At 38.5% G+C, this 72089-nt stretch overlaps 2 long non-coding RNA genes and 1 pseudogene across 2 annotated transcripts; 2 read left to right on the top strand and 1 right to left on the bottom strand.

Annotated features, from left to right (window-relative positions):
* Positions 1-29412: 29412 nt before the first annotated feature.
* On the top strand, positions 29413-30309 carry LOC144658032 (uncharacterized; annotated as a pseudogene).
* A 9235-nt stretch (positions 30310-39544) lies between these two features.
* On the top strand, positions 39545-40475 carry LOC144656987 (uncharacterized). Its single transcript, XR_013571429.1, has 2 exons — positions 39545-39894; positions 40270-40475. It is a non-coding gene; the product is annotated as an uncharacterized LOC144656987 (long non-coding RNA).
* A 768-nt stretch (positions 40476-41243) lies between these two features.
* LOC144656988 (uncharacterized) lies at positions 41244-42663 on the bottom strand. The gene is made up of 2 exons (XR_013571430.1): positions 42312-42663; positions 41244-41924 (listed from the first exon to the last, which is right to left on the bottom strand). It is a non-coding gene; the product is annotated as an uncharacterized LOC144656988 (long non-coding RNA).
* Positions 42664-72089: the final 29426 nt, after the last annotated feature.

The raw sequence follows: 72089 nt of genomic DNA on the forward strand, positions 1-72089 counted from the left end.
CACAAACAACATACAGCCGTTTACCAGCACTCTTTAAAACTCCTGAAACCCTTCAAAATCAGGCAAAATAAATCTTTGAAATAACCTTTATCAATGTTTCTTATTTTTTATTCAGTTCTATAAAATGCCTTTCATACACTACTGTCAAACAAAAATTTCAATTTCCTCAAAGTTTCAAGACAAAAGAATAACAAATATTTCGTGCACAATGTAATTTGATTAAGCCAATATTATCACGTCTAAAAATACTTCAAGCAATTCAGTGAAAACCCGTTTTTTTTTCGTATCAACGAAAACCACTTTCGAATAATCAATACATGAAAATAACAATAAGATCAAAAGGAAGAAAGGAACCTTTCTAATTATTTGAAGACTTTCAAAGCCGTGATATTATGCATCCAATCCGCGATAAAATTTAATTACAACAAAATCCAAGTTCTCATTTTGAAGTCCATTTTTTTCAGTTGATACCTTTATCCAACTTGTGAAAAATTCCATTCAAGTTCCTATTAATACTGTACATTCCCAATGTTTTGCTCAGGTCTTCAGAAGCGTCTTACTAACCAAATCTAAAATAATTCCAAAACATGCTGTACAAACATTCTACTCTTTGTGACAAACGACTTGACGACCAATTGTTCAGAAATGAAAATCGACACAGTTCTTGCTAAGTAAAAAAAAAGTTTTACGGCGGAGTCAGGCTCAAAAAATATACCGCAAGATCACACCCCCATTCATAGTCAGAAACCAGCAAACCATCTAGTTTGCTAAAAAAAACACTGCGTGACATCAATGACGTTACCTTTTTCATTTACAAAAATAACTTTAACTTGTCAAAGAAAGTGCAATTTCACAATGGTGAATATCAGTACAGTATGGGGCCCAGTTCTCGGCCGGGTCCAGTTCTCGGCCACTTTGTGTTTAACGCGTTTTTTCACACTCCAGTTGAATTAAAAGAAAAAGGTATTTCCTTCAAACGATAGACTGATTCATGTGCTTTAAGTATCTTGAGTTTGATCGTTCAATTCGATATAGAAAGCTCACACGTCGAGTTTACGCGGAGGTAGGTGAATTTGCATTTCCAAAAAATTTGTTTGTTTACGGCTCCTTAAAATTCATGGATGTAGTTAAATTCGTATTTTATCCAAAAGCCCCCACCATACGAAGGGGGACACGGGGGGACCCTGAACACCGCAACACCGCAAAAATAATACATAAACACCGCATCACCGCAAGAAAATTTGATGAAACGCCGTCACCGCAATATAATCAAGTTACTTATCAATAAAAACGTATTAGGGTTGGGTTAAAGATTAAATAGACGATATTTAACGAAGATAACAGAGATAAATGTAGTTTAGCCTGCGACCAGGCTCCCGAGTGGGGTTCCGCGTGCCAAGCGAGTGGGGTAACGAGAGCGAAGCGAGCGGAAAAGGCTAAATGTAGTTATGCAAGTGTTAGACAAGAAACCGTTATACCGCTAATAATTTCGTTTCACCGAACACCGTAGATTAAAAAACACAAACATCGCACACCGTAGGGTTTGAGATCACCGCAACACCGCAAGATTTAATTTTATTCACCGCAACACGCATAAAAAAATGAGCAACACCGCAACACCACAAACCCCCATGTCCCCCTCCATACGAGCTAATTTTTGGCATGTGAAACGTAGAATAATTCAGCTTTCTGCTTTAGTTAACTTTTCGTTGAACCGTTGTATTTTTTGGTCTTAATTTACTTCGAAATTTTTTCTTGCGACGTTTGCGTATTTGCCAGTTCTCGGCCACCCTGCTCGCTATCACAGCTTAGCGCTTGGTTTTTAATATAATTTCATCTGCTGCTGCCAGAATGAAAGAAATAAATGTTTTAAAAATAAAGTTCAATCTTATCTCTAAGTTTTGAGCTGACTCTTGTCTTGTCTATTATTTCTACAACACCTAAATCTTTCAAGACCTTTTCACTGCAAAATAAACCATCTAAATGCACGGGTCACACAATGCGGTTTTGCCAGAACCTGCACATAGGCAACTAGGCGCGTTAAAATCCTTCTTTTCTAAAGTAAAACAAAGCCTCATAAAAATAATTTGGGATCGATATAACATAAATAGGTTTACAGAGTGATTTTATGACTGTGAAAATTAATTGAGCATTTTTTTTACAGATAATTACGCACAAGCTTTTTAGTGGCCGAGAACTGGGCCAAGGTGGCCGAGAACTGGGCCCACAAATGGAGCTTTTATTTTTATTATTGCTCGGGCAAATTAATTTTTGACCGGTCGATAGCTTTACACCAAAAAGCTGAATAATGTAGCTAGCTCTGGGAGAAATTTCAAGTTCCTGCGGTTCTTCTGAGGTAAGAAATACAAGTTTACGTCAAAAGTGGCCGAGAACTGGGCCCCATACTGTACTTTGCCCCGTAAGCTTTTTTCTCTGTCCTTCCGCCGAAGCAAAAAAACACAACCTGATTACACATTAACCCAAAAGTCGACCAAGTGTGCCTGCAACGATTTCCTGTCAAAACTAAAATGAAAACCATTGCGGTATGCGTCACCCGTAGCGGTTTTGTAGCAACCCCGAGCTATCCCCGTCTTTTTGGCCGACAGGAGACTATGCTCTAGGACGACCAAAGGGTAAACTATAAATCGGCCACGCCCGATTAATAAATTCAGCGTTGGGTTTCTTGTGCACAAAGGTTAATAAAAGCTCATGGGGGCACTCTGTATATCTTTGGTTGGGGGTGTGTCGCTGGGATTCTGAAACTCTCACCCTTTTTTGCGGCCCTATACTAGATTAGACACCAAAAATCCCTACTCTCAGTGACATGCTTGTAATTGGACAGTGTAATAGGACAGTTAAAGCGTCATGCCTCAATGGACAGTACGCGTTACCCGCGCTGTTGTTGTTCCTTTTTTTTGAGTAATTTGTTATGTTTTTTAGTATTCACAAAGACTTTAAGACGGAATCCACTAGGAAGTCGAGTAATATTTATAAAAGTTGGACAAAAATCAAGTACCAGAATAATTTAAATCCTATTGCGTTATTTCCTACCCTTAATAAAAGGTAAAGATGTAAGTAATTATTCGTGATAACACCAACAACAATTTCTTATCAGAGTCTGAGAAAATGAATTTCAAAGTTCACAAGGTATAGGCAAAATCTCACGTGTAGCCATTTTGTAAATTCGTCTTAAGCGATTCAGTGGAATTCAGCGGAACTTCGAAATTTGTTTTCGATGTTTGGTGTTGTTAGAAAAGATTTCTTTTGATAACATATTTGAAGCAGTAACAAAAAATTTTGCAATAAGGTGGAAATAATTCTGGTACAACAATTTCTTATCAGATTCTGAGAAAATGATATTCAAAGTTCACAAGCTATGGGCAAAAGCTCACATCTTTTAAGCGATTCATGGGAATTCAGTGGAACTTCGAAATTTGTTTTCGATGTTTGGTGTTGTTAGAAAAGATTTCTTTCGATAAGATATTTGAAGCAGTAACAAAAAAGCTTGCAATCAGGTGTAAATAGTTTTGGTACATAATTTTGTGCAATAACTACTCGAAGTCCTGGCGGATTTCCTCTTAAACCATTTCACCGGTAATGTTTGTTTCTCGAATTTTGTCTTAGTTTTGAATGATTGGTAAGAAGACTTCGTGTCGTCAAATTCTGTCTGTAATCATACGTGATTAAACAGATTATGATTACAGACCGAATTAGACTCCACTCAGTCCTATAACCATTATTAATATTTAATAGTTATTGGCGTTTGTAATGTTCAGATGAGGGACATGACGGTTTAATTAAGGCTGTAGGAAACAGTAATTAGAGAAAGAAATATGATCTCTCAATATTGTACAAAAGGGTTTACACGTAAAATTGGGCTCTCTTATATCCTCAAAAATGTAGTAAGCCACCTTAATGATGCAAAGCTGCTCCCAACCCTGATATAAAACGGCAAGTAACGTAAACAGAAAAAAAAGTGAGTTTAATTCCTTATACCGTTTAATTTACAATATACAAAGAACTTGATGCCACGCAGTACGAGTGAATTATAGTTCGCACACTTGAGTGTGAGTACGCTTTTCAGGTTAGAGGGTGGATGATAAACTAATTAATGTATTTAGCTTCTTTTTTATTACAGTCATATAATTTATAGAGATCGTGTATCATTCAATTCAATTCAAAACCTAAGACGTGCAAATATTTATCATGTTGAAAACTAGTACTATTTATTACTAAATATGTAAGTTTAGAGTCTCGATATAAAGATATAAATACAATTTTAAATAGTGTCGGCGAGACTTTTAAAAGCGCGTACGACGTAAACGATTGTAAAATGAAGTTATCTATAAGTCGATTAAAAAAATAAATAACTTTCGTGTAAAAACGTTTTGAAAGTTACATTAGATGATTTTTTGTAATATGATCCATATTAGTAACCATTGCATGGCTGACATAAATTATCAAAGTTACCAATTTATCAAAAGTTGTATTTAGCCAAGTTTTTGAAAAACCTTTAGCGAAACAAGCACTGAAATGTGAACCTCAATCTAAACCTCATCTTTTGAGCACAGACAAACTGAGCCCGCAGTTTTTGTCAAAAGGTTGCTAAGTAACATGGCGGTCAAGTGGTGTTTCCTTGAAGCATGAGACAGTTGCGAAAACATTCCAGTGCTCGAGTTATTTTGTCAATAATCACACTAAAGAAATTGAATTGGAAACTTATCTGGATGCATCTTGGGCCTCCAAAACGGTGCTTGTGACCTAGACATTATTTATTTTGTAAATTACTTACATATATATCTACAATGGATTGTATCCTTGCCACATAGGTAGCGGAAAATGTTTTTACTTTAAGTACGCAAACTATGCGCTTTTTAAACGCGTTGGCTCATAAGGAATTCTTTCCCTAATAGTGTGTTCTCTCATCACCTACTTCGAGGTCACTTGACATCTAACAACATAACTGTTTCCCACCAAAAGTCTCTGAACAGGCAACATTGCACAATCTAAGACGTCAGTTGGTAACCCTCGAATGTGACTGGCGACCGCCACTGCACATAAATCTTAATGTCTTTGTTGTGCTTTATAACAAATCTTTTAATGACTGGTCCCTCGAGAAAGGAAGTTAAATTTGTTGGGATTCCCCGGAAACAAAATTAACTGTTTCCGTCGGGACCAGCCTGTTGTTCTGTTCACGTAAAAAGATACCTAAACTCACATAAACCTTCGAGCTACACTGAATATATTTTAGTTGCGTTGACTGAAAAATAGTATAAAAAACGAAAGGAATATACACTATTGCTAACTGAGAGATTTGACAAACGAAAACAAACTGAAACGTACACTAATAATTACTGCTGCAATAATTTTAGCTACAACAGGTCCATGAAAAGGTCCCGGAGTGAACAGGACAAATACTGCATCACCACATCAATGTCGAGACGCTAATCCAGAATAGAGCTTGTCAAAGCGTCCACAAATTCCTCCTCGCTCGAGTCTGCAAAACAAAAGGAAAAGTTAGACACAGCACTTCCAAATTTTAATGAAGGACTTAACTTAAAATTTGAATTTACAATATCTCGTGCCCTTACTAGCCAAAAACCAGGTCGATTGAACGCTCTGACGGCAAAAATCTATCTGCATTTTGGAAATACTAATAGAACTAGTGGTAACCACAGGTTAGAAAGTGCGGGCCTTGACGCACTTAGAAAAGGTACTGGTACGAGAGTGCGTAGTTTTTGATGGCAGTGTCGATAAATAAATGATAAAATGGACAAAAGACAATTATTCCGAGTAACGCATCAAGCGAGGAATGCATGTTTTTATCGTTTTGGGAAGTGTAATCGAGCACGCGGTGTGAATTGAGATGTGATTTTTCTCAGTAGGTAAACTCGCTATGTTGTGCTCGCCTTTTATTAACGTGGCGCGATTAATTATTAAATTAATAAATTAATAATTAATTAACTTAGAACTATTGTACATATTTTTATTTATTTTTTTTTTTTAAATTTCTAATTATGAATTTTTATTGTAAATAGTTTGTAATTAACTTTCGTTTACTTGTATTTTTTTTTTTTTTTTTTTACATTGCTGCTGAAAAGCCCTTTTTAGGGAGCGCAATTAAATTGTATGTATGTATGTATGTATGTAATTATAAATCACTGGACAAAAGACAATTATTCCGAGTAACGCATCACGCTAAATTGCCTCGAACCGGCCGCGAACCAGTCAGAGTTGTTTTTTGATTGTCGACAGTTTTTTTTTAAGTGTAGACGAGCACGCGGTGTGAATTGAGATGTGATTTTCCTCGGTCGATAAACTCGCTATGTTGTCAGAGAATAACCGTTGTCACGGTTGGAATCATTCGCTTTGCCGTGGTTTATGTGTGATACAATCAGAGCAAATTTTCCAAAAGCAACACCCGTAAAAAAGTCTGCAAATTGTAATGTTTGCAATCTTCCATGTGACAGAAGCTTTGATCTTATGTGACAATCGTTCTTAGAGAACAGATTTTCTCTTCCGGTGTTACGACAAACTGTCGTGATTGACACATTTTTCGCATTCCGATCGTTCTTAGTGGAAGAACAAAATTTTCAACTTCCGTTTTCTTTTCGCCATTTATTAACGTGGCGCGCACGCGTAAAACACAATCCGCTGGTCACTGTCAAGATTAGGGTTGCGGGCCTCTCTTGGGCCCGCAAACAGGTATCGACAAAAGCGGCAGGGGATAAGGCTGTACAGTGTGAGAAATCATTTCTTACTCACCACTGAAACTCCAGAATCTAAAGCGGTACGTCGTGCATGCATTTCAAGCCTGTGTTTGAAGTTCTTTTAAAAAAAGCAGGGGACTTTGTGCGTACCCGTGTCTAGTGCTGTAAGCGAAGTCTAAAATTACAATACGGCAGACAAAGATTCGTCGTATGCATACCTTTATGTCAAGGCAAATGATTGTAATTTACGCAAATGCAAATGATTGTAATCTATGCTACGCACACAATGGCTTAGGTGTCAGCTTTACGTTTCCGTGCTGATACAGGCGATCCCGATTTCTCGAGCCTCGATGCCAAACGAAAATTGGTTTGAGAAATCGGGAGTTCGAGAAGTGTGGGGAAAAATTACAGTGTTTGACTGAGTGAAGCAAACCCAAGGGAAACGCCTTTTGGTTCGAGTTATCGGGTAGCCTGTGTCAGAGTTAGTAACTCTGCCTGTGTACAGCCGCCTCGGCTAGTCATCGCGAGGCTCGAGAAATCTGGATTTCACTGTATTATGACACCTTAACAGCAATTATTTTATTATACAGTGTAGTCCCTATCTGTCTTCTCATTGGCTAAGAACCTACAGTTAATTCTGGGAATCAACGTAACTTACAGGTTATTCACTAATCTGCTAGCAGATCAGTTAATAATCTGTAGGTTACGCGCGCAATGCATGATTTTCAAGAGCAATGTCAAGTTCACGTGTGGTGAGTGGTATCCACACAGCGAAGTAAAAACATGGCTCGTCGATTCGCTTCTTCAACTGAGTAAGAAATTGAAAAACTGCTGGACGATAAAGACTTGGAAAACACAAAACGATCGACAAAAGTTGCGAATGAACTGTTTCACGAATACCTTAAAGAGAAAAACATTTAGAAGCCGGGCGACAAAATAAAAATTACCACAAGTATTGAAATAGTTTGTTGTTATTTTATTAACAATTATAAGATTGGCTTTCAGTTATGTTTGTCCGGTGATTGTCCTTTGATCTCTTTTGCTAAGCGTGGGATGGCGTTTTTGTTATGTCCTGTTATGTAAGACGGTGCTCGGTCTCCTTAGTTGGTGTACTGCAGAGGTGGCGTTTTTGTCGTGTAAAACCTGTAGTGTTGTGTGTAGGGGTTGGGGTGTTAAATTTGTGTAGGAGGCGGGGTTCGTTTCCCCGGCGAAGTTGGCGACATGGCTGTCCCTCAGTTTAGGTGGACCCTCCTTTTCGGGGGAGGATGAGGAATTTTGGTCGGCAGGCATTGCACCGCCCGCAAGGGAGCATGAGCCGTCCACCTTAAACATAAAAAACTTTCAGTTTACCTTCCTGTCTGCTATTGGCTGATGATTCAGGTGGCTCCTCTTCCTCTACTTTATTTGAACCCTACGTGAAATGAGAAAAATTAAATACAAAATGTTCTTTTTGTTAATATTACGTCAGTAATTCTCTGGAAAACCGTTAACGTACAGGAAACGACCAAAATTGCACAAATATGTTCAACATTTTTAAGTATCCTGAACACATTAGGGGAGGGGACTTGTAAACTACTGTTGTGTTAGGGCCTGTTTACATGGAAGGCGGGTGCCCCGCTTAACCGAGTTACCCGGCTAACTGAGCTACCCTGGGCGAGCCAACTTTTCATACTTTTCTTAAGAAAACGTATTGAAGTGTTTACATGCTAGACGGGAAACGCGCCTTGCCGGGGCACTCAGTCTTCTTGCCCGGGCTCCCCTCTAGACGGGATAGCTTTTTGCCATGTAGTCATGCCCGGGCTATCCCGGCTTGCCAGGATAAGTCTTCGCGCGCGTTCTTAAATTAAATTTGAAGTTAATGGCATAAAATGTATAAATTGTGGACCCAAACAGTGCTATTTGACCAAAATTAGATCTAATTAGTTATATCTGTAAGCTGGAAAATATTTCTTTGAGCAACTGTACATGTGCCAACACCTTATAAATTCAAAATTTTTGTAGGAATGATTTTCCTTAATTACGAAACAACAAATTCAATTTCAATTTGGCGGCCAAAGACTGTTGAATTCCCAAAAATGGACGCAGTAAATTTCTAAGAGCTTGCCCATCAAAGTAAAAATAGGTTTGAAGACGGCTAGCCTTGATAATTCAGTAAAAAGTTATATTTTCTTCAATCGCTTGGAGCTACATGGTTTTCCCGCGCCGTGACACGCTTTAATGACGCTCTCTCAATTTGGGTAGTAGGGCTGTGAATTCTGCATGTAAAGGCGAGCTATGTTTCATCCCTTAGAGCCGGGTAACTCGGTTAGCCAGGGCACCCTCCCTCCATGTAAACAGGCCCTTACAGGTGCCATACTGATTCACGACATTTGTTCCAAAAATGACTTCTCGTGATCAACGAAATTCATTACTTAGGACATAAATAAGTATCTACACAAGCAGATAATGTAACTGCATAAATTTTAAGATTGATCGATAGAAAACAAGAACATCTTAGAAGTTTGAACCGCAGTTGTTCAATTGTCACGCGAATCACGTAATCCGAGGCTTACGTTGTTGCCGCTCGCAGCGAGAGCACAGGTGGGTTTACTTATTTTCACTCTAAAACTATAAAAATATCCGGAAAATCATAGATAAATCAAAGACTGTCGTCGATTTCAATAGCCTGCGAACAGGCTCCAGAGTGGGGTTTCCGTGAGCGAAGCGAGTGGGGTAACGCGAGCGAAGCGAGCGGAAGAGCGGGGCCTGAGGGGGAGTACAGGCCCCGCTCTTCCGCGAGCGAAGCTTCGCTCACGGAAACCCCACTCTGGAGCCTGTTCGCAGGCTACGATTTCAACAGTTCAAGAGAAACGTCGACACATTTCATGAATAAGGGTGTTTATGCCGGGTGTTTAGTTGTAAATTTTGGATCGTTGAAACATATTTTTCTTTCATAGCATGAAAATGTAGTAATTTTCTTTGAGTCAAATATTTATAAATTGTACATTTCACTCTAAACATGCTGAGTAAAGACAACATTATTCGTAAAGTTTCAGTTGGTAACGAATTAAAAGCTTTTTAAAATTGCGTGAGTCATGGTCTGGCTGAGCGAAGAGAAAGTTGAATGAATGACGTAAGGTATTTATTTACAAAAAAAGCTTAGACATGTCAAGACAAGGCTTGCTCTGAGTCAAACGCTTGAATGACACGCACAAAAAAACATACATTTCATGCTAAACAGAGCGCATAAAATTTTACATTAAAATGTTAAATAGGTGAATGATTTAGTAGCACAGCTCCTGGCAAATAGAAAGTTTGTAAAACGTCAGTACGTCAATGATTCAAAGCACGGCCGACGAGATGGCCGAGTGGGAGTATGGTCTGGTCACCGACAAGACGGAACCACCAGCAGAGCAAGATCCGCACAACCAGCGCGGTTAACTATTGTATACATGTATACAGTAGAACCCCGATAACTTGAACTCGGATAACTCGAAAACTCCGCTAACTCGAACTGTATTTCGTTTCCCTTCAGAGTTCGAGTTACCGGGGTTCAACTGTACTTGTTCACTCACTATACTGCTTGAAGAATCAGACCCAATAACTGCACTAGCTCTTTGGTTAGCCAACTCACTGACTCTGGTTTTCAACTCTTTGTTCTCTTTAAGCAACCTTTCTTTTTCTGCACTCCATTCTTCTTTTTCTGCCCGGCGATCCTGAAACATGAGAACTAAATTTTAGCCTTCACTACCGTTTTCAACCGAGGAATGTCTGAAAAGCTGTACCAACACATTTTTATTGCAGATAGAAATAATATATAGATTAAGGCAAACCCAGAGCTCCCCGTTTATTAAGTTTTCACTGGAGTTTACCATGTTTCCATCCTAGTAAATAATCCCTTTTTCCTTTTTCCCTTTTTTTAGCAAAATCATAAATATTAAAACCTAAAATATTTACCTAGTAATCGTTTAAAAGTTAAAAGATCGTTAGCGTCCCTTACAAATGGTGGTATTGAGTTCCGGATCCTGGCGGCGATGAAAGAAAAGGACTTATGCCGCCATTCCAAATTGCATCTAGGCATCTCTAAAATTGTACCGGACCCCCTTAGGTTATATGAGCACACTTTAAAATTAAAGAGTATAAATTGACATTGTTTCCGGGCACTCCACAAAGGTGTGGATAATGGAATCTTGATTTGAGCATAGAGAACAGTGATCATAAACATGCATCAAGGGTAGTTTTAAATTTCTTTACAATGTAGTTCTCTTTTTGTGACAATTATTTTATGCATAAGCTTAAATAAAAATTGACTCAGTTTATTATCCTTGGTTATTTGGTATATTTTTGCAAAGTTATTTTTCCAATGAACAAAAGATTTGAGAAATTTTTGTTTCCAAGTTTTCACACCTGTTGGTTCCGACACACAAGATTCGTTTAAAAGTTTAGTCTTGGGCAATACTATACTAAGATCTCGAGATAAATAAATTGTTGTCGGATTTTTAAAAAGATCTTTTGCAACAATTTGTGCAGGTAATTGATTCTTGAGTCAAATTTGTTCTGGAATTCCTGAAATGATAAAAAAATACCATCTTGATCCAACAGGTCTTGCACCAGATGAATTCATCTTTAAAACCATTTTTTCCAGAATAGAGCTTTTTCTTCAATGGTTATTTCTTTGTTATTCCACGGAATGAATTTTCTCTCGACTGCCTTCTTACATACTAACTAGTTCATGAAAACATTGCAACGGCCCTCTATAAAACAAGGGAAAATTAAGATCCAAGCATTTAACTCCATAATTACATAGTAACAAAAACGATAACCAGCCGTACTTTGTCTAAGTAATAATTTGGAATTGTCTTCCAATGAGCACTGCAGTAAGCAGTCTGTCTATCCAGCTTAAACGGAGGGACTTAACCATTGTTCTGAAGTTAATGAAGTAAAGACCTCTTGCTGAAAGAGGTTGATAGATAACGTTACTCATAATTTTGTCTTTTCCATTCTTCCACAGGAAAGAAAAAGTTAAGATTGCTTTTTTTGTTTTACGTTTTCAGGGACACTTAGCACTGAGGTAGCATGCGTCGCAGACAAACTAAAATCCAGCTGGTATAGTCCGTCTGCGCAACGGCGCCGAAAAGCTTGTTCCGATATCCCGCAGGTTTGCAAGGATCTGTGTATTCATTTCTGATTTGCTAGTTTCATATTACTTTAAAACGCGCTTTGCCATTGGACAGAATCAAAATCAAAACTGGTCACGCAAGACACGCTAAGCTATTTTTTTTTTCGAAAGACGGGATGCAAACAGTTCGACGTGTCTGAAATCTTTAAACTGCAATCGATCAAAAGCTAGTATATCTACAGCCAGATACTGTGTGGCGAAGAAAAAATGACGAGGACATCCGCTGCCATAGGGTTAAATCTAAGAATTTTATTTCTAAATGGACAGCTTTTTATAATGTAGACAGATTTTATTTTCCAGGATAAGTACCGGTATTTAAAAGACATCATCGTTATTATCAGTCAGAAGTACTGCAAAATCAAAGATTTACCGTTGGCAATTCACGAATGCATAGTGACCTCAAAGAAATTCTCGCAGCGAGCTTCCTGTTTATTTCGAAGATGATCAAACTGCTCTTTTTACAGCTTTGAACGAAGTCTGCGCAACAGTTAAGGTGCATTCGTTTGCTAGCAGTTTCCTTCGCTTGCTTCGTGCGCTTGGAGAGGAATTGACTGCAACTTAACGCAGGGTACTTTGAACGCTCTTTGCAAACTATGTTCAGAAATCTCCGACATTCTGTTGCACGGGAAAAACAAAGAAAGACTATCTGCGTGTCCGCAAAACCATCGCGCGTTAGAGAGTTTGACAGTAATATTAAAATAACCAATCAGAAATGAATAAACAGACCCTTGTAAACCTGCGGGATATCGGAACAAGCTTTTCGGCTCCGTTACGTAGACGGACTATACCGAGGTTTTGTGACACGTCCGGCTGCAACGCAGGCTACATTGAGGCCGCGTAAACAAGCTGAGAAACACCAATTTACAGTCTATTGTTTTTGGTTAGAGAGTTTAACCATATAGTGAAAGATCACGTCCCTGTAAAATATTCAATTTGGGTTTAACTTTTTTAATTCTTCTACGGATATTGACTTCATTATTTTTACTTTCGTCGTATGATAGATATGTACCAAGTATGTTGATGGGTTCTCTTACACATTGGAAGTTCAGAATGCTGATTCTGTTACTGTTTGAGCGGATCCACATTGGTTTTGTTTTCTTTTTAATAAGTCTGAGGCCTGATATTTCCCCAAATGTATTGATAAGATTATGTGCCCGAAATGAGGGCGGTATCGTCCGCAAACTGTGATAACTTGCTGAGAGTTTGGGAGAGTAATACCTTTGCAACTAGGGTCTTGGCCAAGTTTCATCGCTAAAATTTCTAATGCGAGTATAAACTGGAAAGGGCTAAGCGGACTGCCTTGTCGCACTACTCCCGACATTTTAAAGTAGTTTGTTAATCTTATAAAGGATTGAGATCCAGTTTCTAATTTTGGGGCCAAATTGAAGTTTTTAAAGTTCTATGCATAAAGCTCCATTCTAAGTTAAGGTGTCAAATGCGTGTTCAAAATATATGAATAGCAGAGAGCCATTTTGTTACTTTCTGTGTAGGTCATTAGATCATTTAGGAAACGTTCGTTCTGACCTATGTACCCTCCTTTTATAAAAGTTCTTTAATAATCCTATTTTCATATTTTTCCTCTAAATTAACAATATACATATATATACATTGTGGGTTTTCCCCTCGTTTTACCGAACAAGCTTTGGATCTGATCATTACCTCTTTTCCCTTTAAGTCATATCTCTTTTAATTGCTTTTTTACTCAGGAGAAACAGAAGAGCTAATGTGGGAAGCGACCAAAACCTTATCATTACTAAGGTCAAACTCAGGTTAAACAGCACAGGAAAGAAGCAGGAGGGAACTGTCAGGTATGAAGAGAGCAATCTGAGAGTACCTGAGGTAGGACAGCAGTTCCAGCTTGAACTGAGGAATAGATTTAGCATCCTCCAGACACCACATCAGGACGACAAAGACACAGATGACCACCAGAACAGCAAGCCGTCTGACCCAGCCAACAGCATAGAGCAAAGGTGGCAAAAGATCAAGAACGGCTATACGGAAACAGCAATGAATGTATTGGGGCACAGAAAGTAGAAGTGCCAGAGCTGGATCAGCGCAGAAAGTTGGAGGAAGATCGAAGAGAGGAGAAAAATATATTTATATTCGACGGAACTAAACTGTAAGTGGCAGTGACTGAGAATGTAAATAGTTTCTTATTGGTATGAACGCACGTGAGCCGTTATGGTGCTAATTGACTCTATTGTTGTAACGTATATAAGGTTTGATGGTTGTAATGTATTCATCTCAGCTCTCGAACTTTTCAATTTTCATTTTATACACTTTTGTTATCTTTGTACTCTACCTTTAACCCCCAAAGGTTCGTGCGCCTGCATTTGGTTGGGGAGTACGTTCCCATTTTTCCCACTGGGTTTTTGGGTTTTTGTACCAGGCGGTGCACAGGCTTGTAGTCCGAGTAGTGTTTCAATGTACTTGATGATGACGACAATAAATACTTGGGCTCATAGTTCGAGCTGCACACCCACCTTGTGTTAGATGTGAAAATAAATAAGAACTATAAAGGATGATAGACGATGCAAGATCATAGAGGCTGAAGAACAAAGCCCGAAAGGAGTACAGAGAGAAAGATAAGGAGGTAAAGAGGAGCCTTAGGAAGGACAAGACAGATTGTGTGAACAGCATTGCGCAAAAAGCTGAAGACACTGCACAACAGGGACAGATGAAGGAAGTATACGAAGCGACTAGAAAGCTCTGTAACGAAGGGCCAAATGAAGAAGGGCAAAGGTGGAAGGCTACTGAGCAAAGATAAGGTCAAAGCCAGATGGTGAGAGCACCTTGTAGAGGTCCTGAACAGGCCAGTTCCCGAAGTAACTGCTGACGTGGAAAGGGCTGATGAGGTGAATGACAGCAATGACACAGGAGCGATAACAAAGGACGAGATTAGGAGTGCTCTGAGGAACATGAAAAGTGGCAAGGCACTAGATATAGATGGCATCACGGCCGACCTTCTAAGGGCTGACACTGATACTACAGTAAGTGTCCTGCATGATTTATTTAACACCATATGGGGAGAGGAAAGTGTTTCAGAGGACTGTTGCAGAGGGCACACTGTCAAATTCACCAAGAAAAGGGAACCGACGACCTACGGAAAAACACTTATTGCACAAGTGCAGTGGTGGATGCTGATGGAAGGACAGATGGTTCGAGGTGAAGTCAGGTGTCAAGCAGGGATGCAATATGTCTGGGTTTTTGACAGGCATGATGAAGAGACAGGCATTAGGTGGAAAATGACAACTACACTAGAGGACTTCGCAGACGACCTGGCTCTCATCTCGAGCAAATTCACAAAGATTCAGAAGAGGTTCGACCACCTGAATAGAAAGGGGAAGGGAATGGGCATGAAAAACAGTGCCACGAAAACCAAAATCATGAGAGTAAATGCAAACAACAGCAATGCAATAGTAGTTGATGGGCAGCAAGTAGAAGATGTGGGCAGCTTTGACTACGTAGGAGAAACACTAATCAAGCAAGGAGGGGCTGAGGATGACATCAAGAGCCACCTAGGAAAAGCTAGAGGAGCATTCAAGAAGCTGGTTAAGATCTGGAAGAGTGGTCAACTGAGCAAAAACATCAAGATAAGGAACTTCAAGTCCAACGTCACAGCAGAGCTTGTTTACGGGTGTGAAACCTGGAAAATGACAAAGAGAGACGAGGCAAAGCTGGGCACATTTATCTACACGGGTGTCTACGGAGGATACTTAATTATTATACTGGCCAATGAGGTTGACGAATGAAGAGGTTAGGAGATGGGCTAGGACTTGCACCATCATTGGGCAGATAAGGAGGCGAAGGTGGCGTTGGATAGGGCATGTACTGCGCATGGACCACCAATAGAATCCGCACATTGCTCTAACCTGTGCAGCAGAGGAAAAGAGGAGCAGAGGATAACCTAATCAGACATGGAGAACTGTGGAGGGAGAAAGACAGAAGGTGGGTTTTGCCACCTGGAAAGAAGCGGTCACGTTGCGAGAGACAGAGCGGAATGGAGGTAACTAGTCAATGGCCCTATTCTTCCACAGAAGAGCTAGGATGTTAGCCATACCGTTGCTATGGTAACAACTGACGTCAAGAAATTAACCATGTGTTTATCAATGATTGGGCATTTGCTTGGTACCATTTTTGTAGCAGTAACTGATAAATATTTGTAGCACTGACCCATCAAAGTATGAGAGCTGGAAAGTGCTGGAAATTGTTGTGAGCCTCCTTAACTTTGATGGGAATAATTTCTATTTCGCTTCAATATTTCCAACTGGTCATATTTATTTGTTGGATCACTGACTTCACCATCAACACTTGCAGCCAGCACAGGATTCTCCTTATAAATAACAAGGCCCTTCTGATTCACAGTAATATTGCTGGCCTGGGCCACTCAGCTACTTTTTTATCATGATCACTGGCAATATCATCGAATTTTCTGGAGTGAATTCTCTCTTCGGGATCAATTTCTTGATATATAGTCCACTAGAAATATAATCATTAGCCTTAAAAATAAAATATTCGCATGAAGCACAGATTTGATGTTTATCTTTGAAGGAGTTGCATACAAGTGCCAGACATACTCGCCCCCTTTGCATTTCAAACAACGCTTCAACTCGTCGTTTTTTAACTGTTCAGGTTTCCTACTCCTTAAAGATGCAGCAAGAACATTGTCTTCTGTTAAAACATTCGAAAAGGTTTGTTGTTTGACTTATTGGCATCTTGACAGTCTTTGCCACCATTGTTCTTAAATCTCCCAACAAACAAAATGTAGTGCGTGTGTAATGACATATCATGCAAATGTACTAAACCAGTTACTGAAAATGTGACCAGAGACAAAAAACAGTTAAAATTTAACTGTTCTGCGTCGAGCGAGAGCGACACTTTTTTGTGTAAACATCAAATTTACGCATTGAGGTTTCAATATATTTACTGATAAAAAAAGGCAAATTCAATTGGATAATAGATCTCTCAGATGTTCTTGTTGTGCGGTGTCGCTGGGTAGCTTTACCCGTTGTCTATATTTTGACTTGCAATGCCAGCTTTATTTGCAGTTTGTAATTTCCTTACTTTCCTTTAGCCAAGGGCAACCTCATCCCCAAGCTTATTCCGTGCGAATACACAGGTGTACATGCATACAGGACAACCAAAATTTTTCAGTTCGATGGGTTTACCAATCTTCATTAGCTATGGGGCCACGCTAGCGCACGCCTTTTGCGTGCGCGGGAGCTCCGTTTATAAACTGAAGCAAAAAGAATCTTATCGGCAGAGCTTTAATTAAACCACAATTTAACCTCCCTTAAACGCGTTAAGAAACAGTGGTCAACTGAGGTATATCATGTCTTCTTACTGGTAGAATAGTGTTGACTTACTAGGTGTTGAACAGTACATAACTTTTTCCTCTCACCTAATGCTACCTTACTTCCAATAATAAATGGACACTTTTTGTAAATGGACACATGCGCTTGATACCACTTATGGGACATCGGAGGTTTGATATTACCTATCTACATTGTGAAATTTACCTTAAGAACTACGAATATAGGTAACGCAATAGAGGTTACGTGAAAAGTCACAAAATTCCGAGATATTTAATTTCTACTTGAAGTAACCTATTGGAAATTGCTGTTATTAACTAACTTGCCTGCAAGCAGTCTCTCTGCGGCGAAGGAAAGAAGAAGAGAAGAAAGGGAGAGTTTGCTTGCAGGTTATTAACATACCTCCTGAATGGTCCGTAACTTCAAGTGCAGCTAAAAGAAAAGGCAAATGGTGAATAAATATTCTGATCCGATGGTGTGCACCTACAATAACATAAAATTTCATGTTCAAAAATAAAGTTCTCCTAAGCTGTTGATAGTACTCTTGGTTTGGCACTTATTTTGGATACATTAACCTTATTTAATAGTAATTCAGATAAATTTTACCATACCAAGGAATTACATAACAAAATATAAAAGCATGAAGTACAGACTCTGTAGACAGTTTGTATTTGCACTCTGCTTACATGAACTTCATAAAAATGACTGGCACACTGACTTATTAAAATTTATCAAACTGATTACCCCATATGTTCCTCTTACCTCTGAAATTTGCTCTTCCAAACGTAAAATCTTTTGTTCACGAATCTGTTCAAAGAAACATTAACACTGTTTTGTACGGCTAACTCGAATTCATTTGAGATGTACAAAGTAGACAATTGGAGGGGTAGAATCTAAGGTAGCTCGACCCAGTATTTTTGTAGGAGCACTTTTCAACTTTAAACCTCCCATACTTAAACTGATCGATTTCAATTATATACCATTATAACTTATTGATTACATATACAGTCAACTCTCGTTATAGCGGACACGCTCGGGACGTCGTTTAGTGTCCGTAATAGCGAGAGTCCGTAATAGCGGGGTGTAAGGGAAAAAAATGGCGTTAACATAGGTTAAATAATATAGACCGTGACAAGCTTATCAACTGTCGTGAAATTACTCAGTCATCGTTGGGTATGGAGAATTCAGAGAATGACAATGGTCGAGAGTTTCAGGGTTTGATCTCTCCGATGGAGTCGTCTGAAAGAAAAGAGCGCAAGCTGAAGTGAAAAAGAAGAGTCTGTTGTACAGCTACTAAAGCAATTGATGCAAAAGTACATGTAATTATTCCAGAAGACTTCTGAAGTGTGTTTTGACAAACGGTATGCAACAGACTGCAATTTTCCGTAATAATGTTATGTGAGACGTTCACGGTGTCCGCTTTATCGAGAGTCAAAACAATAAAATTGTTCTTTTGGTACTTCGAAAGTGTCCGTAATTCCGTAATAGCGAGAGTCCGTAGTAGCGGAAGTCATTTTCAGTCAAACCTCTATAACTTTCGCCGGGGATCTGGATTTTGTCCGTAATAGCGAGCGTCCGTAATAGCGGGGTGTCCGCAAGGCGAGAGTTGACCGTAGACTGAAGTACAATATGATATCAAGTTTTTGGAGCTCGAAATGAATATCACGTGACAATGACGTCACACTTGTTTTAGCTCTGAATCGAATTTTAATCAGTAGCCGCATTTTCTCTGGTAATATGCTCTACGCTTCTTTAATATACCTTGCCTTGGGTGTTTTTCTTCTTCTGAGCGAAGTTTAAAAAAAATCTTTAAGAAGAATTTTGGAATTATTTTGGCATTTTTATAGAAAGGATATAATCAATGCGTAAACTAAAGATTGAACTGCAGATAAACAATTTTCCTACCTCTTGGGTGTTAACTGAGAGTTTTTACCGCTCATTCTTTTAAAAAAATGTCCCGTATACTAATGAATCACAATAAGCAGGTGTACTTACATGATTTCAAAAAACATAAAAATATATGAATTTATAATTTTTCAAAATTCCTACATTTTTTTCTTTCAGAAAATTTTCAGGGCTGCAATTGATCAGTGCACTACACAATCCCTGAATTTCATGATGATTGAAAACTTCTGAGGCCACAGAAATTCAATGTTGTGCTAAGCTCGAGACAATAGGAAATCCCAGAGCAAAAAATTGTCCAATATCGCTTCCATGTTTACTTCATTTTGGTGTTATGAAAGACAACCTTAGAAGTTTTCAATGACAGAAATTCACGGATTGTGTAAGGCACTGACAGAATATTTCCAGAATATTTCAAAATTTCTCTTATAGATTTTTATGAAACTTCGCTCAGCAGGAAGCAAACATCCAAATGATAAGTTGCGTAGAGCATAACCAGAGAGAAAGCGATACAGGTTAAAATTCAATTCAGAACTTAAACAAGTGTGACATCATTGTCACGTGATATTCATTCCAATCTCCAAAAAATGTTATCATATTGTACTTCAGTCAGTCAATATGTCATCCAGGGAATATACATTGTAATTGAAATCAGCTGTCTAGGTATGAGAAGTTCAAAAGTTGCAATGTGCTCCTACAAAAATGCTGGGCCCAGCATCCATGTCCAATACTGTCAACTAGATTCGACCCAAAAGAAGAACTTTTTATTCTTTGTCAATCGGAAACTTACATATCATCAGTGATTAGCTGGATACAGTGCCTGTTGATTCGATCGATTCGTCGAACGGATAATATTTTTCACGACCCGAAAAGTGGAGTTGTCAATCGGAAAATCGCATCTCATTAGTGACAACAGACCCCTCGAAGCAAGATTGTCGATTCGGCCGATTCTATTCGTTCAATTCGCACGAATGGATAATTTTATTCACGATCCGACAAGAACAGAGTGTCGATCCGACACTAACAAAAGCATGCTCCATGAAAAAGGACGTAAATACACGTATATTCCTCCCCTCGGTGCAAGATTGTCGATTCGGCCGATTCGTTTAGTTCGATTCACGAAAATGGATAACTTTATTCACGATCCGACAGAGGACGTAGACACATGTACATTCCTCGTTCACACCAAAGGCAGTATAACGCCAAACATAGCATACAATAGTACACACCGCAAAAACAGTCATCAAATATACTGGCCAAAAAACACGAGAGGTAAAATAAAACCAAACATAGCATAGACATATCCGTAGTATACATCTACCACATGGAAAAAACTATCTGATCAATGACCAACAGCCGACAAAAAACCGTCCAATGGCGAGGCATGCCTTATGCGAAGAGATGACACAAAGGCTAAAACTACATGCACATATATTTCTTGTTCTAAAAACACGAAAGGTAGTAATAAAGCCTAACATAGCTGTATCCATAGAATACAATACGTGAATGAAACAAGTATGCTTAAATTATAAAACAAGGTCAAGTAACGAAACGCTTTCATTCTAGCGAATTCAAGTAACAGATTGCTTTCATTCTAACAAATTCAAGTAATAGAACACTTTCATGCCAACAAATGTAAGTAACAGAATGCTTCCTCTGAGCTTCCATTCTAGCGAATTCAAGTACCAGAAAGCCTTCAGCTATAACAAATTCAAGTTACAAAACGCTTTCTTTGTAACAAAATTCAAGCAAAAGAATGCTTTCTTTGTAACACATTCAAGAAACAGAACCGTGTCTTGCCGACAAATGCAAGTAACAATACAATACAATACAACAACTTATTTAAACACGGTAAAAAAAGTTTAAAGCTAAAAGCTTGTGGGGCCGTGTACAAATTAATAATTTAAAAAGACATATAAAAAGACATCCTAATATTGAGAAGATAGAAAAAATTCACTATTATAATAACAATTTAAAAATTCAATAAAATTTAAAAACATCATCGTTCAGTCTGACAGTCTGCGTGGATAACGCCTCGAAGCTAATATTTTTAAGAATGTTCTTGCCTTTTACTAAGTTAAAAAACGACTTAAAATTACTAGTTTTACCGTGTAGTCGTTGTGACAGGGCGTTCCAAATAACGGATCCCCTGTAAGCGATTGAGTTTTTCATAAAGTTGGTGAAAAAGCGCGGTACCACTACCTTGTAACCGTTCCTTAGTCCATGCTTGTTTTCCGCTTTTACAATGATATGGCGCATATCTGGTGGTGTTAAATCGTTGTAGACCTTGTATACTAATTTCGCTAAACCGAGCTTGTACTTATAAAAGATAGAGTCCCATTTCGCCTTTTCTAAACCTTCCTCAGAGGGCATATCACGCAGGAAATTAAAAATAATACGTGCGGCTCTACAATGTAAAGATTCAAGTGACTTAAAGCCGTCTTTGTTACAGTGACCACCCCAGATGGGCAGTGCATAGGTCACGCCGGGCAAAATGATCTTAAGGTGGCTCAACTGGATTTTCAAGGGGTGACACCGCTCAAGTTTGAGAATTAACAACGTCGCCATTAACAATGCTATCAAAAAACGATCACCACAGCTGCATTAGATAAAGATGAAATTTTTTCATGACCAGTATTATAATGACATCGGAGTTGCCATAGCGACGAAATGACGTCATTACGTTTTTTACTTTCGCTCGTATTCCTCGGCACCAGGAGATTTTTTCGAAAATCGCTCAAAGGAGCTTGTACCACACATAGCTGCCTCGATGTTGGCAAAGTTTGAACAAATTCTATGAGAGCGTTTTCGAAATATTTGGGGATGAAGTTTTCGGGGCTATAAATACAGTCAAAAACATACTAACGAGAAAATGGGGTAATATCTAAAGAAAACGAAGCGCCTGTGATTTGCAATTTCATCTTATAGCAGTTTGACTCCATTTAAAATCGTGTGTGAAACAGTGGTGGGGATTGCTTTGGTCGATTGCGAGAAAAAATAATTTGATGGGCGTACGTTCCGGTGCTCTTGTTGCCATTTTTGTTTATAATTTGGTCTATGCCTACAAAAGTGATAATAAATTAAAAACCGCTCGATGAATTTTTTTTAAATTTGACAAACTCGAGGTTTGTCATCAATTGATATAGCTTGCAAGTTTCAAGCTTATTGAAAGCATTTAAGGCAGTAAAATTAGGCCTTCAATGTACTGATTTTTTCTCGCAGATTTCGTGTTTACAAGCAAGTGTCCTCATTATTCACGGGTATTGTTTTCAAGTTTCATATCTACGTGCACGACTTCAGCAAAAAATTAATTTGCATTTAATAGGACGCTCGGCTGCTTTCCGAACAATCTTCCGAAACATGCTTTTCTTGCTTAAAAATTGTAACAGCATTTGTTGGGCTATTGATGTCAAGGGTCTATGTCCAGAAAACGAAAGCTATTATTCTGCATATATTGTCATTGCTATTCTCACCCCAAGACAGATTAGCGTGCTTCGGAAAAAATTTCGGAAAGCAATCGAGCGTCCTGATTAATGCAAATGAATTTTTTTGCTGGAGTGGTGCACGTAGATATGACACTTGATAACAATACCCGTGAATAATGAGGACACTTGCTTGTAAACATGAAATCTGCGAAAAAAACATCAGTACATTGGAGGCCCAATTCTATTGCCTTAAATGTTTTCAATGAGCTTGAAACTTTCAAGCTATATCAATCGATGACAAACCTCGTGTTTGTCAAATTTTAAAAAAAATTTATCGAGCGGTTTTTAATTTATTATCACTTTTGTAGGCATAGACCAAATTATAAACAAAAATGGCAACAAGAGCACTCGAACGCACGCTCATCAAATTCTTTTTTCTCGCAATCGACCAAAGCAATCCCCACCACTGTTTTACACACGATTTTAAATGAAATCAAACTACTATAAGATGAAATTGCAATTCACAGGCGCGTCGTTTTCTTTAGATATTACCCCATTTTATCGTTAGCATGTTTTTGACTGTGTTTAGAGCCCCTAAAACTTCATCCCCAAATATTTCGAAAACGCTCTCATAGAATTTGTTCAAACTTTGCCAACATCGAGGCAGCTATGAGTGGTACAAGCTCCTTTGAGCGATTTTCGAAAAAATCTCCTGGTGCCGAGGAATACGAGCGAAAGTAAAAAACGTAATGACGTCATTTCGTCGCTATGGCAACTCCGATGTCCATATTACACTGCTCATAAAGAAATTTCATCTTTATCTAATACAACTGTGGTGATCGTTTTTCGATAGCATTGTTAATGGCGACGTTGTTAATTCTCAAACTTGAGCGGTGTTATTCCTAAAAAATCCAGTTGAGCCACCTTAAAATACAGGTCTTAAAGCATGTTTCTAGGAAGAAATCTACTTCTTTTGATGAGGTTTAATTTTAGTGCAAACGCCTTCTTAACTTCCACTCCGAGAAGTCTGGAATGGGTCACCCAGTCAATATTTTGGTCTTTTGATTCAAGGACCAGAAAGCTTTTAACTATAACAAATTCAAGAAACAGAACGCTTTCTTTCTAACAAATTTTAAGTAAAGGAATGCTTTCTTTGTAAAAAATGCAAGTAACAGGACCCTTTCTTGCCAACAAATGCAAGTAACAGAACAATTCCATTCTAGCGAATTCAACTGAGTACAAGATAGCTTTCAGCTATAATTACAAATTCAAGTAACAGAACGCTTTTATCAGTTCTAACGTAACAGTACTCTTTCAGCGAAGTTTTTTTTATCTAACATGTCAATTTTAGACCTTGTGAAAGGATTTTAAATAATTTTATTTGTCTTTGTTTATTCTATCGGTGAGAAAACTTCTGAGCTTGCAGTTGATATTGTCGAAAAAAACAAAATGCCTGTGCAGTGCATTTTTTAAACGTTGCGAAAGGATTGTTAAGGAAATCAATTCCTTTTTGTTTATTCTTGCAGTGCGTAATTTTCTGATCATACGGGAAAACTTGTTGGAAAAATACGCGTGCGTTAAAAACTTTGCGAAGGATTGAAAGGAAGTATAATATTGTTTGTTAATTCAAATTCTGACCTTGCGATAAAGCTTGTTAAGTAAAATGCAGGTAATATATAAAAGGTTTTTTATATAAGTTGCGTTAAAACATTATAAATGGAGTAGAAAGAGTTTTAAGACGGAATCCACTAGGAAGTCGAGTAATATTAATTCAAGTTGGACAAACTGATATCGAGTACCAAAATAATTTAAATCCTGTTGCGGATTTCCTACTCTTAATAAAAGGTAAAGATGTAAGTAAATTATCCGTGATAACACCAACAACAATTTCTTATCAGAGTCTGAGAAAATGAATTTCAAAGTTCACAAGCTGTAGGCAAAATCTCACGTGTAGCCATTTTGTAAAATCTTCTTTAAGCGATTCAGTGGAACTTATTTGTTTTCGATGTTTGGTGTTGATAAGATATTTGAAGCAATAACACAAAAGTTTGCAATAAGGTGTAAATAGTTTTGGTACAACAATTTCTTATCAGAGTCTGAAAAAATGAAATTAAAAGTTCACAAGCTATAGACAAAAACTCACGTCTTTTAAGCGATTCAGTGGAATTCAGTAGAACTTCGAAATTGGTTTCCGATGTTTGATCAGTGTTGTTAGAAAAGATTTCTTTTGATAAGATATTTGAAGCAGTAACACAAAAGCTTGCAATAAGGTGTTAATAATTTTGGTATATAATTTTGTCCAATATTACCACTCAAAGTCCTGGCGGCCGGATTCCATCTGAAAACCTTGTTTTTTTTGTTTTGTTTTTTTGGCTGGCAGTGCGTAAATTCTCTGCTTGCAGTAAAACTTATTTTAAAAAAAAGGTGCATGAAGCTTTTTGATTTAGGTTGCACAAACAACATTGCAAAAAGACTGAAAATAATTTTTATTTCCTTTGTTTATTCCGGCGGCGCAAAAGCAACTTGTCAGCTTAGAGCAGAACTTGACGAAAATAAAAACGCGAAAGGGTTTTTCTTTAAGCTGCGTTGGGAACGTTGTGAACGGATTGAAAAAAGTAGAAATCCCTTTGATTATTCTAGCAGTGCGTAAACTTCTGAGCCTGCAGTTAACATTGCATGTTGAAAAAATTCACTTGAAGCTTTTTCTTCAAGTTTGAAGTTCGATGTTTGAGTGAGCGAAGACGAGATGTATGCTGAAGAAATTGCCAAAACGTGCAACTCTTAAGTGCTTCCAATTTTAGGGGTTTCATAGAGTATTTAACGAAAGATTCAAAATGGCGTTTTACGTTTTCAAATATCTATTTTAGTTCCGGAGATATTAAAGCTTATAAAAAGGCAAACTATGCAAATTAGGAGACTGATGACGTCTTCTTCTCAACCCAATTTTATGACAAGTACAACAATTGATTGATAGGTCATTTTTCTGCAAAGACTAATGAAACTTGGCAGACTAATAGTTGAACAGGTGACTCACTAACAGTGATAAGAAAATTATGTTACCATGGCAACACACTCTTTTCCAGTCCTCACCAATTTGTTTTTAATATTTTAGTGTTTTTTTCAGTTTGGAAAAATGAAACGCGGGCAAGACGTCTGCCTTATCCATTCATATGCTTGCCAGATCACGCATGTAAAGCATCATTGGAAATAAAAAAAAAGAATGCCAAAATTGGGCAGAAAAGCCTTAAGCATCGGGGGATCTGGAACCTAGTTTGTCGCCATAAGAGCAAAATTAAAAATAACCATTCATATTTTGAGTGTTATTGCAAAGAATCAGAGACTTCCGATACAAATTAACTGAGGTATCACTTTCTTCATATTTGATCAGAATTTGGTTGAGTCTACGACATCATTGCTTTGCTAATTTACATATTTTAAAAACTTGAATATCTCTGAAAAGAAAAGAATACCGACAACCCAATATTATGGACAGTTTCGTTTGTCCCAACGAAAAGCTCATATATTTTCTCTAAGATAAACCCGCTTATTACGGACACCCGTTAATACGGACAGCGGGCACTTTTCTGTGTTCCGGGTGACAAACTCTTATACATCGTCAACCCCGCTTTTCAGACACTGTTTATCTGTGCACTGTCAATTTTAACTTAAGAAGCGTAAGAACTTACGCCTCTATCGTGCTTTTCGAACTTCCCGCGCGTATCATAACTCGAAAGTGCTTGTTAACGCATGAACCAATTGTTAATTAGTTCGAGAGTTTGAGTAGATGAGCGTAAGGTTTTTGCGTAGTTCAAACTCGTTACAGTTGCAGTTACAGAAGAAACTAGACAACGTTTTGTTGTTATTAAAATGTCCGCTGCTTTATTCCTTGTTTAAAGTAGTCACGAACCTTTTTCCGAAAGCATGATATTAAAGAATCATAAGGTTTCCATAGTTTAATCTTGTTACAGTAACAGAACAATTGAACAACATTTGTCAGTGACTCATGTCGCAACGTCACGCCACGTCATACATGAGCGTGCGCGCTGAGAAAACTTTCCAAACACATATAGGGTGGGTGGCCGTTGCGTTAACTTCGCTTGCAGTTTCCTCTCTTAAACGGTCGGCCCCCATTTTTTCGGAATATATAACCTTTTGGGATAGATCTCTATAGATTGACAAAAATAAGCCAAACTTGAATGTTAGAAGTTGATCATTTTTTCAATTTTCTTTTCCCACGCGCGAACGAATCAGTCACATTTTGAAGCATTTTGCTGTTTTGAACCTTTGCAAATCCAGTTGTTTAAGATAATGTTTACTCTAAAGGACTTTAAAAGTGGAATATACTTGTTCAATAGACCCACTGAAATAAATTCGAACAAAGGAATTTGCCCTGCATCAATTCATTTAAAATGTTTTGTTGTCAGAAGCCGTCGAGGTCATATCAAGTCACGAAGTATCGTATCTCGAAAAACGAATTCGGTGACCCCCCATTTTTTTCATTTCTGACATAAGTAACTTGAAAACTAGCAGTGATGAGAGTTTAAAAAAAATTGCAATGTTGGAAGATTTTTCGCTGAAAAAAGACTGTAAATAGGAGTGTTCATTACGCCATAACTTTTATAAAAATGCAAATTTAACAGAAAAACGATAGGTCACATTAAAGCATGTGTACGTTCTTTATCTATTGGCGCTGATTTTAATTTTGAATATATACGCCTTTTGAGTTTTCGTGTTTTTCTGTTCTGGTCATGTGACTTGTCAAACATGGCTGTAATTTAAAACTCTTGAAGGACTCATTAATGGTAAAACATGTGCCGAAAGTTAATCTGTATGTGGTCTGGTTTCCAAAATATGACAATTACAAACCTTCCTTAGCAACAAATTGTTAGTTAAGGGTCACCCCCTCCCCCCCCCCCACCCACCCCGCGCCCCGCGCGCTCCCTTAAGCCTTTTTGAGTGAAGCCCTCAAAATGGCCAATTTTGCATTATTTTTTCAATTTGCCTGATATGTCTTGAACACAGATGGTCAAAATATAACTTTCCACAAATCAAATAATGATATTTAGAAACTTCGATATCTTTGTTACCTCTGCTGCTATATTGGTTGCACCGGGAAAAGAGTACTTTCGGAAAAAATACGAAAATGGTTCTGCTTTGTTTCTCTGCTTCAAAAGTGTCAAAATTGGCAGACAGAGACCATGTGACAACGACCGTTTTTCCCTGTTCATAAAACACAAAATATTTTTACAGCAAATTTTATAAACTAGGAAAGTGGCTCTACTCACACTGGTGGAATTTCATTTGAATTGGTTTACATTCACACGAAAACCGGACTCGTATATTTTTTAGTGCAAACCTTAGGCTGGTGTGATAATCTACAGTTACCACAGCAACGTTACATCTGCCAATCAAAATATGGTTGATTTGTTCACCCCTTATAATAAAGGTCAGGGGGGTAAAATTTTTCATTCTCAACTATGTTTCACTTTCCCAGAGAAGTGCTCTTAATTAAAAACTGAACCTTACTGTGACATACCTCCAGTTGTTCTTGTTGATGGCAATTCTGAGTCCGAAGAGCCTTGAGGTCTGAATTCTCATTTTTCAATTCCTGATTAAAAAAATGCTTTCCAAATTATTGTCACTCTTGTCGAGGATTGAACGCAGCTACGTAATTTACAAAATTTACAATTTTTTGCCATGGTGTTACGAAATCTGCGAGAATAACAAGAACTACGAAATTTACGAATTTTTGTAAAATTTTCGTAAAATTCATCAAGACCAAAATGTCTATGAGGTCTTGACAAATGTGTATGTTGTGTAGAACCTTCACAGAAACTATAGTCGGGTAAATAAAAGAAACCTAGCAGAAAACTTGCAAAAACTGATTTTATAGCAATAATAGAGTAACATACTACACATGCATGCCAATTTAGTATCAGTATAGCCTAGCATCTTATTTCAGAAAGACGTATGCCAGACTGCACAAGGAGAGCATAGGACAGTCTGACTGAAACTTCTATAATATTGTGCAAAATACCCTCTCCCACCCCAGCAAGACTTTACACGGTAACAGTGAACTAAACTCCATTTATAACGAACCATTGCAAATTAATCGTAAGGCTAGGAAAAGCATACTGTTCAGATTTTGTCTTCTTAAGATGATGATAATGATGAGAAAAAACTTTTAATTAATTAATTAATTAATTTACCGTTACAAGGAAATCCATAGTCCGCAGATATTTCTCCTGCAAAAAAAAAAAAACGAAAAGACCATTACTGATGCTAACGTTTACATATTCATTGTTCTGTAAAATAACTTTACAATGCCTTCTATTTCTGAAGGTTTTACAGTATAAGAATTTACCTTTTGTTGGAAACTACGGCCACTGAATCTTACAACGATGTCGGCGTTTTGAGATGGTTTTCTACTTTCTATATCATGACGTTCAGATCCAATAGCTGGGTGTCGAGGAGGTGTATGTTTACTTGGACTTGTCCCTACAGAACGATAGTTTGTTGCCGACGATGCTTCCGCAGGAGCTTCCCCTGAACCTGCAATAAGGGTGCACACAGAAGAAAAAGCAAAACAAAAATAAAACGTGCAATCGATTACAGTAACATAAATGTATACATGGGGCACCAGAGCTGAGATTTGATGACTGGGACTAGGAATAAACTAGCATAAAATGGGAATGGAGACTGCTCTTTGGACGACTGTAATTGTTGCAATGAAAATGGTTTTCTTGCTGGTTGAGCTTGCAAAAGAGGCAAGAAATGAGTTCTGTCACACTGTATGGGGGACCCTGGGTCCTAGTCAGGAGATCAGTTTTCATGCTCGGTCATGTGATTCAGTTTTTGTTCTTGCCTTCAGTGCAACAGCTTTTCTTCGTTTGTTACTTAAAAAAATGGCGTTTAATTCGCCATCCTATCAAGATATGCCGCCAAAATTGACGGCTACACAATGCCTTTTGGCCCACAAAGCTAGCCCAACGAGGAATTCACAAAAACGTTCGCAAAACCAGCATGAAAAAACTGAGGATTGGCGTGATCATCCAACGGTTCCCACAATAAATCGCCACTGCGAAAAGAACGCTGCTCGAAGTGGAAGTCCTCTAACCGCTCGGAATCACCAGACAGCACACCATCAGGGGCTAAAAACCACCTCGAGGCTAACCAAAAGAGCGAGGAACGTCTACGTATACAACACCTCGAGAAAGAGCTGAAGTCAAGGCTGGCTACGGAGTAATCCTGCGAAAAGGTCACCACAGCCTGACTTCAAAACTAAAAGTAACAAGATCCAGTACGAGCTAAACATGAAAGTGCTCGATCAACTAGACGCGGCCGCTTCTGCCAGCAACGAAACAGTGCGGAATCAAGCCATGGAAGAAGGTAGGAAACTTCTTAAGGAGAGGAACAAACATATTCAGTTAGCGGAAAAGTACGGCTGGGAGGCTGCCGATTGTTATGTTCAGGAGCCACTGGCGTGCGACTCTGACGACGAGAAGCGCATTAAGCAGGCAGTCAAAGAGAGCAAAGTATTGAAAGCAGAGAGCAGGAAACCCTCGAAACCTCGAGCACAATTACCAGTACTAGGTCGTTCTCAGCAATCCTTCACCTCGAACCCGTATTTCCCCGGCGCGAGGCGTGTTGTTCTTCCCACGTCAAGACAGAAATTTAAGTCAAGCCAAAGCAACAGGTGTTTTCGTTGCGGAAGAGCCGGTCATTGCAAAGAACTGCAGTGCACCTATCCCCACAGCCACAACGGGAAAAACATACTAAGAGAGCTTCCCAACCACGTTTAAATTGTGACATTGATATTGATTGGAACTATGACTGTGATGCGCTCGAGGCGTCCAAGCCGGGTTTGATAGATATGTACAATGAATTTGGATTAACTGAGCATGAATTGAAAGATGATATCAATAGTAATTTTGTGGATTTAGCAGCGGCACATAGTTCATATGCCCCAAGTTGTTCTTCTGGGGACAGTCCCAGGGAAGGTTCAGTTTGTGTTAAAGGTCGTTTGAAGGACCATTTGAGTTTCTGGCACGCAATTAAGGCAAATCAATGGGTTATTTCAATAATCAGAGATGGATATGCCCTCCCATTTGTGGAATTACCGCCCAGAAAACAGATGGAGAATCATAAGTCAGCTGCCGACGAAAAAGAATTTGTCGCTGAGCAAGTCAAAGAGCTGTTACTGACTGGTTGTGTAACTAAAGTTAACCGTGCCGACATTCATATTGTTAGCCCACTCGGGGTCGTGAAAAACAGTGTTAAGAAGAGACTAATTCTCGATCTTAAATTTGTCAACAAATACCTGGGCATTCCTAAATTCAAGTACGAGGACATACGAACGGTGAGGGACATTTTTGCGTTGTGCAATTGGTTCTTCAAATTTGATTACAAGTCCGGTTACCACCATGTGGACATCTTACCTAACCATCAGAAATTCCTGGGTTTTAGTTGGACCCTTGTTGGCGAAAAGAAATGGTTCGCATTCACGGTCCTCCCCTTCAGCTTAGCATCCGCCACCTATGTCTTTTCGAAAATACAGAAAGCTTTAGTAAAGCACTGGAGAGAACAGGGTATCCGGATTTTCACCTACTTAGATGACAGGGCAGGAGCTGACGGGACCTTAGAAGCGGCTAGAGCAGAATCAAGCAGGGTTAAAGCGGACGTTGCACCAGTGGTTTTGTCGCTCATCCCGAAAAAAGTTGCTAGGAACCAACACAAGAAGGTGAATTGCTTGGCTTTCATTCTCGTCCCCATAGCCCTTTCGTTTCTCTTAGCCGGCTTGGCACGAGAAAACGGAGGGCTCTGGGGACATAGGATTTTTGAATTAATTCGAATTTTTTTGATTGGCTGTTTGGAACAAAGAATTCCTAAACGGAAGTCGAAAACGTAACGACTCTCTCGTACATTTTAAATTTTTAATTTTTAACTCTTAACTGCAATTTTTATCTTTCACCTACTTTTATGATAAAATTTTATATTCTATTGTAATTTATTTATTTATTAATCTATGTAGTACGATTCTTCAGTTTTTCTTCTTCTTAGAATTTAAGTGTAAATATTTTAACTTTAAATAGCTTAGATATATAATAATGTAAATAGTGTCCACAATTAGTTTTTTTAAGCTAAATACTTCAGACACTTTAATAAAGTATTTCATTCATTCATTCATTGACTGCATACATGAAGACCGGAAGTCCTAGAATCTAGGACTGGAAATCCTGTGTCCCCAGAGCCCTTTGTTTCCTCGTGCCAAGGCCCAGCGAAAAGGGCTATGGGGACGAGAATGCTTGGCTTTATCCTGAACTTAAGGGCAGGTGTCATTCCAGTCCCACTGCATCGCATCAAAGGACTTAGAGAAAGAATCTATCCTCTGGTAACTCGTTACAAATTCTCCATAACAGCTAGACAGCTAGCAGGCTTGGTGGGGACAGTTGTTTCTATAGGGCTCGCACTTGGCCAAGTCAGCCGGTTGTGGACAAGGGCCATGTACCGGGACATACTATCTGCCAAATTTTGGTCACAGCGAATTGCACTTTCTCCTGAGGTACTGAGGGAGGTGCAGTTCTGGAGGGAAAGTTTTGAGGATTGTCATTGTCAGCCTATTTGGAAAGCCAACCCTGAGATAGACGTCCAATCCTACTCAGATGCAAGTGACTCTGGATGCGGGGGGGGGGGGGGGGGGGGGGGTGACTGCGTGAACGTGGCAGGCTCTGAAGTGGCAGGCAGCTGGTGTGAGGCTGAGAGCAAGGAGAGCTCGGAGAGCTCGACATGGAGAGAACTCAGGGGAACAAGACTGGTGCTCATGTTGCTGGGGGAGTAACTGACTGGAAAAACAGTACGGCATAGAACTGATAATACATACGTGGAACACATCCTCAAGGTCAGCAGTCCAAAGCCTAATTTGCACTTAGAAGCTGTCCCTATTTACACACTCTATGGACAGTACCAGTAAAGATGACTACATGCTTAACCCAAATATCTATGCAGCCTAAGACCTTCTGTGGGGACCACACACGATCGACCGTTTCTCTACCTTTTGGACTCATCAAATTCCTCATTTCTGTAGCCGTTGGCCGAATCCATGTACCGGAGTGGATGCCTTCACACTTTCCTGGTCAGGAGAGAACAACTGGATTTTCCCTCCCCCCTACTTGATACCTAGGGTACTGCAGCACTTGGAACATGGCATGGAGTTCAAAACCCTTATCATCCCATTGTGGACTTCAGCTTCATGCCAGCCCCTTGTAACCAGAGATGGGACACAACCTACAGCATTTGTGCAGGATTGGGTGGAAATTCCACCCTCGGAAGATATGTTTATTCCAGTCACGTCAGGTGCCCCTCTCTTCAGTGGAAAGCCAAGCTATCATGTTTTTGCAATTCAGGTATCTTTCGCAGGTCCAGCTGCTCACACAGCGAAGCCGTTCTTCCAACATAGCACCACACCAAATCCCACAGCCTAAAGTGATCACTACTCTCATTCATAATTATGCCGCGGAATTCAGAAGTGCGTGGATTACATAACCCCGTTTGTTTATAGATAGTTGCGTTAGGTAATGCTTAATCACCACGTGCACAATCGCCGTATTTAAAGATCCCTTGGCTTAGTTTCGGGGCATTTCGAAAGAGATACGCAAGCCGGGAAGTCCGGGTGAATTTTCTTATACTCTCGCGCTACGTCGCCGAAGCCCATCTACGTGCTTTAGTTGTTTCGTTGTTTATTTTCTCAAGTTTATGGCTGTTCCTACCCTGCCGCTGCTGTTTAACTAGAAGACTTATACTGCATATCCAGTCTCTACGGCTTCGCAAGTTCCACAGCATGCTGGAGTATAGCGGGACAACGTATACAACAATAGTTTACTCGGTATTTTCAAACATTTATATCTGTTTTCTTTTTTGCTTGCTTATCCGTTTGTTTAACGTGTAGCGTGTTTTATATCTACGTAGTTCTGTTTATAGCAATTTATTGCCATACAGTAAAAACCCGCGTATAAGAAACTAGGTTTTTTCAAGTTGGCCTGAACAGGTTCTTATATAAATGGTATGTAGTGTAAAATTAGGCTAACTAGGTTCTTAATTAGGTTCTTAACTTTTGTTCAAGAAATAAAGTAGAATTTTTTTAAATGATCTGGTCTTTAATGTCCAATAATAGTATTCTTGGAGGCTTTGGTAAGCAAAATACTATACTATTTTAATCTGATTCTGTTAAAATCAAACCTGTACTGTAACCTGTAATTCATGTACTGTGATTTCATAAGGTTCATCTGTTCATCTCAGTTAATAATTATATTCAAGGAGGACAAGTTTTATGTAACTATGCTGTAACTATAATGTGTACAAACTGTGTTATAAATATATTTTTGAGAAGATTTTTTAATTCTATATTTTTGAGAAGATTATTTTTCTCATTTTTGAAAATAAGAACCTGTTTTAGAATTTTAGCCTAAAATGGTTCTTATGTGAAGGGTGCTTAAAAATGAAATTCTAGCCTAACAGGTTCTTAAATGTTAGGTTCTTATACGCGGGTTTTTGCTGTACATGTTAGCTTTAGTAGCTTAAGTTCACTCGTGTGTCGAGCAAAGATTGGCAGACGCTGTGTGTCGGCTGTAGTAGCTAAAACGTTCGCTCGGATGTCGAGCAGAGATTGGTAGACGCCGTGTGTCGGCTGTAGTAGCTAAAACGTTCGCTCGGATGTCGAGCAGAGATTGGTAGACGCAGTGTGTCGGCTGTAGTAGCTGAAACGTTCGCTCGGATGTCGAGCAGAGATTGGTAGACGCAGTGTGTCGGCTGTAGTAGCTAAAACGTTCGCTCGGATGTCGAGCAGAGATTGGTAGACGCAGTGTGTCGGCTGTAGTAGCTGAAACGTTCGCTCGGATGTCGAGCAGAGATTGGTAGACGCCGTGTGTCGGCTGTAGTAGCTGAAACGTTCGCTCGGATGTCGAGCAGAGATTGGTAGACGCCGTGTGTCGGCTGTAGTAGCTGAAACGTTCGCTCGGATGTCGAGCAGAGATTGATAGACGCCGTGTGTCGGCTGTAGTAGCTGAAACGTTCGCTCGGATGTCGAGCAGAGATTGGTAGACGCTGTGTGTCGGCTGTAGTAGCTGAAACGTTTGCTCGGATGTCGAGCAGAGATTGGTAGACGCTGTGTGTCGGCTGTAGTAGCTAAAACGTTCGCTCGGATGTCGAGCAGAGATTGGTAGACGCCGTGTGTCGCTGTAGTAGCTGAAACGTTCGCTCGGATGTCGAGCAGAGATTGGTAGACGCCGTGTGTCGGCTGTAGTAGCTGAAACGTTCGCTCGGATGTCAAGCAGAGATTGGTAGACGCTGTGTGTCGGCTGTAGTAGCTAAAACGTTCGCTCGGATGTCGAGCAAAAATTGGTAGACGCCGTGTGTCGGCTGTAGTAGCTGAAACGTTTACTCGTATGTCGAGTAGAGATTTGCAGACGCTGTGTGTCGGCTGTAATAGCTAAACCGTTTGCTTGTGTGTCGAGCAGAGACTGGCAGACGCCGTATGTCAGCTGCAGGTAAAACGTTCGCTCGTATGTCGAGCTGAAATTGGCAAATGCCGTGTGGTAGCTGTAGCTAAAACGGTCGCTCGTGTGTCAAGCAGAAATTGTCAGATGCCGTGTGTCGGCTTTACGTTGCTCAATGTTTGCTCCTGTGTTTAGCACAATTTGTTACACGTCGTGTCGGTTTTAGTCTAAAGGTTGGCTCGTGTGTCGAGCTAAGTTGACAAGAGCCTTCTGTCGGTTTTGGATAAAGTTTGAACTGTGTATCTTGGGTATTTGGCAACAGTCATGTATCGACCATTTTAACTGTTAGTGTGTTAAGTGTTTTGTTATGGTATAACGGTCTGGAATTGTTTAGCTTGCATGTCAAGAAAATCAAGTAGTTGCCATTTTATGGACTTTTGTTTAAGAGCTTACTGGTGTTAGAGTGCTAATGAGCTTAGGTTTAAAGTGTTAACGAGTTGGTTAGTTCCCAGTGCGGAACTTTAAATAGACAGGTATCACGCTTGTTTGTTTTATGGATTTGTGTATCTCTGTAGGTTAAGTGTTTAAATATTAAAAGCTCGCCGGTTGGCCGGTGATTCCTATCTGATTCCTATCTTAGTAGACATAACGAATCCAGAACTCGCGGCAGCCATAATTTCAAATATACGCAATATAGAGCGACGAAAAACGCGTATTTTTACTCGTATTTTCCGAGGACCACAAGAGAGTGGAACACACTCCATGCGGCGATTGTTGAGTCTGACTCTCTTGCGTGTTTCCAGTCTGGACTGCGCGATTACCTATTTAGCGATTAGAAAGTATGTGCGGCGTGTTTGCTTATTTATTTAGTTGTTTACCCATAGAATTTTAGAATTTTTAATTTTTTTTTTTTTTACATTTAGAATTTTTCAGTTATTATATATATACATATTGTATTTTACTTATTTTTAGACGTTGGTGTGATATCCAAATGGACTTTTTACCAACGTAATAAAATGTAGATGTAGACGACGTTTAGTGTTTGATCCACGTTTAGACGCAACAACCTGGGATATATAGGAGTTATGTTTATCCTTATTTTTTCCCCTAGCTAGAAGTTTTTAATAGACTAGACGACTTTCATAAAATTTGAAAGTTATGACGCATTTTTTAGTAAAAGTCGGTAACAGGATTTTTCTTAAGTAATTTGACCTGCTGAAAACGAAAAAGCTTGTTACCAAAATTCTTTTGCGATCTTCAGTATGAAAATGACGTCACAAAAAAGGTACCTAAAATGACGTCATTGCACCGTTAACCCTAACCGTAACTTCCAGAATATTGAAGCAATCACAATGAAACTTAGAGGATGTATAGTTTGTCCGAAAATCTATCTTTTGTTATACGTCACGTGGGATGATTACGTCACATCACGTGACAATTACATCATAATGTCAAAACAGGCGCCATCTTGGATCCGCCATCTTGAATTTCAAAGTTTTTTTCCAAAACGTCAGAAAATCGCCCAAAATTACTGAAAAGTACTCAAAATAAATAAAACGGTGCAAAACAAAAAACCTAAAAAGGTTTTGTGTTCTGTTAATTTCATTAATAGAACACAAAAATCACAAATTTTGGAAAACATTCCTGTCAAAATGCCATTCCCATTGTAATGTCAAGTTCCTCAAACAACAACCTATCCTACCAAATTATTCCCAGATAAATTTTAGACAAACTCGCAAAGTTGGCAGCGTTCGGTTAAATCTTGAAAAATTTATAAGCGTTCAAAGTTAGCGCAGTTACTTCCCCCCTCCCACCTTCCCCTACCGGTCTGGATAGGGTTAACTTTGTGGATAAAAATAGGTTCTAAGCCGTATGCACTAACTTTGCATCTTTTTATACCAAATAAATTGCCTCCAACCTAGTTCCTGCCTTTTTTTTAGAATAGGCCACAGAAAGCATTCCAGGCAACCTGTGGCGTCATGTAATGACGCCACAGATAGCTTGCCATTTAACTACACAGCGACAGGATAATTGAAATGCTGAATGAAAAATATAATAAATACTGTCGACTTTATAGGCTGTTCAACTGTGGCTAAAAGTTAAAGAAACAACTGAGATCTATACCTTTACCGTTATGGAATATTCATTGGGTCTATAAAAAGGAACGGTTTCATTTAAAAAATACAAACACATTCCTTGGACGTTTCGCTATTAGGAAATAGTCATTTACTTCTTTGCCATATACTTATTCATATTGGCGGTGTCTTTGCTTCAAATATATCTTAGAAGAAGTAAAAATACTGAACAACCAGCTTTATAGGCAATGATAAGGCTTTTAAGTTATCGAAAGTTGGAGCGTTATTCTTGTGCATCGTGTCTCAGAATTTCATCTTTGACGATTCATCTTGCTCCTGTCAAGACACATTTTCCAACCTTTTGCACCACAAATTCTCTCACCTGTTTTTGCTTTTTTTGACCAAGCTCTTTGGTATTTAACAGCGACAGATCGTTCATGGCAATGCTATAAAGTCAGGTTTGATTTTCTGGTGGCGAAAATATTTTTAATTACTTAAGGATGGCGAGCAATAAAGATTCATCCTTCTTGCCCCAATCTTTCCTACCAGTAGTAGACTTGTTAATCGGGCGTGGCCGATTTAAGGTTTACCCTTTGGTCGTCCTAGAGCGTAGTCTCCTGGCGCGGCCAAAAAGACGGGGATAGCTCGGGGTTGCTACAAAACCGCTACGGGTGACGCATACCGCAATGGTTTTCATTTTAGTTTTGACAGGAAATCGTTGCAGGCACACTTGGTCGACTTTTGGGTTAATGTGTAATCAGGTTGTGTTTTTTTGCTCCGGCGGAAGGACAGAGAAAAAAGCTTACGGGGCAAAGTACAGTATGGGGCCCAGTTCTCGGCCACTTTTGACGTAAACTTGTATTTCTTACCTCAGAAGAATCGCAGGAACTTAAAATTTCTCCCAGAGCTAGCTACATTATTCAGCTTTTTGGTGTAAAGCTATCGACCGGTCAAAAATTAATTTGCCCGAGCAATAATAAAAATAAAAGCTCCATTTGTGGGCCCAGTTCTCGGCCACCTTGGCCCAGTTCTCGGCCACTTTTGACGTAAACTTGTATTTCTTACCTCAGAAGAACTGCAGGAACTTGAAATTTCTCCCAGAGCTAGCTACATTATTCAGCTTTTTGGTGTAAAGCTATCGACCGGTCAAAAATTAATTTGCCCGAGCAATAATAAAAATAAAAGCTCCATTTGTGGGCCCAGTTCTCGGCAACCTTGGCCCAGTTCTCGGCCACTAAAAAGCTTGTCCGTAATTATCTGTAAAAAATGCTCAATTAATTTTCACAGTCATAAAATCACTCTGTAAACCTATTTATACTATATCGATCCCAAATTATTTTTATGATGCTTTGTTTTACTTTAGAAAAGAAGGATTTTAACGCGCCTAGTTGCCTATGTGCAGGTTCTGGCAAAACCGCATTGTGTGACCCGTGCATTTAGATGGTTTATTTTGCAGTGAAAAGGTCTTGAAAGATTTAGGTGTTGTAGAAATAATAGACAAGACAAGAGTCAGCTCAAAACTTAGAGATAAGATTGAACTTTATTTTTAAAACATTTATTTCTTTCATTCTGGCAGCAGCAGATGAAATTATATTAAAAACCAAGCGCTAAGCTGTGATAGCGAGCAGGGTGGCCGAGAACTGGCAAATACGCAAACGTCGCAAGAAAAAATTTCGAAGTAAATTAAGACCAAAAAATACAACGGTTCAACGAAAAGTTAACTAAAGCAGAAAGCTGAATTATTCTACGTTTCACATGCCAAAAATTAGCTCGTATGGTGGGGGCTTTTGGATAAAATACGAATTTAACTACATCCATGAATTTGGAGCCGTAAACAAACAACTTTTTTGGGAATGCAAATTCACCTACCTCCGCGTAAACTCGACGTGTGAGCTTTCTATATCGAATTGAACGATCAAACTCAAGATACTTAAAGCACATGAATCAGTCTATCGTTTGAAGGAAATACCTTTTTCTTTTGATTCAACTGGAGTGTGAAAAAACGCGTTAAACACAAAGTGGCCGAGAACTGGGCCCCATACTGTACTGATATTCACCATTGTGAAATTGCACTTACTTTGACAAGTTAAAGTTATTTTTGTAAATGAAAAAGGTAACGTCATTGATGTCACGCAGTGTTTTTTTTTTTTAGCAAACTAGATGGTTTGCTGGTTTCTGACTATGAATGGGGGTGTGATCTTGCGGTATATTTTTTGAGCCTGACTCCGCCGTAAAACTTTTTTTTTATTTAGCAAGAACTGTGTCGATTTTCATTTCTGAACTATTGGTCGTCAAGTCGTTTGTCACAAAGAGTAGAATGTTTGTACAGCATGTTTTGGAATTATTTTAGATTTGGTTAGTAAGACGCTTCTGAAGACCTGAGCAAAACATTGGGAATGTACAGTATTAATAGGAACTTGAATGGAATTTTTCACAAGTTGGATAAAGGTATCAACTGAAAAAAATGGAATAGCCCTTTTTACAGTTCCCGGCGCCATATTGGAATAGTAACCGCGCAGACATGATAGCGAGGCTACCGGTGACCCGTGGCTGAGCGTGAAGAGAGATTACAGTGAGGATTCGGCAATTAGCCCGTGTTTTTTCGCGTTTTTCGGAACATAAGCGAAAGTTTTGATTCTTATAATACTCCTTCGTCATCTTCTAAGATGAATGGAAAATATTGGGCCGCTTTTGGCTGTAAAAAAGGCTAGTAAGCTTCTCAGGGGCTATCAGTTGTTTTCGCTGCGTAACAAAACACAAGGAGATCCAGTGAAGAAATCGCATCCATGGTGTAATCTGATAAGACGCCAGCATGAGCATGGTGAGGACAATTTTCTTCGTCTTTAAAGCAATTTTTCTTTGTACTAATCATTACTAAAAAGGAAATATACACAGCTCTCCTGAGCAAGTCGTTGGGATCAGAAAGAAAGGTTTTTAACATGAAATGTTTACAAAACTTTTGTTTACTTGCTCTTAATCACTGAAGTTGATGTTTAATAATACTTTACATTACACAATGCCCAATTCTTGAACGTTTTCAGTAAAATAGTTATCCCAAATCAGGAATTATTCTCAATTTTGCAGACTTCTTTTTTATTTTATTTCTGAGTGTGGTAGTTTATTTTATATTGGTTAGAGCTGCTTTTAGGTGAAGTTATAAGCTTGGTTTAAATAAAGTTTTAATATTATCTCATAGGTAAAGAGAAATCCCAGCAACATAGATTGTGAAACATTCTAAAAGGAGTCTGCCAGTTGAAAGAAGCTCAGAAAATCATCTATTCAAGTCAAGAAATGGAAAATAACACAAGCAGAGGGCAATTTTTTAAGAATAAAAAATGTTTTCATAGTTGAAATGACTGCATCAGCTACTAAGTTTTGAAATAAATCATTTGCAGTGTTGAATCAAGGTGTTTCAAAAAGCCATTTAACAGTTCCTGTTACTATAAAAAAAGTGTTACCAACCCAAACACTATGGTAAGGATTATTATTATGAGATGCACAAAATGTGGACCATGTGTAACTGGCAATAATGCTTGCAAGTCTAAAGTTATATTTACAAAAATTGCCTGAGGGAATGATAAAATCATTGCTATACTTTACATGTCCAGGGACAACTGTATTTGTTCTTTGTCCTTGCCTTATTCTGGCCTTAAAGGAATTTTATTGTCTATTTTGGAGAGAAAAGGCTTGCTTTTTCATATTTTTTTTAACACCACATTCTCAGACAAAACAAATTCCACCCCTACACATTGACCTGGTGTGGGAGACGCGGTGGCTGATGGTTAACGCACTCGACTCCCAGTCGAACGGCCCGGGTTCGAGTCCTGGTGGGGGAGCTGCGTTGTGTTCTTAGCCAAGACACTTTACTCTCAGTGGCTCTCTCCACCCAGGTGTATAAATGGGTACCAGCGAATATACTGCTGGGGGGTAATCCCTGCGATGGACTGGCATTCCATCCAGGGGGGAGTAGCAATACTCCTAGTCGCTTAATGCTACGGAAACCGGGATAAGCTCCGGCTGTATAAGCGGCACTTGGCTCGGACACAGACTTTACCTTACCTTTTACAGATTGACCTGGAGGTTACAACAAGAGAAATTCCTCTTCCTCATTGATGGTAGAGTTTCATATGGACACCGAACTACAGCTAATCTAGCAGAGTTCCATCCAGCTTCATGATGAAGATTTTATTTTTTATTTTCTTTACTGTCTTATTTAAACAATACATTCATCTTAAACATTACATCAATATTTTCAATACTACATGCAGGACCTTAAATTTTATAGCTCCCCATTTGAGATAATAAACATTCAGAAATAGTGTTTAAAGTATTGACATACTTTCTGGTTTCAGTGTAAAAGATTTATGGGTGGTTAACTCTTTACTGTCAAAGAATGAACAGCCCCAAAACTTTACCAGGTCAATACATACACATGTACACAAAAGGAGATGTAACAGTAATTAAAATGTTTCCCTGAATTTGACCAAATTCTCTCATCTAGAGCTGATAGAAAAGTTGATTTTTAACCTCTTCTGGAGAAATAATACCAAAATGATGGGTTATCACTGATGGACGATTAAACTACCCTGGCTGTAATGTGGTTGAGACCAAACTTTGCCTGAAATTCAACCAGTTTAAATTCAATGATGCATTATTTTCTTTGCAGATCAATCAGACTTTTCATCAGGTGATTTAATAGGGTGCAATAATGCTCCTGGTTAATGAGAAAGAAGTTTTCCCTTTTCTTTTGCATTTTAATTTCTTGAGTAGATGTTTCTCTGTGCCTTCTTTTAAATAGTGACTTCCTTGTGTGATAATTTCACAATCCATGTTTACTGGAATAGCTTTCACCTATGAGACAATATTGAAAACGGATTTAAACTAAGCTTACAACTTTACCTAAAAGCAACCTTTTTGTTATCAATAATCTATTTATTTTATCAGACTCAAAATAAATACAGAAATAAAAAAAACCGTAGGCAAAATTGGGAATAATTTCTGAATTGGGATATATATTTAAATGGAGACTTGTCAACAGAAGGGCTTTCCTAGATATAAAATATTATCAAACAACTTCAGTGATTAAGAGCAAGTAAACAAAAGTTTTGTAAACATTGCATGTTAAAAACCTTTCTTTCTGATCCCAACGACTTGCTCAGGAGAGCTGTGTATATTTCCTTTTTAGTAATGATTAGTACAAAGAAAAATTGCTTTAAAGACGAAGAAAATTGTCCTCACCATGCTCATGCTGGCGTCTTATCAGATTACACCATGGATGCGATTTCTTCACTGGATCTCCTTGTGTTTTGTTACGCAGCGAAAACAACTGATAGCCCCTGAGAAGCTTACTAGCCTTTTTTACAGCCAAAAGCGGCCCAATATTTTCCATTCATCTTAGAAGATGACGAAGGAGTATTATTAGAATCAAAACTTTCGCTTATGTTCCGAAAAACGCGAAAAAACACGGGCTAATTGCCGAATCCTCACTGTAATCTCTCTTCACGCTCAGCCACGGGTCACCGGTAGCCTCGCTATCATGTCTGCGCGGTTACTATTCCAATATGGCGCCGGGAACTGTAAAAAGGGCTATTCAAAATGAGAACTTGGATTTTGTTGTAATTAAATTTTATCGCGGATTGGATGCATAATATCACGGCTTTGAAAGTCTTCAAATAATTAGAAAGGTTCCTTTCTTCCTTTTGATCTTATTGTTATTTTCATGTATTGATTATTCGAAAGTGGTTTTCGTTGATACGAAAAAAAAAAACGGGTTTTCACTGAATTGCTTGAAGTATTTTTAGACGTGATAATATTGGCTTAATCAAATTACATTGTGCACGAAATATTTGTTATTCTTTTGTCTTGAAACTTTGAGGAAATTGAAATTTTTGTTTGACAGTAGTGTATGAAAGGCATTTTATAGAAACTTTGATAAAGGTTATTTCAAAGATTTATTTTGCCTGATTTTGAAGGGTTTCAGGAGTTTTAAAGAGTGCTGGTAAACGGCTGTATGTTGTTTGTGATTACGGATCTTATTTAGTTTCGAACGCTCTAATTTTTGAAAGGTTAAAACAGGTTAAAACCGGGCGGTTTCATGAGTTTTTTGGGTAGAAAGGTACGGTGGTGGTCAAAAAAAAAATGTTTAGAAAGGAATGACTGTAGTAGCACGTAAGTCGGAGGTTTGCGTGAGTCACGGGGTATAGTATGCGTGAGCTGGATTTCCGGCGTCACAACGGCATGTTTTGTTTACTGAAAGATACACTCGACGTTTAGTTAGCTTAGTCGGCTTGGGAAACTATTTTAAAAATGAATGTTGTAATAGTTAATTAATAGTAATCTAGAATTAACCCACTCTCGATTGGAGTCTGTTCTGGATTCGCGCTACCTTTTCGCCGCGAAGGAATTTTGTAAAATTTCGCTAGTGGAAAGAGGTACTGTAAGAACAGTATCAATAACTCAAAAGGAGGAACTTCTTTGTAGCTCTGAATTAAGACGTATGATAAAATTTTAGAATAAGAAACTTTCGATATATGGTTTTCATATTGTTTTTGTCAATTTCCTTTTGTGGCAGATTTTTTGAGAATCAGCTTTTCTTTCGTGTGATGACAGACACAGGACAGAACGAGAGGTGGATGAGAAAGATGCCGAAGATGAATATATAGGCACCGAAAAACGACAAGAACCGTCAAGGACTTATCTTTAGAGGGCGGGGAGTTTTGGCATACTGTATTTTGAGGACTGGACTGGACTAGTAAAACGCGGACTAGTAAAACGCGGAATTGTAAAACGCGGACTAGTATAACGCGGACTAGTAAGACGCGGACTTGTAAAACGCGGACTAGTAAAACGCGGACTCAGGTAAAACGCGGACTTGTAAAAGGCGGACTAGTAAAACGCGGACTTGTAAAACGAGGGCTTGTTAAGCACGGACTTGTAGAGCGCGGACTTGTAAAACAAGCGCTTGTAAATCGGATAAAACTAAACGGTTTAGCGAGCGAAACAATTTGTGTTTGAAGCTCTTGTGTGTTTCTTCGACGGCATATTTCTAGCTTTTTTGAGCACTCTATGGTCTGTTTTAGCGTGGAGATGTTTTTGCAGTATAGCACATGTTCGTTCTGCAAACCCCTACTAAAACAACGGGATTGATGCTATGAGTTGTGTGCATATGTTTCTTTCTTTCCACTACTTGACGTCTGTTGAGTGCAGTCGTTTTTATTGCTCGCACGAGGTAGAACGGGGCCCGTCCAGAAATCAACAGTCAATCGTAAATAAAGGTGACGGGCCTACACGACTCCTACGTTCGTGACATTAGAATATTTGCCGTTAAATGTTTAAATTCGGTCTTTCGACCTTATTTGCTTCTGACTTCTTTCTGAGGGTACTGTTTTAATTTGGGGGCAGTATGTGGTAAATAAAGGTGACGGGCCTACACGACTCCTACGTTCGTGACATTAGAACATTTGCCGTTATATGTTCAAATTCGGTCTTTCGACCTTATTTGCTTCTGACTTCTTTCTGAGGTTACTGTTTTTTTGAGACATTATGTATTGAAGAGAGCCGTAAGATGATTGTGGCCAAGGAATTCGAAGTGTCTAGAGGCGTTTTACAAGTCCGCGTTTTACTAGTCCGCGTTTTACTAGTCCAGTCCAGTCTACAAGTTAAAGACACATCAAGACCACCCCACTGTGAATTGCCATAGCACAGACAAAATTATAGTCAATATCTTATGTGTTTTTAAGAGAATTACATAAGAACCAAGGCATGTCTTGTCTTGCCTTACATTGACATGCAATAATTTGGAAATACTAAGCTCGTAACAGTTTAAGACAGAATCCATCAGGAATTTGAGTAACATTAATTTTAGTTACGCAAAAATTGAGCACCAGAATAATTTAAATCCTTGTGTTCTTTCATACCTTGTTAAAGGCTTGACATGTGATAACACCAACATAACACCAACAACAGTTCTTTATCAGTGGGGATTGAAGAAAAAAATGGAAACATCATCACACAGTTGACCCCCATGCAAAAACACTCCAGGATGTCACGGGGCTGTTTGGTGTCCGTCTGCCAATTTCTAACTTCAAATTCCAATGTTAAATTCACATTAAATTTTCAATATTTCTAAGTTGTCTAAATTTTACTAATTCTTTTAAAAAAACTATCACCTGCCAAACATCCCCAAAAATCACTCAAAAAATTACAAAATACCGCAATACATAGATACATGGGATGAGTGAAGTTTCCTTGGATTCCTTGAAACACCAACAAGATATTTCCGTTTAAGGTGGCTGATAATGGGTTTCAGTATTTCCCAGTCCTTATACTTTGGTTCAGGACTAAAAGCCTTCATCAATTGCTATTACAGTAATGGTATGAAACAAATGTTCAATCATTCATCAACAAGTTGTGATCATTTTCTTGACAATAGTAGTTCCCCGGTAAACAGTTGTAGTACTGTCCCATCAAAGTGCAATGCCTGGAAAATACCGAAAAGCACACGACCTTCAGGTGAAACCGCACCTTACAGTATTACCAATACACTGCACTTTGCTAAGTCTTAAAACTTTACATTGTCTATTCGTCTACTTCAATCGTTTATTTGTATTGTGTGAGATACATTTATAAATTGAAACCATCATGTCTTTAAGTAATAATGCAATCTCGACAACGTTCTAGATATTATATTATGCACACTAATACAGCTCATGCAAGCCCTGTGACTTACACAAACACAGTCGGACTGAGTGCTTAACTTAAGTAACTGCTTCGTGGTTTCTGCTGTACTGAACCCTGCCTTTCAAGGCAAAGCGCCCGATTTTAAGCTTCTCAAGCTTCTCAATGTTCTTGTTGCGGGAAAACTTCTTGGCTCAATCCAAACATTGTATGTGTGTAATATCAGCAATCTGTGACAGGGGATTATAGAACAGTGCCGCTCTACTCAATGCTGATTACTTCTTGGATATGTCCACGATCCCTCCTGCTCTTTTCCCTATCCCATTTAGCCATTCAAGACTGTGATCAGCACTGACCTGGCTGAATTTGCTTGCACTCCATTTGAAAAGGAAATTTCCCTTCATATGGCAACATTGGGCAGAAACTTGAAAGAACAGATCCCATATCCCCTCTCTATGAGCCCGTGTGAGAATTAAGAGGATAGAGTCCATTTCCATGTAGTTCCAACAAAACGTGAAACCGACCTTTTCTTCGGATCTTTGTGTTACAAAGTCGTCAAGCGCATATTTTTCTTTTCCAAAATTTGTAATTTTTGTGTTCTATTAATGAAATTAAGTTAACATTAATGCAATTATTTTCACCTTTTCAGTTTTTTGCAACGTTTTATTTATTTTGAGTACTTTTTTTAGTATTTTTGGGCGATTTTCTGACGTTTTGGGAAAATTATAAAATCCAAGATGGGGGTTCCAAGATGGCACCTGTTTTGACATCATGATGTAATTGTCACGTGATGTGACGAAACCATTACACATGACGTATTACAAAAAATAGATTTTTGGACATACTATATATTCTCTAAATTTCATTGTGATTGCTTTAACATTCAGGAAGTTACGGTAGGGTTAACGGTGTAATGACGTCATCTTAGGTGTCTTTATTTGTGACGTCATTTTGAGACTGAAGATCGCAAAAAAATTTTTGGTAACAAGCATTTCCGTTTTCAGCAGGTCAAATTACTTAAGAAAACTACTGTTACCAACTTTTACTAAAAAATGCCCCTTGATTTATCTGAGAATGACTTTACGCAAATACCGACTAGTCTATAAATAAATATTCAAAATATTATGTCATTTTTAAAAAAATTTAAAAAAAAAATTAAAACAGTCCACCCCTCCACTGGCCTTGTCGCGATCAGAAGGGTAATCTCAGTTACGCCCTAAAATCCGTTTACGACGGATTCCTGGTCCGGCTTGGCTAGTGGGGTTTTTTCCCTTTTTTTTTTCATTTATCGTTTCTTGTCTCACGTTTTCCTTTCTGTAACAACTCTGGCTCTAATTTGCCCGCCTTAGGTCTTGGCGATTTTTTTGAAGGAGTTTTCTTAGATCTCCTACTCTCATTATAAGCACGATCAAAACATGCTATGATGTAGGGAAGTAACCCCACTAGCTGGGCTGGGCCTCTCGCACACCGGTTGGGGTTTGAGGGGTTTTTGAGTTTTGGGGAGAAGCTGTATTTTGTGGGTATTCTTTCCTATAAATGAGAAGATCCTTTGGGTTTTTACTTAAGCAGGAAGGTGCGTGAGCCGCCGAAGGCCACAATCTTTTCCCATATCTTTCCACGCAGGTCAATGAGCGGCATAATTAATGAGTGAGATTGGTATACTATTCTCATTAATAATTATGCCACGGAATTCAGAAGTTAGTTGCGTTAGGTAATGTTTAATCACCACGTGCATAATCGCCGTATTTAAAGATCCCTTGGCTTAGTTTCCGGGCATTTCGAAAGAGATACGTAAGCCGGGAAGTCCGGGCGAATTTTCGTCCCTCCCACCTCCCCCTTCGGCGACGTAATACACAGCTATAGTGCTTTTTCACCCAGTCGCTAATTGCCTCGGCCACAATCTTTTCCCATATCTTTCCACGCCGGACAATGAGCGGCATAATTAATGAGTGAGAATGGTATACTGTTTTATGGCCTGTTCAGAGCCAAGGTGTTATACGACCTGGAAGTGGCCACTGTCTTAGGGCCCGCATGGGGCCAGTACGTCTGGCTCAGATGAGGTGTTATGGCCTGTGATTGGCCTCTGTCTTATGGCCTGTGAGGGGCCATCGCGTTATGGCCTGTGAGGGGCCAACGCATTATGGCCTGTTAGGGGCATGTGTGTTACAGCCCATGGGGGGCCAGTACGTCATGGCCTGTGAGTAGCTTAAGTGTGATCAACTGTGTTGAGCCACTGTGATGTGGCTTACAAGTGCAATGCATTATAGCCTGTGAGAGGCCAGGGATATCCACTACATAAGTGGACAGCTGTTAATATGTACAGTGATTGTACAGAATGTACCAAACTTCCCAGAGGCATGTGATAGAATTTGAGGGCCCACTGCCTGCTTGTGAGGGGCCTAAATTACGACATACTTGCTCGCATTGCAGAATACTATCATTTGCTTATTATGGCAATCCTAACTTTGTTCCAAATGTCTTTATCACTAGTTTCTCCTACACTAAGGGATCTGAAGAACAGTCATCATCCTGAGATCCGCTCTCTTGCAAGCGCGATCCGCAGAATCATGATCCAGGACAGAGCGCCAAGTACTATTAAGAAATGTTTCATCCTTCTTGGCATTAGTCCAGGAGCTAATGTCGTAGATTTAATTCCCGTGGGAATCTCAGGCTGCAAGCATGCCACCCATCTAAATGTGTTGAGGGGTCCCTCAGGAACATGAAAAATTTTGGTGGCACTTTTGAATCTTGCACCAGGCTGTTTTATGGGGATTTAAAAACATGACGTAAATCCCCAACATGAAAACGAGGCTCTGAAACAAAATTGGCCATAACTTTCCACTGTTTTCATAAAATTACTTAAAATTTGCAGACATCATGTTTCTCAATTATTTGAATGATATTATAATGTACCGACCCACAGCATGGTCACGTGACTCGTGACGCTAGCATGGAAACGAGGCTCTGCCAAAACAGTAGTGATAACTATGTTCCGTTTCAATAAAATTGCAAAAATCTTGTATGTGATAGATTGCTAAATGTATTAGGTTATATCAGACCATTCTGGTCACTAAAATGGTCACATCGCTAGCATGGAAACGAGGCTCAATGAGTAAACCTGCTAGAGCCTTAATTGTACAAAACATTACAGCCTTGTTTGTTTTTCATCCATCGCTATTCTTTGTTTTTGCATACCTTTCTCACATATAAAAACAAAAAAGGAAAAATGTCTTATTTTTTTATGGACAGCCCCTATTTTTTTCGTAGAAGGGATATCATATGCGTTATATGTTATGCAAGAAAGGTCTACCACTTTTCTTCTTCGCCACTTAAAAAGACTACTTTAAAATGTTTATTGTAATGGTACAATAAGGTTTACACCCATGAAAATAGTGCATTTGGAAACCTTCCTGCATTGCAGAGAGAGCCTGGGCACTGTTTTTCGGTGCACTGGTCAGCAGTAGCTTTCATCGAAATATAAGTCGGCCATTTTGACTTGCAGGCCATGTAGATATGTAAGTGTGCATGTGCTGCAATGAAAAACCGACAATCCATCTATAAATTTTAGTCTATGTCTAGTTTGCCAATCACAAAAGGCAGAAGAACTTGTGGAAAATCCTTCTTCTTATGAAACTCTGCTAGAAGCGATCAGTGCAAGAGCTAGTTATGATGAAACAAAGTACGTTGAAATCTGGGCTAATCTGAAAGATTTGGATTCGTAGCAATTAAAAGAAAAACAGCAACATGGCATCGAAAATGCTATCAAGAAGCAACTCATTCCGGGATGTTGAAAAGATCAAAGGAGAGGTAAGTTAGCAACGTTTCTACTTTACATTAAACCAGAGATGACATAAATGAACGGATTGCCGATAAATTTCGATACTTACATGTACATAGAAAACACGTCTTATTTTAAGGTATGAACGGGAACTGGCTGGTCCAAATGAGCAAAGACGAAAAACAACCTAACTTTTAACATCTCAGCTCACACGTTAAAAGACTACCCCATACAACAAAGACCTGTGTTTTTTCTGTGAGAAAGCGGCAGGGTATCGTGAAACTCTTAGCACTGTTAGCACCACATCTGCTGGCAAGTCGCTTCATGAAGCGATCAACAAGTTTCACGAAGAATACTTTATACAACAGGTTTCATGAAGGTGCACACCTAAGACAACATGCCAGCCCGTATTTCAAGTAGTTGTTGTCCAGTGGAGTTATAAAGTATTGTTACAACAGGTGCCTGGGGCAAGGTTCCGGTTTAAGGGTTAACAATATAACATATATATACAATCATTAAAATACTCTAACTTGCCTTGACCATTACACTTTTGGGATGGCTGTGCTTCAAGACTCATGTAATGATTAGCTTTATGTAAGTAACCCAGTAGAATAGGGAAGGCATCCAAATTTCCAATTGTACGGATGGCTTCTTCAGGCTTTGACACTGGCAAGCTGGAAACCACCTTAATTGGTCTTTGCAAAGCATATGATAAGGCCACTAATTCCATTTCGCCTGCCCATGTCCCATCACGACTCATTTCTTCAAGATATGTTGTGGTGTCACAGTTTGTTAGAAACGGAGCCAAATCTATTGACAACTACAATAAAAAGAAGAAACAACTAATCAGTCTCTACAGTCATAATAATAGATAATATATATTACTGCCCCCACAGGGTTTTCACACAAAGATCAAAAACCAAGAAGGCATCACAGTAGTTCCCCGCACATAATTATATGTATGGGAAAAAGGAAGAGAATTATACATTAGGTTGGTAATGTAGTTTGGGAATCAACCTAATTTGGTCAACGCGGTGCGCAAGGAGTTAGTGGGTAAAACAGTTAAGATGTGCAAAGCGATGTTGGGAAATTATTCAGCTGAGAGTTAAAGTCATCGAATGCAAGAGAGTGTAACGTTATGCCGAATAAGTAATCTAGTACATGTCTCTGTAAAAACATATAGTCACTCTAACTGTGCCTTGTTGACTATTCACTCATAGAAAACTCAGGCTTGTAGTCTAATTGTAAAATAAAAACACTTTTGAAAGTTTGGAAAACATTGAAAAAGCTGTGAAAACACTCGCCTATCAGCGATCCACTCAACACAAGTGAACTTGACATTGCTCTTGGAAATCATGCATTGTGTGCACAACCTACAAATTAATCACTAATCTGCTTGCAAATTAGTGAATGATCTGTAGGTTGTGCTGATTCTCAGAATTAACTGTAGGCTCTTAGCCAATGAGAAGACACATAATGACTACAATGTATAATTAATAATAGAAATTATGGTAATGGAACTATAGTGATCATGATCAAGACCGGTAATGACAGAAGTATCTAGATTTGTAGATGGAGATTAAAATTATTCAAAAATAACAACATACTAACATGATTATCATTCACGTTGTCTTGAAGCTCCTGAACTGCTAGCACTCGAAGGCTATTACATGAGTGGTTTCTCTGTCCAAGAATCGTGAGCTGATCCTTTACAGCATGAAATAAGCAGTTTCCATCTTTTGGAATGCTCACTGCACGTATTTGATAACCAAGTGCATCAGAATTCTTGAAAAGAAGAGTTTCATCTCTCCCACCTAGAAGAATAGGTCAGCTATGTGTTCAAACATGTACATGCATTTGAATTTTTAATACATTGACTACATACACCTTTTAATTTCTTCACTTTTTCTTGACTTGCTTCACAAATTCCACTTATAAGCCCTCCCAGCTACAGGCCCATCTACCTGCACATGCAAAGGTGCAATAGCCTTATAATGGTTAGTTTGCTGGACTCCAGATTGAGCAGCCTGCCAGACATTAATTTGCATGTGTCGTGGTTTACATGTTTTAAGTTTAGTGGATGGGGTCTGTACAATGTACTTCCCTCTTCCTGCATGTTTTACTCCTAGTTTGTGCACCTTTCCTTAGCAGTTCCCATTTCTTTGTGCTATTTCTATAGCAAAATATAACACATAACATTGACACATAACATTGACACCTGCTACGAATTCATGAAAAAAAAACATAAGTGACAGGAAGGCTTTCACATTAACAAAGGGGCTTTGCTTTGGCTGTCTGGAGTATGGTTATCTGTCAAAGGACTGCCCAAAAAGAAGCACATGCAATGTTTGTAAGAAATCACACCCGACCTCACTTTATGGTGACTTAAAAATGCGAGGGAGAGCAAGGCAACATCAGCACCGGTAACCATTCAAGCAAGCTACCCTCATCAGATAATCCTGCAGCCTGTTTCGCAAGCATGTGTAGTCATAATCAAGCAGATATTGTTCCAGTCTGGATGCACCATCGCAATGACCCAAGAAACGAACGCCTTGTGTATGTGCTTCAAGACAATCAGTCCAACACCACGTTCCTTGGACAGAACACTCTTAAGAAGGTTTCCGCCCAACATTCGAGCAATACAGGCAAAAATAAAGTTACCAGAGAGAGCTCATAGCATTGTAACAGTTTAACTACAGGTAATAAAAACCTGACAAAATGTTAGCACTCAAGCTGACCCCGCGAGAGAAAATAGGATTGGAAATTATCTATATTTCAGTTAAAACGGACGTTTCACGCCAGTTCAAAACAAAATGGCGCGCGTTTTGAACATTTTTACGAGGTTTGACTTCAATTTTTTCGAGAATGCTTGAGAATTTAGTCAAGGGGTCACTAAGACAAGTGAATTTCAGTAAGATCTTTTGAATAGTATACAAAATGTTGCCGTGCTATGAGCAGATTTTTGGTACTTAATTTTCGCACTCATTGCTCGAACTTTCAGCAGAATCCGTCTTAATAGCCTTAGCGACTCAGGACCTGAAATGACCCTCAAGTTGTCAATGATCCATGCCACCGATGAGTCAATCAAGAGTCAGAAAATTGAAGGTCTGGTCATCAAGAACTTTCACCTACAGGTTACACTGCAGCCACCAAAGGTGTTCTCCCAAGAAATCATCCCAGCTAAAAGAGAACAGATACCAAGACCAGAGTCAGCTCTGCAGTGGCCTCATTTAAAGAAGCTTGCAATTCTAATTACTCCCTATCAAAGTGACATCGAGGTTGTAATCCTCATAGGATCGTATTGTCCACATGCAATTATGCCGAGAGAAGTTATTCCAAGAGAAGATGAGAACCCTTACACTATGCGATTTGACTAAGGCTGGGTAATTGTTGAAAGGATCTCTCAAGCTTTAGCAGACGATGATGATAAAGAGATGTTGCGAGATCTTTCTATGGACATATCTGACTTAAAGAAAGAGAAAGAGACTTTTAATAAATCATCAGAAAAGCTCACCAAGGATAAAAGGAATCTTCAGCTAAATCTGGAGGTGCAAAACAAATAGCTTAAGGATATCGTGGTCATGAAAAATAACGAGAAGAACAAAGAAGTGGCCCGGCTTTCAGAGCAGATGAAATCGCTTGAAGAGCAATTTCAGGAGTAATTGCAAGCCTTGACAGAATTGGAGAAAAAGTATGAGAATACGGCCAAAGAAAACAAGAAGCCTTTAGAGGAAGAGTTGGATAAAAAGTCACAAGAGAATTAAAACCTGCAAGATCGAGTGGAAAGGCTAAAAGACCAGGACAAGTCTAAAGAGCGTGGTTTAGAAGAAGCTAAAAATGAAAGTAGCCCGATGTGAGCCAATTAAATGATTTGAAAGACCGAGCTTCAGATTAACTTGCATTTGTTGACCCATCAGTGGAAAAGAATCCATGGAAACTACCCAAAGAGCCTCCTCAAGGAGAAGCGAATATTGTACAGTACGTTTGTGAACATATCGAAGCGCTCTTAGAGGAAAAAGCGTCTTAGAAACACAAAGTTCTACAAGAAGTAACATCATAACCAGAACTCACAGAGAAAGATATCCAGGATTTGAAAAATGAGCTGCGAACATAACAAGAGAAGGTCGAGAAAGACGAAAAATACAAATCACGGAATCCAAGGTGACAACAAGCAGCTTAATCAAGAACGAGAACAACAATGAAAACACAAAGCATGCAGCATCACGATAACATCACAATAAAACTTGTGCATGCATTACTACAGAGAGCAGTTTCTTTTTACACTTCGTATTGTGTCAACGAATAGTCTTCTTAGTTTTTGTGCCTTATGTGTTATACACGAAGATTGCCAAGCAAATTCTTATAAAGATAGAGGGGAAAAAGACAGCGGTTTTCTATTTATAACAAACAATTTTAATTTTAAATTTTAAATTTTGTGGAAATTTTGTCATTCTATGTGGACCATAGAGTGTGTTCTTGGCGGCCATGTTGGAGGAGTGAAACAATAACAGATATTTGCATAAAAATGAATTTTTTTCCCCAAAGGAAAATCATTCTATTGTTTCACTCCTCCAATATGGCCGCCATGAACACACTCTATTGACTAAAAAAATTGAGACCAAAGTTCATGTACTAAATTGCAACCTAATTGTGTGATTCAAAATAGGGTCATATGTACCCAGAATTGAGAAAACCAGTCTAAAAAATGCTTCAATTTTTTGAAAATTGATTGGGAGAAAATACCCCCAGACCTCCCTAGGAAAGTGCAGTGAGTTTTTTTACCATTCTATCTCTTTGGGGAAACATATGGGTAAATTATTTTATAATTTAAGTAGATAATTTTAATAAATCAGTTAGCTTTATTTTCATTTTTTTAACCCAAATACTACCCGATAGCACCCTGAAGCATAACACTTTTAAAATTGTTCTCGTGAAGTGCACGCATACCCCTCTCTACAAAAAGGGAAACTTTTTACCCAACCCTTTCCCCTAACAAGGTGCTACATATATACACCAGGTTGGTTGACCCATCTGATAAATTGTGTGACCCCTTGCTTCAAAAACTTAACTGGAAAACTGGGACCAGGTCGTGGGTAGGAACCGCGCAACATAATTTGCATTGGCAATTATACTGTAAAATGTTTTTGCCCATTGTTACAATGTAGTTTGAAATAAAGTATTGCTGAGCACTGTTGTTTAATAAAGTTTGTCGTACCTATCGGACTTGCATCAACTTGATTTCTGCCATCTGAATAAACAGCAGACACTTGCTGCTTAATGTTGGGCAACGTTGGGTAGTATAATTGAACTTCACCTATGTCAGAGAAAAAAACAAATAAAATATTTCAAACTAAGAGTGAACATATTTAATTTTATAATAATTAAGATAATTTTATTATAATATTTAATACCAAAAAAGGAAGAAAAGAAAATGAAAAATATAATTTTAATTTAAGACTGTAAATCACCATCGTAATCTATCTGTACATGTATGTGAGGCCTGACAACACAAAAGGGCTCTTAAAAATTAAGACACTTGTTATATTATTAATCCAATTTTTGCGCATACGGGAAGGTAGTGCATTGGGCTCTTTTGAGCCTTTTAAGTGGCAATGGAGACATGAGAAAACTTGTTATTACAAAAAAAATGTGGCTGACAATTTTAATTTTAAATTTAATTTTTAAATTTTGTGGAAATTTTGTCATTCTATGTGGACCATAGAGTGTGTTCGTGGCGGCCATGTTGGAGGAGTGAAACAATAACAGATATTTGCATAAAAATGAATTTTTTTCCCCAAAGGAAAATCATTCTATTGTTTCACTCCTCCAATATGGCCGCCATGAACACACTCTATTGACTAAAATAATTGAGACCAAAGTTCATGTACTAAATTGCAACCTAATTGTGTGATTCAAAATAGGGTCATATGTACCCAGAATTGAGAAAACCAGTTTAAAAAAAGCTTCAATTTTTTGAAAATTGATTGGGAGAAAATAACCTCCCTAGGAAAGTGCAGTGAGTTTTTTTACCATTCTATCTCTTTGGGGAAACATATGGGTAAATTATTTTATAATTTAAGTAGATAATTTTAATAAATCAGTTAGCTTTATTTTCATTTTTTTAACCCAAATACTACCAGATAGCACCCTGAAGCATAACACTTTTAAAATTGTTCTCGTGAAGTGCACGCATAACCCTCTCTACAAAAAGGGAAACTTTTTACCCAACCCTTTCCCCTAACAAGGTGCTACATATATACACCAGGTTGGTTGACCCATCTGATAAATTGTGTGACCCCTTGCTTCAAAAACTTAACTGGAAAACTGGGACCAGGTCGTGGGTAGGAACCGCGCAACATAATTTGCATTGGCAATTATACTGTAAAATGTTTTTGCCCATTGTTACAATGTAGTTTGAAATAAAGTATTGCTGAGCACTGTTGTTTAATAAAGTTTGTCGTACCTATCGGACTTGCATCAACTTGATTTCTGCCATCTGAATAACCAGCAGACACTTGCTGCTTAATGTTGGGCAACGTTGGGTAGTATAATTGAACTTCACCTATGTCAGAGAAAAAAACAAATAAAATATTTCAAATTAAGAGTGAACATATTTAATTTTATAATAATTAAGATAATTTTATTATAATATTTAATACCAAAAAAGGAAGAAAAGAAAATGAAAAATATAATTTTAATTTAAGACTGTAAATCACCATCGTAATCTATCTGTACATGTATGTGAGGCCTGACAACACAAAAGGGCTCTTAAAAATTAAAACACTTGTTATATTATTAATCCAATTTTTGCGCATACGGGAAGGTAGTGCATTGGGCTCTTTTGAGCCTTTTAAGTGGCAATGGAGACATGAGAAAACTTGTTATTACAAAAAAAATGTGGCTGACAATTTTAATTTTAAATTTTAAATTTAATTTTTAAATTTTGTGGAAATTTTGTCATTCTATGTGGACCATAGAGTGTGTTCGTGGCGGCCATGTTGGAGGAGTGAAACGATAACAGATATTTGCATAAAAATGAATTTTTTTCCCCAAAGGAAAATCATTCTATTGTTTCACTCCTCCAATATGGCCGCCATGAACACACTCTATTGACTAAAAAAATTGAGACCAAAGTTCATGTACTAAATTGCAACCTAATTGTGTGATTCAAAATAGGGTCATATGTACCCAGAATTGAGAAAACCAGTTTAAAAAAAGCTTCAATTTTTTGAAAATTGATTGGGAGAAAATAACCTCCCTAGGAAAGTGCAGTGAGATTTTTTACCATTCTATCTCTTTGGGGAAACATATGGGTAAATTATTTTATAATTTAAGTAGATAATTTTAATAAATCAGTTAGCTTTATTTTCATTTTTTTAACCCAAATACTACCAGATAGCACCCTGAAGCATAACATTTTTAAAATTGTTCTCGTGAAGTGCACACATAACCCTCTCTACAAAAAGGGAAACTTTTTACCCAACCCTTTCCCCTAACAAGGTGCTACATATATACACCAGGTTGGTTGACCCATCTGATAAATTGTGTGACCCCTTGCTTCAAAAACTTAACTGGAAAACTGGGACCAGGTCGTGGGTAGGAACCGCGCAACATAATTTGCATTGGCAATTATACTGTAAAATGTTTTTGCCCATTGTTACAATGTAGTTTGAAATAAAGTATTGCTGAGCACTGTTGTTTAATAAAGTTTGTCGTACCTATCGGACTTGCATCAACTTGATTTCTGCCATCTGAATAACCAGCAGACACTTGCTGCTTAATGTTGGGCAACGTTGGGTAGTATAATTGAACTTCACCTATGTCAGAGAAAAAAACAAATAAAATATTTCAAACTAAGAGTGAACATATTTAATTTTATAATAATTAAGATAATTTTATTATAATATTTAATACCAAAAAAGGAAGAAAAGAAAATGAAAAATATAATTTTAATTTAAGACTGTAAATCACCATCGTAATCTATCTGTACATGTATGTATGTGAGGCCTGACAACACAAAAGGGCTCTTAAAAATTAAGACACTTGTTATATTATTAATCCATTTTTTGCGCATACGGGAAGGTAGTGCATTGGGCTCTTTTGAGCCTTTTAAGTGGCAATGGAGCCATGAGAAAACTTGTTATTACAAAAAATTGTGGCTGACAATTACGTGTAGAAAGTAATCGACCGCCAAAAAAGGGGGCATTGAGTGCCATTAATCGATCGTCGTACATGAAGGAGCATTCAAAAATTAAATTGGGTTTTACATAAGCTTCATTGATGATGGATCTATCTAGAAACCAGAGCGCTGGCCAAAATAGAGTGTGTGGCTGCTTGTTCGCAAGAAAATAAAAAGCTTTTTAGACGGCAAAAGCACAAGTACATTTTTACCTGAATCACTCCATATGTTCTGATATATTTATTTACAGCGTTATTACTTTACGGCTTACATGCAAATGCTTTGATTCTGCAATGCATACAGTGTACATGTACATGTACCTACAAAGCGATATAATAAACAAACCATTTGAGTGCTACGGGGTTAAAAAAAGAAAAGAAAAGAAAAACCTGACCCTCTGGGATTTGAACTCACAACGTCTTGCGCCGCATCCTGATACCTTCTCGAGTGAGCTAATCTAACAGGCTCAGTCATTCAAGATGAATACATCCTATATCAGTAATAGACATTGTGGGCTCTATTTAAGAGGCCCTGACAGGGGAGGGAGGGTCCTGTGTTGCTTGTTTAAATTTAAAAATGTCCCGCAGTGCTCGAAATTAGAAAAAAATCCAGGTTGTCCTTATGGAAAATGCTGGACAACCTAACCCCTGAGTTTGGTTGCCCTGCTGAGGGCTTGGTTGTCCGTTTTTTGTTTAAAATTTTTGGCTAAAATTTTTGTTCTCAGGCCATGAAACGATAACATTATTTTATTTTACAATTCATAACGGTGTGAAACAGCTCATCCTAAACAAAACTGTACAATTCCTTTATAAGAAATGAACACAACATTTTCGCTTACTTTAAACGTTAATGAAAATACTTTTTTGTACTATAGTAATTTTATTACTCCCTTCGCACGCAAAATAGCCAAACTCAAAACAGCTAAATATAAATTATTCCCAGACAACAGCCAGACAAGATACGTCTCAGATTACACGTGAGTCACAAATCTGTTCGCTCAAAACAGACAAAAATTCTGAACTATAGATTGAAATATGAAAGAAACTTGAATTAAACTTTGCTCAGAATTGAATTTCACTCAAGATGAAGGCAAGAAATGCATTCAAAAGCCCCAAGATACTGTGAATTTTGAAGTCATGCAAATCTGCATGCCTAATTAATTAGTTACATTTACCAGGCGTGCACCAAAATATTTCTATGAGTTCCGTACGTGTTTAGAAGACAACTCAGCAAGCTTATCCCAGCTTTATTGAACTTGACAAACTTCCAATTAACTGTTTCAACCTTTGATTTTCTTTTTTCTAAGAATTGTTTTGGATTCAATCGATTAGAAGAAAGCTTTTTTCGTGTTTTATATTTATTACTTCTTTGGTTTATTTTGTTGGGTGATCACAGCAATGTAATTTCTTGGGTTGCCCGGCGGTTTTTTCTCGGGCAACCAGGCCTTAATTTTCCTTAAAAACTGATTACCCGAACGCACTTTTAGTCGTCTCCGACGACCAGACAACCGCTAATTTCGAGCACAGGTCCCGTTTCGCTGTTTTATCCTACTTCCCGTCACTGTCGGTAGTTGAATTGAACGAAAATTGCTTGTCCTTGCCGGAATTAAAGATTTTCCAAACGAGTTGTCGTTTTTCGCAATTTTATTTTATGTGCTGTCGCTACTTTTTGGGCCGTGTCGCTTGTCGGAATTTACCCTGGCAGGGCCTCATCAAGCCGCTGATTATCTGCAATTGTCACACATGTTTCCTCATTTCTGCTTTTTTATTGTATCAAAAAAATGTTTGAACCATCTGCTGCTCATATATATTCAAGGTATGAAAACCAAACGTAAAACTTGGTGAAAAAAATTCAGTTGTGGCTTGAAGAGCTCTTTGATTGGATTTTTGGATTTGGTTAGAACTATGATTTTTTTCAAAGTTGAGATTATTTATTGCACGACCAAGTGAAGCAGAAACTGGGACTAGTGACGTCAACCCAGTATATTGGCGACAGTCTGAAGTAGAAATTTAATTACAGGAGTTGATGGAGATTGTCTAATTGGCGTGCGTCGTGGGTCGTGCGTCGTGGGTCGTGCGTCCTGCGTCGTGGGTCGTGTGTGTATAAGCCGAGTTACCAGCTATCTCTGGATTTTAAATTTACCGAAAAATGTGTGACGCTTAACAAGGCCGAAAATTTGAACTCACTCATTCAAAGACCTCGGATGGAGGTGTTACAATATACGTTGCATGAGACTACCGCTCGAACTTCCCCTCTCCTTCCCCTTTGAACGTCGGCCACGCAGTAAGCCACGCAGGCTACTAGTTCGCAGAAAAAATGAAAAATCTTAAACAAACAAGAACACCCTTAAAACGATTGCATTGACAAGGACAAGTTCCTTCAGTTTGGCTGATAAGCCGATCAGCTACTTCTATTTCTGCCATTTCATCTATGTAAAATCGGAATTTTAATCAGGGACCAGTGTGTAGATCAGTGGCAAACTAGTGTCGAAATATTTCCACTGGGTTTCTTGTTTCTTGGTTTCGCAGGATATATGCACAAATAATATGAACATTTTTATTTTAAAATAATGGTCTAAAATATAACTTTAGTCAGTTCAACAAAATGAAACGTTCATTTCGCTACAGTGCTTGACATTGCAAGTTTTGATTTCCCTTTAATCTCTTTAAACGCAACCTTCGATAGTGCATCTGCAGCCTCAAGCTTCAATTGATAACGTAAGGTCAAATCTCGACGCACCCTCACCGCATTCAAACGTCTTTATAGGCAGCTTTTCTTCTTTTCTTCCTATTTTCACTGGTTAATGTTTTACATCTGAACCAAAGTGCTTTGAAAAAATGGCGCAGAGAAGTCCACATAGCACCATTTTCAAACATTTTTTAATAAAGCCCCAAAAAGCTCGTAAAATGTCACGATACCGGTAATGTATGAAACTTTAAATTGTGAGAATCAAAACCTTATCTTTGAAGTACTTGTCTTGTTTTTGGCATATTTCTGTCTTTTGACCGCGGTCGACGACAAACCTGCAAGTTCGGATTCTGAAACAGCAACATCGATTTGGTCTTGTGAAACAAATCTCTAGTACTTAAAACCAGCGTACGATTATTAAGTCATTTCAAGCATATAAATAACTCCTTTCGCTATAGTCCCAGACAGTGCAAGTTTTGATAATGCTTCCGCAAATGCTTACAGCAATGTACATTTCACCTATTTTTAACCAATCATACTTGAGCGTTCCCACGCCACTAATTGGATCACTGGTACTGTAAGTAGCGATCAACGGAAAAGAAACTCGTTTTTCTTTTTCAATTAGAGGAATAAAAAGTTGGCCATGCACAGGAAAAAAAAAATCCATTAGGTGTTCTGTAGAAATCTCTTAAAGTTAAGAAAAGACTTGAGAAGTTGTAACTTTTTCACTTGAAATGACCAAGAAAAGCCACGAATCTTTAAAAATTATAAAATAAATTGGCTAGCGTGACTTCCCTGATAAAATTGGAAAAACAAATACATGTAAATGAATAACATGATCATTTAATCGATATGGAATGAAGAACTACCAAGCTACCTACCTTATTGTTACTTATTTTCGCGGGACTTAATTTTCGCGATTTTTAAAAAATCGCGAAATTAAAGACCCGCGAAAATTAATTCTCAACGATTTCTATTGTATTTTTTATGCTAATTATGTATTTTTGGCCAAAACCCGAAAATTAAGTCTCGCGAAATATTCCTGTTCCATTTTCGCGAAATTAAGTACCCGCGAAAATAAGTAACAATAAGGTACTTGAAATCGTTCAATAAATTGGTTGTTACCAAAACGTTGGCGATCAGAAAATTCTCAGTCGGCAAACAGCCTGCACGCCAAGGTCAAGCAAATACATGCAATTTTCGGCCCACTTCCGTAAAACTGTCCAGCAGACATGAAGGGAAAAAAGAGAAACGGTGGGCCCGACATGAAAGAAAAACATGTTTTTGTTAATAAGAAAAACGGTATCCAAAAGTAACAAATCGGTGAGAACGCTCCTTTGCATCGGGGGCGACCCACGACCCACGACCCACGACCCACCCACCCACACCATTTAGTCTGACCCGAGTTGATGTGGGCGGGTAGACTAGAATTTTTGTAGAATATCAATTATTATTATTTGTTTTTTTGTGGCAAACTGGAGTGTTATTAATATCATGTTTGTTTAACATACTTTAAGGTGGCCCGCGGGTATTTATGAGGCTGACAGTTCCCTTTTTCAAGCGCGTTTTAAAACGGGAAAACGTGAAGCGATTGCTTAGATTTTTGAGAATCTAAAAGAATAATCCTTAAACTATATAAAATCATAAATTTTGTGGCGATCAAACGCGATTTGTTTAAGCTGTGAGCAATTTTCGGAAGCCTTCGTTTTTAATAAAATGCGATTATTTTTAAAATGCCACGGTGAATTTTTTTGTAATTACCTCAAAACGCTGCCAAACAGTTAAAGTTTACGCACAACAACTTACAGGAAAATCCACTCCGTAGATTTCCTGAACGAGCGACTTCTTTATTTTGCCTTTAAAAACTGTTGTGTTATGCGTCTGTCTTGACCGTCGCATAAATATGATACTTATAATAACCATGTACCAGCCAGTTTTGAGGCTGATGTCACCTTAATCTTGTGTGTAAAAGTTAAAAAGATCGTGTATATACATCAAATGTTAGCAGTCAATAAAGATAGATATTTTTCTGCCGAATATTTGAAAATATCAAACAAATGACGTAATTTCAAATTGCGAAACATTTGTCGATTTGTTTTTCATTTTTTTAATGCTGCAGCTAGAACAGGATATTGCAAAGGTTTGTGCCAAATTTCAGCGTGTTCCTTTCATACGGTTTGAAGAATTTCGGTCGGAAAGTCAGGTACATTTGCTTTCCAAGTTCTAGTCGCTTCGTAAACCCCGCATTTTGAGTGAAATTATTCTGTTGTTGTTCGAAGAGAGGTGATACTTCCAAATACCGCACGAAAATTCTTCTGCCGCCAGGGAATACATTTTTGGGAACGGTAATTGTCATTTTAGTTCTACTATTTCAAGCCGTGTTGTTTCCAAACAGCAGAAGATCGTGCGGAATTTGAAAGTAACACCTCTCTTCGAAAACAACAGTATAACTTTATTCAAAATGCGGGGTTTACGAAGCGACTAGAACTTGGAAAGCAAATGTACCTGACTTTCCGACCGAAATTCTTCAAACCGTATGAAAGGAACACGCTGAAACTCGGCACAAACCTTTGCAATATCCTGTTGTAGCTGCAGCATTAAAAAAATGAAAAACAAATCCACAAATTTTTCGCAATTTGAAATTACGTCATTTGTTTGATATTTTCAAATATTCGGCAGAAAAATATCTATCTTTATTGACTGCTAACATTTGATGTATATACACGATCTTTTTAACTTTTACACACAAGATTAAGGTGACATCAGCCTCAAAACTGGCTGGTACATGGTTATTATAAGTATCATATTTATGCGACGGTCAAGACAGACGCATAACACAACAGTTTTTAAAGGCAAAATAAAGAAGTCGCTCGTTCAGGAAATCTACGGAGTGGATTTTCCTGTAAGTTGTTGTGCGTAAACTTTATCTGATTGGCAGCGTTTTGAGGTAATTACAAAAAAATTCACCGTGGCATTTTAAAAATAATCGCATTTTATTAAAAACGAAGGCTTCCGAAAATCGCTCACAGCTTAAACAAATCGCGTTTGATCGCCACAAAATTTATGATTTTATATAGTTTAAGGATTATTCTTTTAGATTCTCAAAAATCTAAGCAATCGCTTCACGTTTTCCCGTTTTAAAACGCGCTTGAAAAAGGGAACTGTCAGCCTCATAAATACCCGCGGGCCACCTTAAGCTCTTCTGTTGAGTACAGTTGATAACAAATAAGACTGATTTGCTCAGTTTTTAAATACACTAAATGAGTGCCAAAGTTTAACTCACTGAAATGTCACACAACCTCTCACTAAAGACAGAGGTATATTTAAACATAAGACTTAAATGCTTGAACATTTACAGAACAAATTTAATACAACTTCCTTTAAAATATAAGTAGAAAAAAGTTATGAGAAGGCACCCAAAAGGTTATCAGTAACCTTCAACTAAATCCAAAAACTTTTTACTAGGCATTCTGCTCAGTATTATCCAAAGATTTAATCCGACCTAAAAAGTTTTTGGGGTTAAACAATATAGGCACTTTAAATTAAGTGACTGAGAAACAAAATGCCTTGTGTGATATTTCACAGTTGACTACCGGTAGTTGCAGCTGCAGTTAATTTTCATATGAAATACTGGCCAAATTCCCACACTCCTGTTGCATGAAGCCACGCAATTTATTATCAGCACTCCAGTAGTTTACTTTTAATTTCTGGGCACCGAAACATCTTTCTCTTTTAAAGCATGAATATTTAGTATGTCCTTTGAGTGAAATGCTTAAAAATTGTACATTTAATCATGCTAAACATACTTAGTAAAGACCAAAGTATTCACAAAGTTTCCATACATAACTGTTTTTAATTACAGCTTTCAAACATTGGGGGATTCCAGAAGGAATTCCATGCCCTGACTAATTAAGGGGGTGTTAACATGATATTGGCGCATACTTCATTTGGTGCCAGATAAAAAAGTCATACCGTGTTTACATAAGCCGTTTTTACACTCATCAGTTGAGTCATGCCATGTTAACATGAAATCGGACTAAAAGTTTTGTACCAGAATGAAAATCTTCATCCAGTGCAAAATCTGGAGTGAACTTGCGCGGCTATAACTCACTCCGGTTTTGTGGTGGTATCATGTAAACAAATCAAGAACCACAAGAGAAAACCGGGGTGAACTTGCACTCTGACCAGTATGAAAGTCACGCTTGTATCATGTTATCACCCCCTTTATAGAGAATACATGTATATACCGGCATGGACTAGATTTTGGGGCAAAGTATTAGGAAGACTCACCTGTAAGAGTCTTTGGTGTGAGGAATACAGGAGAGATCGTCATTCTGTCACCTGAGAAGTTTAGGACTCCGATACAAGTAAAGTGCGGTCCATTACATTTTAAAATCACCGCCCCACGAGGATAAAGATGTGATCTTACCATAATTTCCTCATAAGTTCGGAAAATAGTTCCATCAACAGCTTGTAGTTCATACTCTAGCTGTCCTTGATCGTCTTTGTTCGTGATCAGAGTGAATGCTTCCGCTGTCCATGAGTCTTTTAATCCAAAACTCCCCACGATATAACAACATTTATCAAGTCTGCGCCCCGATTCCTCGTCTTCGTAGAAGTATTGTGTTGGAAAAGTTCTTCTATAGTCAAAAACAGAAGACTTCAAGCTTACATTGGAAAGCACACGAGAAAGTTTTGTTGGATGGACGGGGATTAAGACCAAACCAGGTGTTGGTTGATAGAAGTCGGCTGACTGCGCAATATCACTCAGTTGAATTTTCACGACAGATTTTAAATCTGAATTCAAATACTCGATGAAATAATCATCCATTCTAATTTCTCCCTGGGGAAACACGTTGCTCGTCAATAGGCACCATTTCACCTCAACCTTGCATTTAGGGAAGTGCTTCGACTTCACCACGTTCACAATTGCTCCGGAACTGAGGCCTTGAGATTCTTCCTTCTTTCTGAGCAAAAGGACACCCATCTTCCTTCTATTTTGCGCTATTCTAACGTCCTCGTTCGTTCTCTGCGAGGTCGGAATCCCCGCCATCTTTCTAGGGTCCGTCTAATCGGTCAGCGGTACCGCTGACCAACCGCTGACCTGAGAACCGGGGCACACTCTGGGCTCGAGATTGTCATTTGGCGAGCTTGCAACAACGATTTAATCTTCGCGCTTCGCTATGGCGTAACGGCGAGGAGTGGCGTGGGATGCAAAGGGGACAAGGCACCCGCGTCCTGGACCCCCTGGGGAGCTAGGGGCCCGCAAAAGTGGGAGATGCTTGGACGGTTGCTATGGAAACCGACACCACAGCGAACGACCCTTTGCACTGAGTCACACTGAAGATATCAGTGGAAAGAAAAGGGGGAAAAGAAAAACCCAACCCTAGGGGAACGAGGAACACAAAGAAACCAGGGGGGGGAGAGGAGGGGCGAAAAAGCGGACTACAGAGAGTACGAACCGGCGCGAAGAACGATAAAACGAAACGATGCTTGTACCAGGCACTAAAACCCGCTGAGAGCCCGCGGGCGAGAGCGAGGCTAGGCTGAGCCCGGGGTCTGGACAGCTCCGCTAAACATTAACTTATGCCAACGAACTTGACACCAATTAATGTTCGCGCTTCGCTATGGCGTAACGGCAAGGAGTGGCGTGGGATGCAAAGGGGACAAGGCACCCGCGTAATGGACCCCCTGGGGAGCTAGGGGCCCGCAAAGTGGGAGGTGCTTGGACGGTTGCTATGGAAACCGACACCAAACCGACGAACCCGAGAGGGGTAGGAGGGCTCCAAGCACCTAGAAACCCGTGACAACGATTTTTCGCGCAACACTACGTCAACTTTTCGTGGTATGTGAAAAACGAGTCAACTTTTTATGGCGGCCTTTTACGGACTAAATAACGAATGACTATACATCAATGTTATGTTGCATACATCGATGTTGTGTGAACTAAAAGATTTTTGAAACAACTAAAAGATGTTCGATACAACTAAAAGATATTTGATACAACTAAAAGATGTTCGTTACAACTAAAAGATGTTCGATACAACTAAAAGATATTTGATACAACTAAAAGATGTTCGTTACAACTAAAAGATACAAAGTATTTGATACAACTAAAAGATGTTTGTTACAACTAAAAGATATTCGATCCAACTAAAAGATGTTTGTTTCAAATAAAAGATGAGGAAGCGGAAATAAATTTTGAAAACAGGAAGTGACATTTTACCCAGGTTCCAAGCGGTCCAACGCACATACAAAATGGCTTTTGGTGGAGCTGCGATATGGCTGCCAGATTCACTAGATACAGAATAGTTTTTTTGGATTTAAGCAGGCTAATAACAAGTGCAGCCACTCAATTCGATTCTTCGGAGTTTTTCATTCGTAGACTGGACGAATAGGAAAGAACTTTAAATGTTCTAACTGTAAGAATAGAAGAGTCATACGCCCAGGAAACTTGCTTAATTAATCGGGTACTTACACCAACTACTAGGTATCCTAGGCGAGCTACGACTGAAGTCACTTCGAGAGAATCGCCGAAGAATCCAAAAGGAATCTTGATCCATTCGAAGAGTCGGTTACTTAGTCAGTCTATTGTATTGGTAAAAAGGAACGGTGAAGTGTGAAGACCATCCAATAGCAGTTGGAAACATTACATGTAAGTAACCGACTTCGGTGATTCTATCGAAGTGACTTCATAGCTCGCCTAGGATATATATCTAGTAGTGATTAAGCTTTCTGTGCGTATGTCCAGTCTACGAATGAAGAACTTCGAAGAATCGAATTGAGTGGCTTTGGTGTTTCGTTGTTGCTGTGCACTTGAGTTGTTATTAGCCTTTTAAAATGAAATGGAAAAAACCTTTCAGTATCTGGCAGCCATATCGCAGCTCCACCAAAAGCCATTTTGTATGTGCGTTGGATCGCAGGAAACCTGGGTAAAATGTCACTTCCTGTTTTCAAAATTCATTTCCGCTTCCTCATCTTTTATTTGAAACAAACATCTTTTAGTTGGATCGAATATCTTTTAGTTGTAACAAACATCTTTTAGTTGTATCAAATACTTTGTATCTTTTAGTTGTAACGAACATCTTTTAGTTGTATCAAATATCTTTTAGTTGTATCGAACATCTTTTAGTTGTATCGAACATCTTTTAGTTCACACAACATCGATGTATGCAACATAACATTGATGTAAAGTCATTCGTTATTTAGTCCGTAAAAGGCCGCCATAACTTTTCGCGCAACATCCTACAAAACGTACTTGGCAACATGCATGTTACACGAGACGATTTTCAGCGCAACGCCAACGTGCAACATTTCGCGCACGCGTCCAGACCATGTTGAACAGAATTCTGGGAAGGTGTTGCGCGAAAAATCGACGGCGACCCTGTTACACGAGTCGACTTTCTGAATATTCGTCATTTTGCGTTGCGAGTTTTTGGCTTGGTTTTTAAAACTCGCAATGTGTTGCCGAGTAAAATGTTGCGTAAAAAATCGTCCCCGGTACCATGCTACACGGTAAACGATTTTTCGCGCAACATTGAAAAATCGTTGTTGCAAGTTGTCCCGTGTAACATCACCTGATCCAATGAATAATGAGGGGCGAACGTAATCCCGTTCCCAGATCTCGCGGTTAGGAACGAGATTAGGGCGAACGATGATAACTCCCGATTCCAACAATCTTCTGTCGGAAGAAGGAGAGATGCATGGGAAAAAGAAGGGAACAGCATTACGTTTAATTAACAATTATCCTGCAAAATCACGCGGAATATCGCCTGATACTTAGCCGACGAGGCCGTAGGCCGAGTTGTCTAAAATCAGACGATATTCCGCAAGATTGAGCAGGATTCAAATTGTTTTATTATTCAACAAATTGTCGACGAAGCACATATTGCAGATAGAAAAACTGTAATCATTATGCAGCGCTTTACAAAACTTTGGACGAATCCTCGCAAAAAACGCAACGCAACCGACGTATACCGCAGGATATCTGTTATGTACGGATGACAGATAACGTTACCATTTTGACACGAGCTGAATAAGCTTATTGAAATTGTGATTGTTGAAAGCATTCGGGACTTATAAATTCACGGGAAGAGCTTGAACTTTCCTACATCATTGATTTAAATGTTCGACCCGACCTTATTCGACGTGAGCGTTGGAGGCTTCGGCGAAAAGAAGTTTTAAAAGCTTACAGTCTTGTAGTGCCTGGTTCGCCGACTCGCCGTGCCGACGGCTGATTTACACAAACGCCGATTTACACAAACGGCAAGTTTGCTGAATTCTTTATTCTTCAGATATGTCACTGACTTCATGTTCTCGTTCGCTATAAGGCCATCCCCCCTTTTTTTCGTTTATCGTCGTATGTGTTTTCTGATTTTGGGTCGGTCGGTCGGAATTAAGGTGGCTCGACCCAGTTTTTTTCTAGCGATACCTAACAACTTTGAAACCCTCATACTTAAAGGGATTGATGTCAATAACAAAACTACTACATCACATGCATTACACATAGACTGAACTTCAATATGATATAATTTTTTTGGCGATCAGAATGAATATCACGTGGCAATGACGTCACACAGGGTTTTGCTCGGAATCGAATTTTAAGCGGTAACTGCATTTTCTCTCGAGATCCTCCACGCTACGTATACCTTGGGTGTTTGCCTTCATCTCAGTGGAGTTTCATCGAAATCTACAAGAGGAATTTTGAAATATCTTGGAATTTCTTTTTAGATGGTATAATGTATGCGTAAAATAAAGTCAAGACTTCATATAAAGAAATTTGCTTCTTTTTTATGTTTAATGAGAGGATTTAGCCCCCATTCCTTTTAGAAATGGCCCATATACTACATCCAAACCTTTAGAAGAAAGTAGACTTGCGCGATTTTGAAATATATGAAATATAGGAATCATAGTGAAGCTCAATGTTTACCTCTATTTACAAATTTTCCGCCTACTTTCGCAAAAAGCGATTATTTCAAAAACCCGTCGATGAATTTTTTCCAAATTTTTTCAGGGTGACAAATAATCAGTACACCACACAATCTCTAAATTTCATGCTCATTGAAAATTTCTAAGGTTGTCTAAACTAAACGCAAAATTGAGTAAACATTGAAGCGATGTCGAAGTTTGAAATAATTTTGTGCTCTGGGATTTCCTTTTGTTTCGAGTTAAGCACAACATCGAATTCCTGTGCACAACGCGTGAAATGACTACGCTTGGCTACCTTCCGAAAGCTTTCCGAAATCTTTCCGAAATATGGAACAATGGAAAAGAAATTGTCACGCATTAGCTTTTCTTGTTGGGTCGACGTCTTGGCTGAAATAAAAGTTAAAAATGCCAAGAACAAGAATTGCAAAACACAAAAAGGCCGCAGTACTGAGTGCAACGATAAAGAGAATTAAACATTAAAAAGAAGAAAGTGTAAACGAGGTATGTTTCTTTTAAATTAATGAATTAATAAATACTGGACGCCAGATGCAGCTTGCTTATAATACGTGAAGTCTATTTTCTGTCCGTTTTACTTTTTTAAATGACTGAGGAGGCATAAAAAAATTACCGGCTTTGACTTTGGTGTTGTGTGACTGCTTTCTTCAGTTGGAAATGTATTCATTCATCCATTATTGTTTACTTGAACTCGATGAGAATATTACCATATTCCGAAGTATTTCGGAAAGCTTTCGGAGGGAAGCCAAGCGTGGTCATTACACGCGTGATGCACAGGAATTCGATGTTGTGTTTAAATCGAAACAATAGGAAATCCCAGAGCACAAAATTATTCAAAACTTCGACATCGCTTCAATGTTTACTCAATTTTGCTTTTAGCTTAGACAACCTTAGATATTTTCAATGAGCTTGAAATTTAGGGATTGTGTGGTGTACTGATTATTTGTCACCCTGAAAAAATTTGGAAAAAATTCATCGACGGGTTTTTGAAATAATCGCTTTTTTACAAAAGTAGCCGTAAAAATGGTAAATAGAGCTAAACATTGAGCTCTACTCCGATTAAGATATTTTCATATTTTTCGGAAATCGTGCAAGTCTACTTTCTTCTAAAGGTTTGGATGTAGTATATGGGACATTTCTAAAAGGAATGGGGGCTAAATCCTCTCATTAAACATAAAAAAGAAGCAAATTTCTTTATATGAAGTCTTGACTTTATTTTACGCATAAATTATACCATCTAAAAAGAAATTCCAAGATATTTCAAAATTCCTCTTGTAGATTTCGATGAAACTCCACTGAGATGAAGGCAAACACCCAAGGTATACGTAGCGTGGAGGATCTCGAGAGAAAATGCAGTTACCGCTTAAAATTCGATTCCGAGCAAAACCCCGTGTGACGTCATTGCCACGTGATATTCATTCTGATCGCCAAAAAAATTATATCATATTGAAGTTCAGTCTATATGTAATGCATCTGATGTAGTAGTTTTTATTATTGACATCAATCCCTTTAAGTATGAGGGTTTCAAAGTTGATAGGTATCGCTAGAAAAAAACTGGGTCGAGCCACCTTAAAAAAAAAATTAAAAAAAAAGTGGATAAGGAGTCTGGAACTAGGAGGCCCGGTACCTCAGCATAATGTCCGTGGAGCCTGGAAACAAGAAGACATGGTTACAAAGTCAACATGGCGGCAATGGAGGAAGGAAAAATCGACGTCGTGGTTAAACTCAAACAAGAACAGCGTAAAAAGGATGAAACATTATTTAAAATAATGTGTCATTGCCTTCTATACCTTCTGTATAATTTTTTTTTTTTTTTTTTTTGAAAACGCGAAAATCTGGGTCGGTCGGACGACGCTAAACAGAGAAAAAAAAGGGGATGGCCTAAGACCTATTTCTTTGTAATCAGACTCTCTTTCGCTAGAAACAGGCATAAAATATTTGTGTTGTTTCGGAAAATGGTTTCATAGCTCAAGTTTACGACGCAAAATTTTTTTGTAGTAGCGTCGACGGAACTGAATTTTTTTTTCGATTGCGGGAACACAGCGGACCACAACAGTTGAAAAATTGAATAAATAAATAAAAGAATATTATTCACGTGGTTCCGGTCATTTTCTGTGTTGCTTTTCTTCATGCATAGTCGATAGACACGACAGCGCTGTTGTCGTATGCTGAGTTGTCTTGTGCGCGAGCGGATTTCAGATATGCTAATTTTCTCGTTTCTTAACTTATTTATTTATTTATTTATCTAATTTTTCAACTGTTGTGGTTCCCTGTGGTTGTAGTAATCAGTGATCGTCAACTGTCACAAAAAGAAAACTTTTTATGCTTTGTAGAAAGCAGCTTTGCTCAGTCGAAGTTTGTCTACTCACTTTAAATCCGAAGTCCAAAACTCCACATAATAGTCATTTATTTGGATATCTCCAACGGGAAATGCATCACTAGTCAGAAAGCAAGAATATTCACTTTTGGGAAAGACTTCTGACTTCACCTTCCCTATGCTGCCAGATCGAGGAACTTGAGGTCTTCTACATTCTCTGAGCAAAAGAACAACCAGTCGCTCTCTGTTAAACTCGTCTTTTTGCTTTCTTTTTTTCTCTCGTCTAAAATCGTTTTGTGAGTAATCGAAAATCCCTGAACTGAACTCATAACGTGACTTGGCTCAAAATACTGTAAATTCTGGTGCGTTTTGAAAGCGCGATGCGAACGGCGCTTGTATCAGTCCCACCGCCCACGCGCATCGGAAACAACCAAT

Source organism: Oculina patagonica, chromosome 6 (assembly GCF_052425735.1).
Source record: "Oculina patagonica isolate OP01 chromosome 6, crgOcupat, whole genome shotgun sequence".
NCBI lineage: Eukaryota > Metazoa > Cnidaria > Anthozoa > Scleractinia > Oculinidae > Oculina > Oculina patagonica.